The sequence below is a fragment of the Pygocentrus nattereri genome, chromosome 12, assembly GCF_015220715.1.
Source record: "Pygocentrus nattereri isolate fPygNat1 chromosome 12, fPygNat1.pri, whole genome shotgun sequence".
NCBI classification, from domain to species: domain Eukaryota; kingdom Metazoa; phylum Chordata; class Actinopteri; order Characiformes; family Serrasalmidae; genus Pygocentrus; species Pygocentrus nattereri.
Window position 1 is genome coordinate 14,844,468 of NC_051222.1, and position 72,089 is coordinate 14,916,556.

Genomic DNA, 72,089 nt, shown 5'->3' on the forward strand with positions numbered 1-72,089 from the left:
AATGGGCTGCTTGGGACAACTAATGGAGCACTTAAGGCATGCAAATGGAGTGCTAGTCTCTCAATGGCCTGTTTTGACTAGCTATTAAGAGGGGAAAATTAAGATTTTGGCTAAATACAGGCTTACATTTCTCAGTCAAATGCACTTTTTTCCCTCTTTAGATCTCTTGGAGAGATTAATTCAGGATTAATTGGTCACTTTGGGGATATGGAGAGACCTAATTGTTGGAAATGAGGGAAACACTCTTCACTTTGAGTGAGTCATTTGAAGAGAGAGAGAGGATTTTTATGTGTTCTTTCATGTTTGCCTGTCACTGTCTTCTGAAAAATGTTTGTTTTGTACTAGTCAAACACTCAATCGGGCCTTCAAAATGGAAAGAATACTTAAAAATGCATTATATAAGCGTACTCAATGAGATGATTAATTATCAGAATATTTTTTTACTTTTTTAGTGTTGTTAGAGGCTGAAACCTATTCATGAGGTCTCGCTCTGAATGCAAAGGAGCTTGCACTACGCTCACTGTGAAGTGGCAGCTGCCATTTTGCATTTCAATATTGAAATTTTTAAGGATTTACAGTGTTCTAAATATTTTTGAAGGAATGTGAAGTCTTGTCCGGGGGAGCATTTTCACTCTGGGAGATAATGAACTTTCCACAATTAAATATTTTCAACATTCTGTATCCAGCATGATTGGTATAGATCAATAGAACAGATTTTTAACATTTGTCTCATTTGTCTTTCCTTAATATAATCCAAAATCTCTGTTCAAGACTTCAAGGTGAATGAAAAATGTAGCTGTGTCTGCTGTTTAATCTACACTACATGACCAAAGGTTTTTGGAAATGTGGTGCTGTGTAACAAGGCAGAATGACTCATGGTTAAAAAGAGAGAGAGAGGCTTTAATGTTAGAGTCGTAATCCAAAAACATGGTCAAAGAACAGGCAATGGTTGAATCCAACAAAGACAAAAGACACAAAAGGACAAACATGGCCTGACAAACAAAGGGCAAAGGCGAAAAGGGGCAAAAGTCAAAACAACCAAACAGAGCCCAGACTGGAAAAATCACAATAGTCAGAAGAATAATGCTCAGTGGCTCTTCTAACAACTACCAATGCCTCACACTGCACTAGTCTAAAAGCCCGGGCTTTATACTAACCTAATCATATGAGAACAGGTCTCACAAGTTAGTATTCAGGGAAATGGAGTCCCTAGAGGCCTCTGAGCCTGAGGGATGTGTGACATGCTGGTAGGCTGGAACTTGATATCACGCACTGAAGCTGATTAATGATTTTCACTCATGATTCAGAAACAGTGTAATTAAGTCTATGGTCTTCCTTTACACAACTTTGATGAGCATGGACCATTGCCTATTGTTAAAAAGTACTATGCAAACAGTAATTTTAAATTGTAAAAAGTAATTTATTTAAAATGAGTCAACCTGAAATCAAGCTTTTTTATGTTCTTAGTTCATGTCCCTGATCATATTGAGCACAATTCATCATATCTTCTGAATGTTCAACAAACTCTGGCTGTGTCTTGATTTACTCGCTAGTTCCATTTGGAGTAATTCACTACAAGGTACATAGGAATTCAGACACTGGATAGTATGAAGGTGGGAACATTGGGACACGGAGGACTCAATTACATATTATGTATGGATGCAAAAGGTGTGCAATGAGCTAGTTGCCATACTGTCATTTTTAGGAAGGAATATTCTAATCATTTCATTTCATCTCATTAGACTGAGACAGATACAGATACAGCAGTTTATCGGCTGTACATACATCATGGCAATGTTCAATGCAATTAACCCTTTCTTCATGCACTTAACACCACTAGCATAAATGCCAGCTTCTGTTAGCATGACTAGTCCCAAGCTAATTGTGGCTCACCTAAGTAATTCACAGCTGCTGGAGCTAAAACAGTCTAAAGGCTAAACAGACATTCAGTTAAGATTTCAGTAACATTTCATCTGATCCTTTCATTAAAAATGTAAACTTAAGGTCTGTAATTGAATATTTCTGAAGGGGCCTAGTTAGCCTGTTAGCAAGTCAGGTTAAAGCAATGGTTTGTTCATAAAATTAATATAGGGCTCATATATTGTGTTTTACTGTATTATTATGCTAAATATAGCATGTAATATTATTTTGTTGCTAGTATACTGTAGCCTGATAGTGGCATTAACAAAGAGGCAAGTGAGATAACTTACAGCTTTTGTGCTCCATCATAAATCTTTGTTGGGCTGGAGACATGAGGCTGTTTCCGGTCAGGGAGCATAGTGAATGGTCAATGCTCACTGGTTTTTACAGTGCATTGTGGGAACAATTGGTCCAGTGCACTGAACAATTTTAAGAAGGACACACCCTAGAAAATGACTGATTCAGTGGGCAGTACCCTTACTAGGGAGCTTTTTGAGACCGAGTCTATGAGACCCCCTAATGTATTGTTTCACTTGTAATCACATCATGATGCAGAAGGAAATGTGTTATGAATTCATTCATTTTGACTTAAAACTGAAGCGATCTCTGATCTCTCTCTCTCTCTCTCTCTCTCTCTCTCTCTCTCTCTCTCTCTCTCTTTCATTAGCCCTATTGTATGATTCACTTTATTTGTGGTGTCTGCACACAGTTAATCAGTTAATAAACTCATTTGTGTTCACAAACCCATGCAAAGCTCAACTTTATAAATAAGCTCTGCCTAACATAAAGTTCCATGGCTGACTTCTAACTGAACTGACTAATAAAACACTTCTTGTAATATTATTATATTATCAAAGCAAAAAATGATAGAAACCCTTTTTCCAAATCCTGACATGCTTGGTAGTTAATTTGAGTGCCATGTGATAAAATTCAATATTGTCATATTTTCAAGTAATTTACAGTGTCTGATAAAAGTCAAGTTTGCATTAATAAAGTTAATGAACTGTTTGTTGATGTCACAGGATCTCACCTCTGGGGAGACTACATGGACTCTCCCATCTGGTATTGGGCCACTTCAGCTCCAGCTCCACCCACTCATGAGCAACACACCTGTGGCTTAAGAGTGATTGATAGTCCAGTTTGTTCTCCATGTGTGTTTGTACCTAGTTTAGAGCCTTAATATTCAATGTTGAGCCCAGTTCCAAATGGTGCTTTCACAGTCCTGCGGGTTATAATCACCATGCATGCAAGGTAGGGCTGGACAGTTAAATGTTTTTATATTGGAACAGCAAAAGTCTTCATAGTGGAGGTAAAAGGAATTTTAGTTTGATGCTTTTAAAACAGGCATGTCAAACTGGGCACCTTCTGGACCAAAGTGCTGCAGAGATTAGCATTGGACCTCATCTAACGCTCTGAATTCAGTACGTCTTTCTAATTAGCTGATGAGCTGAATCGTGTTTAAGCAGTGTGTTGAAGTCCGCAGTGTTTTGGCCTGCAAGGCCTGCAGGCTGACACATGTGCCTTAAAAGTTACTTTACAGAACATTATTACATGAAATGGTTATAAATAAGTTGCCTAATGCTGAAGACAATGTTTAACGATAGTTTTGATATAAGGTTTTGACCTAATACATGTTTTGTTCATGGCACAGGGGTACATGTAGGATGCTGTGAGGGAAAACGTCATTAAAGATTTTTATTCTGATTTATCAGCACTTTACCATTATCAATATTACATACAAAACTCGGGAGTTTGCTGGTTCACCACTTGTGATGGATAGTAAATAAAATGCCTATATTTGATTTGATGAGACATTGTGACCACTGGTTTCTATCACCGCCACTTTAAAGATCAGAGGTTTTTGACAATGAAACACTTCATATTAAATCGCTTTATTTACAAAAAAAATAAATAAATAAATAAAATTAAATATGGTTCAAACTCCAAAGTTGATAGAGATTGAGTGTAATTTTCTGCTTTACTTTCTGAATGGTGATCGAGCTTTTAACGCTATTAGTTGCACATCACTTATACTACTTTATTACTTTATGTAGTCATGCCTGTAAGATGCAAATATAGAGAAGGTTAATGTGTTTCTACTCTCCTCTACCCCTTGTTTTCAAGTGTAACTTTCCCCCTTGAAACTGACTTACAAGGGGTAATGGTTGAAATCTTCCCCCTATGAAATGGGACAACACTTCAAGAACCGGATACGTCATCAGTTGTTATCAGCGACTTTTACGTAAACAGACGAGACGAGGTTTTCCAGCCATTTCCAATATGCCGCCTCCAGTTGTGGTGATCTCACTTAAAATAGCCTAAAAAATAATCAGGACATGTTTTCCTGCTGTGTCTCCATACTACAGCAATAATGGTATCACACTGACATTTATCCAAAGGACACTGGAAAGCACGGGTGCTTGTGATTCATTCACAACTTCATTTTTATGCATCAATCAAACGAGTCACCGAATAAAAAATAGCACAAACAAAAAACTGCATCACTTCATTAACAGCTACTAGTGCTGCTCTGTAGGTGACCCTGCCTGTCTGCAGTGACAGCAGAGGAGGGGAAAGTTCAGCTCCTCACTGCTTAACAACATTTAGGGCATCATATACCTTCAAAGAGGGGGACAATTATTTATTATCAATCACCAAGGATTCTTCGGTGATATGAAGCTGAACTTAGCTTTCTAATCGCCAGCTTCATGATCGATTCGGGAAAATTCGCCATGTAGCTAACGAGACATCAGCGTATTACTAGCAATTTTAATTTGTGTTATGATGGAAATGACCATAAAATGCTATTACAATGGTTCTCTTACAATACAGCGGCTTTTCAACAGAGAAATACATTTATGTGCCTCTTTGGTCGCTTGTGCAGCCATATTGCTGATTCGCAGGGCATTCTGGGAATTTTCTCATAACTCTCCGTTTGTAGTGCGCCTCTGAAAAATCTCCATTTGAAGGGCCATGTAACCCTAATACTTCACCTTACCCCTCCATCTCAACAACAATTGGGACAGCCCTACCCCTAGACGTGACAGCGCAAAACGGAGGGGTAGGGCTAAGTGTTAGGGGCAAGGGGTGAAATGGGATTGGGCCTAAATGAGGTTTTGAAGGTGAACAGTACTGACATGGTCAGATGGTGGTAAAGCCTGCCAAAACTGAACCCACTCACCAGCAGTTCCTAAATGAGGCTTCATATCATCATCGGTTACGTTATCTCAGGGGAACAAAACAAGCACTGATACAAGCTTTTTTCAAATAAAAGACTTTATGACTTTAGATGTTTATATCTAAACATCTATCTATATATATCTAAACAAAAATGTTTATATCTAAACATATATATATATATAAACATTTTTGTTTATGTGTATATATATATATATATATATATATATCTCTAAACATTGCTAAAACATTTTAAAAACACATCATTTACTCCCCAGTGCATACAATCCATATATGGAGCCTAAGCTACAAAAACAGCCCGTTTAGAATTTTTTCATGACGTCATGAAAAGCCAACTTATTTACATACATGCACCTATTAGGCTTACAGCTGATTGGCTCCACCCACTCAGCTCAGACTGCTTTTTGAATGAGATCAGAACAGAGAGCTTGCTATTTGTGGTGGCAGAATTTTCAGTTGAAAACGGTGAGATTTCTGATTTTCAGTTGTCCATCTACTGCAAGCATGAACACAGCATTACTGTGAGGCTAGAGGGGGGAGGCAACAGCTCTTTCTCTTCTTTGGATCCATGACAGTTTGAACTAGTCATTTTCATTGCTATGTTAATGCCGAACTGTTGACAGCAAAGATTTGAAGGGAGGCAAAAGTTCAGTCATACAGCGCTCAAAGATTACTTGCTGAGGTAGCTGGCTTTGCTAATGAGCGAGCTAACTTCAAGCTTGTGCAAAGGACAGACGCTTTCTGAAAATTGTAAAAGCATTAAAGGCATAACTCTGTTCTGTTCCTCTCATTGTAAGTCTCTGTGCAGCAGCAAATAGTGTATCAGATCGTTTACTGCTCCACATATGTTCATTTCCATAGCAACATAGCAGCCGCAGAGCGATCCGGCACAGCGGAATGCAGCGAGAAACACTGCATGTGGATGCGTACAGTAAGCTTCACGTATTCTGACCCGTACTGAAGGCTTAGCTCCAACAGGGAAGGCTCGCTGCTGGAATTAATGACTGGGTAAAGTAGAAGTAGTGAAAAGTAAATTACTAAACAGTGTATTTCTTCACAAGTAAAGCATCACTTGATAAGACTAGTGTAAAGCCCTCAATATAGTACATGCTGTGAAGGACTCTCCTCGCATCTCTACAGGGCCACCATGATCATGCAGCTCAGTTAAGGACAGGGGAGCAGCTGGGTTGACATTAACTATGGCTTTTCAATTACAGCAGGGAAGAAAAGAGCACTAAAGAAAGAGTAATAAAAAGCTGTTTTTATTGGCTTATAATACATGAGGTGAAATGTCTAGGGATAAGGGCACTTGTTCTGGGACTAACAGTCCAGACAGGCTTTTCCACCTGCTTATCTGGCATCAGTTTGGATGTTTCATTAGAGCAGAGAACATTAGTGATAAAGGTTGAGGACAATGACCCCCAAATGTAGTGCATTTCGAAAAGAAAATAAAAGGCAACTGGTTCCCATTCTTATTTTGTACGTACGGAAATTCTACTGGGTATTGCAGCCATCATTAGAAAGAGCAATGTTGAGGTACCTGATTACATGTCTGCTCTAGCTGTATAAGCAGAGACAGAAGGAAGGCTCAGTGCAGCCATAAAGGCAGCTGTTCTGAGACCCACCGTCCAGGCAATGTTTTATGCCCTGACAGAAGAGGAGGGCATAGAGCCATCATTAAACGGCATGAAGCAAGAGACCTTATGACCTGTCAAGTAATAGCAGCTTTTTGTCCTCATCAGTACAAATAAACCAGCCATATCTGGAGGTGGTGGGAAGATACAAGCCGACTCAAAGGCTACAATTCAGAAAGACTCATTAATACTAGCATAAAAATGTGTCTAAAATGAGGACGGCGTGTTTTGTGCTATTTTTTGCTCTCTTTTTTTTTTTTTTTCTTTTTTTTTCCTGTCGAGATGTCCTCAAGAATTGGTTGCTAATCACTTTATGTGGGGTTGAGAAGGAACTGTATACCCAGAATGTGTTTGGTGCCTTTGAAGTTGTGAAATTCAAAATCATATTACTGTGATCAATAGAGAGACAAAATGCCCCAATTGCAGAGGATGCTACTTTGAGAGCGGCGCGGCGTGCCATGCTAGCTCGCACACTGGCACCAACTGTTAATAAGAGGGTTCAGCTTAATTGATTTCGCCTTCATCTTTCTCCCAGATTATGCCAACGTAATAGTGCGTGTTCCCTCGGAGCCCAATTCAATCTCATGTTTCTATTTCAACAGAATGCTTTGAGTCTGCAAACAAATTTGACAGTCTTGAAAAATAGACCCGGCACTAAATCCACAGCATCGTTTCCTCCCCCTCAGGCACAGATGGGAAAAGCAAAGTTTCATCAAAAGTAAGTAAATAGAACGTTTGATTGTGCTGCTCTCACTGGTGAATGTTGAGACTTTGGCACTGCAGACACTCGGCTAAACGCTTCTGCAAACGACGTTAATGAATGGACATTTAGCAAAGTGCTAAATGCTAGCTGGAAACAAGGAGAGGCGGAAGGCCAGCATTCTCCCTAGTCAGGAGAACAATGTATTCACCGCTTAACAAAACAACCTGAGCTGCCAGCGAAGCAAATAGATCTGTCTGTTTGATTTAGATGAAAACAGACTCCGGTGTAGGTTCAGAATACCTTTTTATTTTTTTGTGCAAATCCTTTACCTTACAGCACTTAAATGCAGCAGACCTATCTTTTTAGAAGGCTAAATATGTCTGTAGATATGGAATGCTTCAACAATCATTGGAGCTGTACCTCTGGATTGAGAGCTTCAGAGGTACACGGTTGTATGAAAAGTTTGTGTATCCCTGGCCAAATGACATTTTCTTCATTTTAAACGTCTACAGCAGTTATTTGATTAACTTAATCTTTTTTTGTAATGTGCTAAAGTTTGGGCATGCTACAAAGTGAATACATAGTAACACCCCCTTTAGCAGATTTCACAGCTTGCAAAGGCTTTTTGTAATCAGCTAGGAGTCTTTCTGTTCTTGTTTTGGAATTTACAACCTTTTCAATGCTTCCACTTCTGCAGTATTCTTGGGCCATCTTGCTTCATGCAAGATCTTCCCACAGACTTACAATAACTTGCAAAGGACATTCCAAAAGCTCCACCTTGCGTTTCTAGAAATAGTCCACGGTGGGTTTTCAGGCATATATTGGATCCTTCATCTTGTAAAACCAGCTGTTTTTTTAGCTTTGGTTTCTTGACTGTGTCACATTTGCTTCCAGAATTTCCTGATATTTATTGAATCCATTCTTCCATCTACCTGTTCAATGTTTACCTGCCTTAATGCTGAACAGTTTGAAAAGAGTTCTTTTCATCAAATGCTGTTCCATTTTTACTTCATCAGTCCACTTGTTTCCAAAAAGCCAAAATCTAGATGTTATTTTGCATACATTGAGTTAAGTGCCGAGTTTTTTGGTACCAATTTTCTTACCCCACTCTCTATCATTAGTTCCTTTATATACATGTATAAAATGGAAAAATATGGTGAAATATCTAAGACCTAAGTATCAAATATGATTTGCTTCCTATACCTGTTGTCTGAAACATGTCTTGAGTGGAAATTTTGTTGTATTTTTGGAATTTCAGTCATTTTTCAGTAAATTCCAAGCTCTCTACGGTTACAACAGAGATCCATTCTCCAGTGTATTGCCCTAAGACATTTTGACAAAAGCTTGCCATGTCATGGCCAGAGCTTTGCCTTAACCCTCAAAATGAGATTATCTTAGGCCCATTAAGCCTCTTTCCTCAGAAGCTCACTATTTTATCTACCGTTTTTTCTTTATACAGTGTGAAAGCTGAAGTTAGCCTGTCTTAATCTTTAACCATGAAGAATCAGCAGATTATCTGTCCCACTATATTAACAGAAATCTGGTCATGTACTGCTAATGGTTACAAACAAATGTCGCTTTAGATGATTATGCTGCACATTGGACTCTTGTTGTAGACACAACCACACCATCTGGTACTGCCAGCTGATACTAACTGTTTTATAAGTTTTCATTAAATATATAAAAAAAATCTTCAGTGCTTCATCAAGTTGAAGAGACATGTTTTATTCATATTCTGTATTGCACAGCTTGTGAGGGGGGAACAGGAAAAGGAAAATGACTTTTAAAAAAAATAATATTAGTGGGGAAACCCAAACAATGAATCTAAAATATTTGTTTTTTTAGATTCTATTCATTTTTATTTTCTTTACATTGTGTGAAAATTGATCATTAGAGCACTAGAAATGTACCAAAATGACTTGGAATAAAAAAAATCTTTACCTTCACTTGCAATAAAATTCAGTGACATTTTGCCTTCTTATGAAAAGTTAAAAGTTTTAGAGAGATGTGTGTTTTTTTTGTTTGTTTGTTTGTTTGTTTTTTCTCTTTTAGGACAGTGATATGCCATGGATGAATTACTGATTTACATTTATAGTTCAGCCTACTTCACATATAGTACTGTCTAAAAGGCATCTGGAGAAAAAAAAATAAATCTACAGATCTGTGCAGTAAGCATTTGTTAAGAAAACAATAACATTTGAGTAAATACCAACAAGCAAAACATAGTATTTGTGTTTCAGTGTGTTAGCTTGACCAGCTCTCCTCAATGAAGCTCAGTATTTACAGTTACCATCCAGTACTTGCTTCAGCTCATTAATCATTCATTAAATTAAATCAGTTGTGCTGCTAATGAAAATTAACAAATCCCTGCAGGAACCAAAACATGAACATGTTTTTACCAATAAAATATTCTTTTACTGTAGTTATGTTGGTTTGTATTTATCCAAATGTTTTAAATGAATATACTCTTACTGCCAATAAAGTTGTAAACAGATTTTTTGGTACATTTTTTTATAAGTAACATTTTGGTCATTTTTGGCAGAAATAAATGAATATGGTCAAGATTCACTATTTGACCAAATGTATGTGGACAGCTCTAATCATTGAGTTCGTGTTTAGCCACCCCCATTGTTAAGAGGGACTAGAAAATCAGGCACATAACCATGCTGTCTCAGGGAGCTCAGTGACTTTAAACCTAGCACTGTCATAGGATGCCACAACTTTACACAAGTTTGTGAAATTTCTGCCTTGCTAGATCTGCGCTGGTCAACTGTAAGTGCTGTTATTGTTAAATGGAAACATCTAAGTAGGAGCAACAACAGCTCAACCATGAACTGCTTCTGGGAGCAACATCAGCACAACCATTACCCCACTGGACCTAATGGGCCTAAACCCTGAAAAACACCTCCAGACCATTATCCCTCCTTCACCAAACTTCATTGTTGGTACTATGCATTTTATAGCACTTTCTTGGCAAAACCTAGATTTGTCCATCAGACTGCCAGATAATGAAGTATGATACATCACTCCAGAAACACATTTCTGCTGCTCCAGACTCTAGTGGTAGTATGCTGTGCACCACACCAGCTGACACTTGGAGTTGTTCATAGTGATCTTAGGCTTGTGTGTAGCTGTGCAACCACAGAAATCTATTTCATGAAGCTCCTGACACAAAATCTTAATGCTACACTGAATATAAACACTGAGTGAATGGGCATGATTTCCCAGAGACACACTCCAAAATAATGTGGAAAGCAATGGCTGTTATAGTCACAAAGAGTTGGCCAACTCCATTTTAATGCCCATGCTTTTGAAATGTGATGTCCAACAAGTTCATATAGATGTGATGATCAAGTGTCCACATGCTTTTGGTCATAGAGAATTTGTCTGAATCCAAGGAATTATATATCAAGAGGAATTTAGGGTCTACATGTTTTGGTTCAGGAGAAATGTGAATTCGTTCATCACTTTCAGAAGATTTGAGGATATCAGTCTGCAGGCTCTAGCTTTTTTCACTACTTTTCAACATTTCATAGATCACATTCTCATTACACCAACTTTAATGTTTTCACCCTCAAGTATAGATCGGTTGCCCAATATGCTTACCCAGAAGGTAATGGTGTTGTTTTTTTGTTTTTTTTTCCCCAGAAAATCCTGAAGAGTTGCCACTTTTTTTGACCAACATCTTAATAAAGTCTAAAGATTAACTCTGATACTCTGTGAGCATTTTATCTCCCCATCTGTATAGAGTGGTTTGTCTTAGTCTGTCAAACAATGAAGCACTGTTTTTAGAAACCAAGATCCACTTAAGTGTCTAAGTGCTTAAGCAGCATCAAAACAGTTCATTCAGCTATTTAAAATGCAAAACAATGCAGGGAGGTGGAAAAGTTCAACTGCTTCACTTTGTTTTTGCCAGCAAGGCTCCCTAATTACTACAACAGAGCACGTTAGAGTGAAATTCCCTCTTGGGCAGGTAGATGAATAGAAAATGTTAGTTCGAGACATTTCCTTCACGTTAGATTGCTCGGGGGAAATTGTTATTCTTGCTGACCCCAAATGACAGGCTGGTAGGTGGCCTTATGCAAAAGGAGCACCCCTTTGCATGGACTGGATGCTGGACCTCAACAAAATGTCTCTCAACAAGAAAAACAGAGAATGATGTTCAAAAAATAAACCCCCCTAGGAGGCAAAATTGTCTGTCGACAACGTGATAAGTAGGGAGGGGCAAAATGTGCAAAGTTAAGATAATCTCAATGAAATATATTAGCATTAATTCCTATATGCAGTATATTTCCACTTATTACGATGCCTTTCTACAGTGCATAACCTTTGCAAAGTATGGAAATAAGGCTGTTGCAGTCTGTTTGAAGTAGAAATGGTTATCTTCTATTGCCATGAAACAGATAAAGTCCAATGGCAAGACATTTAAAAAGGGAAAAATGGCTTACTCAAAACATTTTTTAGTTTAAGTGAAGAATTAAACCTACCTCTATTTGTATGCAACATCTATAGTTTTCTGTAGTCACTTGCTACTTCAGTTTTAGGACATATATTGCAGCATTGCTTCAGAGATTTTGGTTTAAGTTATTAGACCACATATTGAGACACTGATTTAGATTTTTAGACTTCACATTGGGGTGTTGTTTCAGTTTTAGGTCTCATATTGGGGTACTGCTTTAGATTCTTTGGGCCTCATATTACAACGCCAATTCCAATGAAGTTATGACATTGTGTAAAACATGAATAAAAACAGAATAGGATGATTTGCAAATCCTTTTCAACTTATATTCAATTGAATACACTACAAAGACAAGATATTTAATGTTCAAACGAATGAACTTTATTGTTTTTTGCAAATATTCACTCATTTTGAAGTTGATGCCTGCAACAAATTCCAAAGAAGTTGGGACAGGAGCAACAAAAGACTGGGAAAGTTGAGGAATGCTCAAAAAAACACCTGTTTGGAACATTCCACAGGTGAACAGGTTAATTGGAAACAGGTGAGTGTCGTGATTGGGTATAAAGGGAGCATCCCTGAAAGGCTCAGTCATACACAAGCAAGGATGGGCCGAGGTTCACCACTTTGTGAACAACTGCGTGAGCAAATAGTCCAACAGTTTGAGAACGTTTCTCAACATGCAATTGCAAGGAATTTAGTGATTTCATCTACAGTCCATAATATCATCAAAAGATTCAGAGAATCTGGAGAAATCTCTGCAAGTAAGCGGCAAGGCAGAAAACCAACATTGAATGCCCGTGACCTTCGATCCCTCAGGCGGCACTGCATTAAAAACCAACATCATTCTATAACGGATATTACCACATGGGCTCAGGAACACTTCAGAAAACCACTGTCAGTGAACACAGTTCGTCGCTCCGGTTACAAGTGCAAGTTAAAACTCAAAGCGAAAGCCAGATATCAACAACACCCAGAAACACCGCCGGCTTCTCTGGGCCCGAGCTCATCTGAGATGGACTGACGCAAAGTGGAAAAGCGTCCTGTGGTCTGACGAGTCCACATTTCAAATTGTTTTTGGAAATCATGGATGTCGAGTCCTCCGGGCCAAAGAGGAACAGGACTGTACGGAATGTTATCAGTTCAAAAGCCAGCATCTCTGATGGTATGGGGGGGTGTTAACTTGCACATCTGTGAAGGCACCATTAATGCTGAAAGGTACATACAGGTTTTGGAGCATCATATCCTGCCATCCAAGCTATGTCTTTTTCAGGGACGTCCTGCTTATTTCAGCAAGACAATGCCAAGTCACATTCTGCACATGTTACAACATTGTGGCTTCATAGTAAAAGAGTGCGGTACCTGACTGGCCTGCCTGCAGTCCAGACCCGTCTCCCATTGAAAATGTGTGGCGCGTTATGAAGCGCAAAATACAACAACAGAGACCCCGGACTGTTGAACAACTGAAGTTGTACATCAAGCAAGAATGGGAAAGAATTCCACCTACAAAGCTTCAACAATTAGTGTCCTCAGTTCCCAAACACTTACTGAGTGTTGTTAAAAGGAAAGGTGATGTAACACAGTGGTAAACATGCCCCTGTCCCAACTTCTTTGGAACGTGTTACAGGCATCAAATTCAAAATGAGTGAATATTTGCAGAAAATAAAGTTTATCAATTTGAACATTAAATATCTTGTCTTTGTAGTGTATTCAACTGAATATAGGTTGAAAAGGATTTATCAAATCATCGTATTCTGTTTTTATTTGTTTTACACAACATTCCAGCTTCATTGGAATTGGGGATGTAGAGTACTGCTTCAGAGGTTTTTAGGTGTTGTGTTGGAGTACTGCTTCAGAGTTTTAGGCCACACATATTAGGATGTTGTTTTTAGTCTGTATAGTCTGAGTTTTAGGTCATATATTAAAAGATTTAAAGTTTGTAGGCCACATTGGCATATAGCATTGTTTTTTAGAACATGTAACGTATTGCCTCAGATTTTAGATCATGTATTGGGATACTGCACCAATGTTTAGGCCACATATTGGGGTACTGCTTCAACCTAATACTGGAATCCATGTTGGGCTATTTCTTCAGGTTGAACATTCTCTAATTCTGCACCGTTTGTCTCAAAAAGGCCCTGACACATTATTACATGTACTACAAACACGAGTTCTTTGAAAAGTAGTTTCTGTGTCATATGTGTAGTGTAATATATGAAAGTATTGTTGGCCTCAGTGTTGGATATTGAATGTTTTTTGGCTACATATTGGAGTTTTTCTTTATGCTGAATGTAATTCTGAACATTTCTAAGCTGTTCATTGAAGGAAAGTACCTGAGACACTGTAGCGTACACTGCAAATTTGTGTATGATACAAATTGTACATAGCACTGAATCGTTAGATGGATCCATGCTGATCCCTTTCTATATATCACTTATGCAATTTCTTAAGGCGTTTCTAAGGCAAATGTGTGCACAATGGGAGAACCACCAATTAATGTCAGCCTTCAAAGGTAAACCGGAGCTCTCGTGCTGTTTATCCTCCATGCCGAGTTCCTCCTCTGCACTGCGGGGGATGCTGCTAATCATCCACACACACACCCACACCCACAAACATGCTTACTCGCACACAGAAACACACAAACTCCATCAAAGCCCTCACTTCATTCAAACATGAGCATATGATGTGGCTCCCTTCTTCAAAGTCCTGCAGCTCATAACCAAGCAACCAAGCTCCGGCTTCTATACCAACGTGTGGAGCAAGCATACACTAGATACTCATTACTTGGCTTTCTGCTCTTGGGGCTGCTGGAGTAATTGCTTTCTTCTGTTGGAGATTATAATGAATAGGTTTGTGGGCAAATAAAGGATTTTTTATTTCTTGGGGATCTTTAAAGGCATCAGGCATAGTTTTTCTGGCATGTTTGCTGTTTTGACACATGTTATGGGCTCAGTGGCTGTGAATGAATGTTGGGCAATGAAACACCACAAGCTCCTGATTGTCTGTGCTTGTGGGTGGATGTATGCTGTTCTCTGAAGGCAAAGAACCTGATATAATGCCTCTAATAAATGCATCTTTATGCATTCACAGCATTTTTAGATAGAGAAATAGAGAGTGTTGTGCGAGTCTCCTGGTGGAATGGATCAACTTGCCCACTGCTTCAAAGTATTCGTGAAAAGAGATGAGAAATTGTTTCTGTAGCTTATGGTTCATGGACCAATGCAAAACTTCCATTGCTTTTTCACCTGTTGCTCTGACACACATACACAAACTCTTACCATGCAGCCATCACCTTTAGCTGAGAAGCCGTCTGGTTTCCATAGCGACTCGGCAAGGGGCGATCGGCAGATGAAAAGACTTCAACCTTGAATTTCAGAGGGCAAGGACGAGCACTTTGCTTTGAACAACTTTAACTTCTTTACCTGTAGACTCTCAGATACATTTTTCACTCAGCGGGACGTATATTTATCTTTATAGCACCTGAATATATCTGAACGCTGAGAGTCAATCAATAAATCTTTTGAGAAGAAATTGCATCTGTGGAGCTGGCTCTGCCTGAGGAAAATGGCAACACTAAGGCTAGTGTGTCTCCGGTTGCACGGTGTCTGGACTGTTTTGATCACACTCAGAGATTTGCATTGGAGTATGAGAAGAGAAAGTATGAACATATTTATTGTGACATGTTATGTACATTTATAATATTAGCTTTCTTTCTTTCTTTCTTTCTTTCTTTCTTAAAGGGCCCATATTATAGAAAACTGAATGTAGAATGGAAACATTGAATTTACATGCATTCATAATCAGGATCGGATTTCAGCAGTTATCAGTTTGTTCATATGGTCATGTAAACACTCCGATCTAGAAATCCGATAGAGCTAGATTTTAGCTTAGTAATCAGATTTCTCAGTGCATGTGACCTCTTATTCTGATTTCTTTCAGCTTTCTCAGTCTGCGCATGAGTGGAACAAACAGCTGTACCAGAAATAAGCAAGTGGTGTTGCCAAAAGATGGCAGCAAAATACTTTTGGAGTGATGCTGAAAACAACTACGTTCTCTATGAAATGAAGGATTTGAATATTCTTCTTCTAGTCCAGAGGTTACTAATAGGTGGACTGAGTTTGGACAAAGGTCCTATGTGGACCTAGACCTATAACCAATAAACTACAGAGAATTATTATTTAGACGGTGTGGCCCTATTTTAATCAGCCCGGGAAACTTGCACACCAATTGCACGTGTTGTAAATGTCACATAACGTGACTCAGCTAATCAGATCTGTGCATTACGATGAGCACTGAGACTCGAGTTGGTGAGGTATACAGAGAGGGACAAGGCGAGACACTGCAGTCAGAGAAGAAATTGAGTGAGAGGGAAGAAAACTGACAATGTTGTTGAAATATCACTGAATTGTGCTTTATTTGATTTGACATTGTTGTGGACTATATAATATATTTATATAACTACTACTTCAATAAACACTATGTTACTGAATCATGATGCAAATTACATGACAATGTGATGTTCCGGATCTTTGCTTCAGGAAATTTTCTCTAACCGGATCTTTTTGAATTTTAATTTAAGACCCATGTACTAGATGATGTATGTTCACATTTTCAGGTAAATTAGTGCAATGTTTTGGTTTTTTTAAGCCGCAGCATTAAGTTTGAGTTTTACATTATATTTACATCACGTCTTATTCTGTAAATTTATTGGACGGTTGCAAAGCATAAATCCGATTACTGTCTGACTCACGTAAAACCAGAGTTTTCCATTATCTGATTACTAAAGTGCATGTTACTGTGTTGATTGGATTACTGAGAAAATCTGATTTTACGCAGTTATGGGATTAAGTGCATGTAAACACACCCATTGTTAAATTGTCAATTCCCCAGTCCATTGCATTCATGGAAACTAAGATGCCAAAATAGCCTGTTTAAGCTGACGCTATAGTGTTTCAAGGCAGACGGCTTTTTGTGTGAGGCACGATACAGAACAGCCTGTCAGAAAAGAGGTAATTTATATATTTGTCAGATAGATAGATGGATAGATAGATGGATGGATAGATAGATAGATAGATAGGGATTGAGGGAGGGAAGGAAGTCTGTGTTGGCTGAGCAGTGCAACTTGTCATCTAGTTGCAGACCTGTGGGTCATTACCCTCTCCACTTCAACCACCTCAATAGAGACCGGTTGAGATTAATAGAGATTAAAGGCGCAGTAACAAAAATGTTTCTAAGAGCTAAAAAAAAAAAGGGCTTGCAAATTGTCATATAAAAATGAATTATGAATGGTTTTGGTACATAAAACGATGCAAACATCAGTGAAGCTCAGTGAAAAGAACGAAAGGATGTACTTCTGTCAACCAAGAGTAATGAAACTGTCCACTGAAGTAAAATGGTGGTTAGATAATTTAATTAAATATATATATATATATATATAAAATAATATTGAATTATACAGAAATCATGAAAAATCAAATCCTCACTGAGTGGTTTATTCTATTAGCTGTTTTTTTTTTTTTTTAAGGTCTGATATGACCTTTGCTGCAGTCAACTTGAGAGAATTTGAGGAAGTGCCACCAAGAAAAGCAGGCCATGTATGAACTTCAACAGCTGTATACTGTGCTGGGCACATCAGGTAGACTATGCGATACGCCATGGCCTACAAGATGGAACTTATCAGCTTCTTCATCAGATTAGATTTGGCATGTTACGAGGAAATCTAATACCTCGACACAGCGAGTCGGTGTTCTCCCTCGACTGCACGCTAGTCTTTGAGAGGTTTTATTAAACAGCTCAGTGGCCTGGTTAATGAAACGGAGTGCCAGTACACATTAGCAAACATGGCAATGTGGAGGCAGGATTGTCCATTGACATGGCTTTTTTCCCCTTTATAGAATATAAACACAGTATGTAGTACAGGAGTCCAAGGAAACCTGAAATTGTAATAATAGTTGTAATTCTTTAATCAGACTAATGGCTTTAATTTTTTTCTTTGGCTTGAACAATGAGTATGAGCTTTATCTGTATCACATCCATTCTTGAAGGTTGGAACCATCTGTTCTCTTTATGTACTCATGGTATAAAGCGACAAATCGTGATAGAAACGTGGCCTTGGATCTATAGAGGGGTAAATTAGAAGAGCTGTTGTCACAGTAAGGATGATAATGTGATCAAAGACTTTGCCTCAGGGCTTGAGACCTACTTCAACCTGCTTGCATCAACAGACTGTGACATTAGAAATAAAAAAAAAAAAAAGTAAAAAAAAACCACTATTATTAACCATGCAGTTGTGCCTTGCAGCATCAGTGATTAAGCAAAACAAGCCAAGATTATCACTGGGTTAGCACACAAAGACTCCATTCTTTATAGCCATCAGTCTTTGTGTAAAATGATGCTACACTAATTTCCTGCTGCTAGATTACTCATTAGGCTCTTGGCATCTTGATTCTGAGAAGGACTGAAAGGGAGCTTTGGTTGGCATTCACCATGTTTGTCCTTGAGGCATTTCCTGGGCTGTGCTCCACATGGCAAGTCTTTAACAAAAAGATGCATTTCTGTGCTGATCTGAGACCAGCAGTCTAATGCATCGCAAACAGGGTGACGCAATGAGTAAGATCGTATGAAACCCATTCTAGATCAACGTGAAACTGTCAGCTTTTGCCTGTGTGAGTGTCACAAGCCCATGCTCAAAGCTTACAACAATGTACAGTCAATATGTTTTCAGATTTTGAATCTTGGCTTGAAATTGGAGATGCACACCATCATGAATTTGGAATCTGACTCACACGTGCTACTTTCAGATCTGATAAGGCCCGACTGGTACTTCTAGATTTGAAACCTGAACCTGCTTGCATGCACTAACAGAGATGCTTGAGCTGTCATGGTAGGGTAATGTGGTATTTTACACATCTGCAATACACTGAGTCCTTATTTTACGTGTATTTTTGGGGAATTGCCAGTCGCTTCAGGCAAAGAGAAGCATTTCCTCTTATCTTAGCCACACTGCACTGAAATTCCTCACACTACTTAATACTTAAAGTAACTTAAGTTTAGCAAAAAATCTAATATACCCAATTTTCCACTTACCTCAGTTGTAGTTGATCAGCCAAGACATGTTTGGAGTCCAAATTTTGCTCATTTAGTTTTGAACTGGAACCATGAGGCTAACATTGCTATTCAGCACAAACACTCAGTAGTCACGCAAATAAGCCACTTTGTTTCTGTAAACACAACTGATGTGGTTTGTGATTACTGACCATGTTGCTTAAAGGTGCTACTGGCAGTTTTGTATATATTTTAGTCACAGCAAGTCATACTGTGCTTTAAACCACGTCCACAACTCTGTATGATCTTAGAGTTTAAAAAAAAACAAAAAAAACTTTTGGTCATTTTTACAGCAAGAATTTGGGCTATTTGGATGACTTGAATTCTGTTATTTGTTAGCAACATTAGCCTCATAGCTCCAGTTCTAAATTAAAGTAGCAAAATGTGGTCTTCGAACTGGTACATTTGATGCTGCAAAACATTTGCACCAATCCAGTCCAACCTGCACATCACACTTGGTCACTGTAACTAATCTCTAGTTTCATTCAAGAACGAGGGAGACGAAATGAGTTTGCAAAATACACTTAGAAACAAAACAGAAGAAAGTCACTCATTAGAAAACTCAAAACCAGCCCATTTGGCTCGTTCGACCCAAACTTAGCCCAAAATCAAATTTTTTGTTGTGCCTTATTGGCACACCTTGTTATAGGGCGGTATCATCTTCATTTTCAAGAGTAAACAATCCTGAAACCTGGGAATTCTGCAGCCCCCACAGCATCCCCACTTCAGGTTTGCCTGTGGGGTAGTTATAACTCAATGTAATTTGTAAACGCTGACTTTTACAAATTCAAGCATATTTGAGGTAAATGTTACCCGCAGGTAGTCATGAAGATGCCAACATCTGTTTATATTCCCTTAAAGCAGAGGCCTCAAATTCATATTACGGGTAGAAAAATCTGTGCTTACTTCTGCTCAGTAGTCTCATGAGGCAAGATGTGATCTCGTACCAAGAACGTCTGGTGACAATCATGAAAAACGTTAAATGTGACAACGGATCTTAAAGTAGGGGGTGATGGTGCACTTTTGTCTATTTTGCCCAAAGAATAACAAGCCTGTTGTTAGCCTCTAGATGTAAATGAGTATGTAGATGTTGCATGTGTAGGGAACATTTTACATGTAGTAAAAACAATCGTTATGTCCTATGAGAGAAAAACAGTTCTGCTAGCTGACAGTAGTGTTTTTTGTCTTATATTATTGATTGTACAGTCCAGCATCATTAGTTTAACAGGTTGTCCCCAGATGTATTTTACTGTTACAAGATCAAATTTGGCTTTGCAAGACTACTGGATTAGTTGGTAATTCCATTCATTTCTTAATTCTGACATGCTGTATTAGCAGCTATGTCATGACTGAACTGGGCACACGGCACACAAGTAACATTTGGTTACTTCAGGATGATAGTTAAGTTAGCTAAGTTACAGCCATGGCTGCTCAGTGTTCAAGCTGCATCAAGGGTTTCATTTGAAAGTTTTACCAATATAAATGCCAGCCTCTGTTAATTTTGGTAGTACTTTATTTTAAGGAACTGGGGGTTTTGTTAAGGTCTTGTTAGTTGCTCAAAGTAGTCACTTATAAATACTTTATTGATTATACATAAAAAATCGCTAAAATAGTTTTCACTAAATCAATACCTATTCATGATATTTTGATCTTACATCTGTTGAAAAAAGCTGGTCTGTACTGGTTTATGTTGGTTTGTCTGGTCAGCCAGCTAGCAGGTACAAAAAATAACCCCATTTAAAATTTTCCATACAAGAGTTTCACTGTATCTGCACTGAGTTGTTAAAATGGGCTAAAACTGGCTTAAAATATCCCCAGCTTGTTTTGGTGACCAAAAAGCTATAAAATGATCTTTACTTAAGTCAACTTGCATCCCATATTCTAAACAACTTTAGTGATTTTAGCCTCTTATTAGTGAAGACTGCAACTCCACTTTAGATCATGGAGCACATTTTTAAGTATTATTAAATTCTTATTAGCACTAATGCAGTAAACCCTAGGAGTCATTTTAAGCTGCTTAAAACCAATAGGAATAAAATGTTTCCAGTTATATGATAATACGATGTGAATGTAGGTGATAATTCTTGCTCAATATTTTGCAAAACAAAGCCTTAATGAGGTATTTATTGTGCATTGTTACAATGACAAATGCTTGCATTAATGATTTTCACATAACAGACCTCTGACTATGTCCTAATACAAATCATAATGAATAAAGATTAACGTTTGAGTGAATTGACCATTCACGTGTGAGTCGGATTTAAGAATGCATTGTCAATATGTGATGCTGGATGTGGTACTTTGAAACCCCTGTCCTAAAGCAAGCCTGTCATCATTATTTTACTTACCCAAGTCAATGTCTTTGGGGCTCTGAGTTAAAGACAGTGAGTCTCTCAAGTTTTTCTCAGAAACGTTTGTCCTTTGGTTAAGCAAGTCTTCAGGAAAAGAAAAGAGAGAAGGCAAAAGAAGAAAGCTTATTTATGTTTACACAAACATATCTATTTCCATTTTTCGCCTGGTTCAGAACGTATGCTGACAGCTGATTCCTCTGCAGAATTCTCTCGGCCGAACATCTGCTCTTTGATGTTGTTGGGTGAGCGCTGCTCCGCGGAGGCAAGAAGCAATCCCAGACTGTGCGGCTGGAATGGGACTCTCCACTTTGATCTCCTCCATGCGTGAATGTTTGCAATTTTCCACTGCAGTCGTTGCATTGCTCTCAAACCCCGGCATTTATTTCTCACTGTGAGACCGTTTACAGCGCTAAGTGTTGCTGCAGCCCAGCAGAGCGGGGGAAAGCTGAAAGTGCCAGGAAAGAAAAAAACAGGCAAGATGTAGGTTTTAACCTCTGATATCTAGTTATAGAAGACAAGAAGTGAGTGGACCGAGGCAGACACTCTCGCAGATGCGTCGGGGGATGTGATATCAAAGAGAAGAAGCCATCACAGTCACCAGGCATTTACCACTAGTACCAGTACATTTCCATAAGTGGTTTGGCTGAGATGAAATCTTTGAAACAGATGAGTCAAGTGAGCATTTGACTGGATCTCACTCATCAGAACAGAAGCAGAAACTGACATGGATGTCTTGGAATGCATATAATTTGCAAAAGTAATGGCACCCCCTAGTATGTCAAATTCAGCAAATAAATTGAAATTGTGCACTAAAACATCTTTCCTGTAAAGGACATATGATACTTGCTTAAGAAAAAATATATAAACATCAGACAGATGTTTAGATTGATGCTTTAAGGTGATAGCTGATGTATTTATTGTGCTCTAGAAGAACAGAATTCCAAGCAATGCTGAGCTAATGTATCTACATTTCACTCATTTTACTGCCTTTTTAAAAGGCATTTGGTTCTTTATAGAACCATGAACACTCAAGCAACCATTTGAATACTTAAAGGGTTCTTTTCATGGTCAAATGGTTCTTCTCTGTACACCTGTTTCTTGTCATTTGCATTGCTCACACACAAAAAAGATATATCTGAAAAATTGGTCACACAGACTTTACAGTTTAAACACATTACAACTTAAATCTAGATCATAGGACAGCTTGGGATCTGTATTATTTTCTCAACCTTCCAATCACTACTTAGCAATTGTTACTGTCTGTCATTGCCCCAAGCCTTCAGTTTTGTCAGCATGCAAATTTGAAGCTCTAGCTGTGGTCAAAGACGTACCTGTAAAAGTAAGATTAAAAGTATTCAACAGAGTATGTTGGTTTCTACCAATTTCCAAAGTAAAAATCAGGTTTGTTAACATGTTAACGCAACCATCTACATCAATGCATCAAGTCTTCAAAGGTAACACATGAAGGGTCCACAAACATGTTTTAATTTTTTAAGTTTCCTGAGTTTTCCTTGGAGACTTTGAAGACTTTGGCATTGCTCATGAAATTACATTTTGAACACATTTTATATTTTATAGTTTTTTTATATAAACATTTACTGTTTATTTACTGAGTTTCACATATTAAAATGAAACGTAGAATGTGGCTTCTGCAAAAGTAATGACATTTTCTTGCTTTCACATGTACCAATTTTTCACTGGCCTACTCAAAAATTTCTGCCTAAAGCAATGAATTAGAATAGTTTCATGGGGAGCCAACGATGGTTGAGAGTATCCCTAATAATGTAAAGATCAGCCATAGCACTATATGCCTCTGTCTTCTCATCATGGCTCAGTGACTACGCTACTGAACCATGGTAAAGGTTAACTTGCTTCTATTCATCTTGCTGCCGTTCTCTTTTGGAGTTTTTAAAAAGGCAGCATGTCAGTCTCTCTTAATGTCTTTCTCTCCTAGACAACAAGCATCTTATGTACAAGCAGAGCCTCTTCTCCCACTGGGATCTTTGAGACCACATGATTTCATTCGTTTGTCCGTGCTCAGCTGTCGTGTTCGTTATAAACGGATGGTCAGGTCAGGTCCCAAAGAAACTCTCACCTCAGACAGCTTGGCCATTAAACAAACCTGTCCGTCACAGAGAGAGACTCAGAACTTGTATGATGACTGAAGCAAACAATGCTAGCTGTTATCATGGGATACAGGGTGGTACAGGACCCACTCTTACACAATATGAAAGTGTGATATTTTGCAGATGGATTCTGCATATGAGAGATTAAATGAAAGTGCATATTGTATTCCAGCATATGTTTTTCTATACTATGTTCATGTCACCATCTGTCTTGATATTTCTATTCGAAACTAACTGAGATATGAATATGATTATATGTGATATTTTACACGCTAATTAGGTCTGCATGCTCAGGTAATTTTCATCTCTTTACATGTCATTTAAATAGCTGTAATGTTTATATTAAACTTTTATGAGTTGATCTTCTTTTAAAGAGAAATTTCACCTTTTTTTCTACTTGCATATTTACATCGTCTTTCAGAGTTGAATTGCCATTCACAGTGTTTACAGCAGAGGTGGAAACCAGAGGAGCCAGACACCAAAACACTTTAATACTTTTAAAAGCTAACTCTCAAAGTTATTAAGTGAAATACTCATGAATACAATGTTTGATGTATGAAATGTTGTTTCAAGATAGTTTTGAGATGTAATTTTGGCCCAGAATGTTTTTTAAACCCTTTAAATGTATAATGGAGAGGTACATGGTATAATGTGTTGTAAAGGAAAAGGTCTAAGGTTTTAAGCTTTGTGTAATTTAGAATAGCAAATTAAATTGTGGTGCAGGCATTGTGACCCCTTGTTCCTTTCACCACCACTGTAACACATCCATAAGTTTCTCTACAATGCACCCTTTAAGTTCAAACTGCTAAGGGTGCCTTTATTTTGCTTAGAAGGAAAAGTAGCCTTATTATCAAAACCCTGCCACATATAGAGTCTGACAGCAGTCAGGCAAAAGCCCAAACTCTAAACACACCAACACTTAACACACAATTAATCAGACACCTAACACAATTGCCATGTACAATAGGGGGTTCACAGTGAACCTGATTCTCAATGATCACAGTAGTTATTTTTTTCTGCCTGGCCCAAAACCTCAGAGCAACCAATTTCCAAAACAAAGTTATGTCACCAAGCACTTAGCTTGTTTACACAAGTACCTTTTCATTGGATGAGGTGGTTATATCTCAAGTTAGGAAATCCTAAACTACTCAGTTAAGGTTGATAATCAATTATTATCTTTTATTCATCAAGTGACCTAATGCAGACAATTAAGATGAAAACCCATCAATATCTATTTATCTTTAACTGCATATGGTGGGGCGGGTTGAGTTAAGATACCACTGGGATCATCCTAAAGTTAGTTACTAAGTTAAAATGCATCCAATATTCTTTTCCGATCTGGAGAGAATAGAAGATAGTGAACTCAAGAACTGTTGACATCTTGGCAACCACCTGGGACACCACAGCATCCTCTTAGCAACACCTGCACGATCATCTGGGATTCAATAGCAACTGGTTATTAATGCCTTAGTACCCATCTAAAATACTGTAGCAGTTATTTGGCAGCACCCTAGTAACCAACTAGGAACTGCATTGCTGTCCAATTACTCTGCATTTCCCTTAATAAATGCGCTTTTCTCACTTTTCTAGTGCTACAAAAGCTACTATCCAAAATTTGGTCCTAACTTAAGTCATCATGGTGACTCAACAGTTAGATAAGTTAGAATAAGTATTTCTCTCTAATAAAGCCCTTGAATTCCTTGTTGTTTCAAAACTAATTACCAGTAATAGGACTGTGTAACTGTACAATACTAAGGTCTTTTAATGGGTTGTCACTAAGAGGATCCTTTAAGAACCCCATATCCCATCCTTCCTGCTTGGCTCTAGTCTTTTACTTCAGTTGGAGCAGGAGCATCTATTCCACCCAGCAGGTTAATAGTCTTTTGTCAGGTCGCTGACAGCCTGTTGCACTTTGGTAATTTCCTCCATGCCGATCCTTCCAGAAACTGGATGGGTTCGGGTCAAGGACAAAGTACGGGAGGGAGACAGAGCAAACCATTTTTCACTTCAGGGGGTGCATGAGGCATAAAGGTTCAAAATGGACCGCCACTTATCTTCAAGGGGAGGTGGAGAGGGGCTCCTGCTAAGAGGCTAGTTCAATAGCTTCGAGTCTCAGCTATCACAAAAACTAACATGAAAGCAAATCAGTTTCACTACATTGTGTTTGAGAGAAAAGCAAAGCCAAGTGAAGTGAATAACAGAAGCCCATGTCAAGTTTAGGTCAATTAATGGAAAAAAGGGAACATCTATCCTTTTAAGCCCTAAATGTCAATTACAATGTTTTTTTTGCCCATTAGTTATTCACCACTTTTTTTTTTTCTTTTCTATCGCCTGCAGGGCCTGGATTCATGCCCTCAATATCAATGTCTACTTACATTACCATTAAACTACTTGAACAGTCAAGAGCTGTTATTCCTCTGCCCATAACGTTGCTGGAAAAGCATCTCAAAAAGCAAAAATAGTGATCGGCGTAGAATAAATTGCACGCCGGAGTGCAGAACACTTGCGAAGCTTTTAGTGATGTCTTGTAGATGGATGGGTTCTTTTTAATCCGGCACTTTCCCACTTATAAAAGACCTCCTCTTAAGAGTGCGGGGAATGGCTTGGCCCTGATGAGTGGAAGTCTAAGATAGATGGCTGCACTAGAAATGTACCAGCTATCACTGATAGTGTAAAAACCAGAGTCGAGTTTACTAGAATGATTTATGCACTGAACAACTTTTAACACCTCCATAACTGTGGCATAAATGCATATCTGGGGCAAATATGCATCTGAGGATATTAAATGGCATCCAAGAATTCATTCCATGGTGAGCATGCAGAGGCTCCAGCAGCTGGTATATTTTTTATATGGAACATTTTCTTTCAGGAAATTTTCACGTCATCTCTACATTAGTTTGCTTATCTTCTCTCTGTCCATTAATAGTCAATTGTATTTATTTACAGTATTGTGCAAAAGTCAGACAGCCTTCATTTATTTCATTTCCAGTCAAAACAGCCATTAAGTACGAGCCATTTAAAAAAAGCAGAAAACATGTTTAAATGACTGTTTCTGCTCTTTGCCTTTTACAACTGTGTGGCTTAAGGCAAAGAAAAAGAAAGGGACATGTTTCCACAGCTCCAGTGTTCAGTCTTAAGGCTCATTTATGCTCAACATTAAATACAGATATGTATACAGCCGGAGCCTTCTGTCCGTACTCTGCATTCATTTTGTGTGGTTTTGTGCATGTTCTCTGAAAGCTTATGGATACAGATGAAACGGAGCAGTACCACCAGAAGCTGTGGGGGCAGTGTAGCCAATAGTGAACGCAAGACACAATAATAAAATCTCTTATTTGCACTATAAATGAAAATAATTTTCCAGCCACATGTAACAAAGTATTTAAAGGCCTCCTGCATCACCACAGTCTACACTGGTGCCTCTTTTGTAGCTGGTACTTTATGACCTCCTCCGCCATCGTCATGTTTGTTGGAAACTTGACTCCGGACTGCCTACAAGTAGACATACTGCTTAACATCCATTCCAACATAAAGGACTTATGTCAACAAGTTTTCAGCAAATTAATTTATATTAAAAAACTGATCAATTCATGGTATTTTGGTTGCCGAAAAGGTTGAACTCAACCCCTATAGTGCTAGCACGCATTTTAGAATATAAATTTTGAAATAACTTATTCAACTCTTATTAGCTCTTCACTAATGCACCACAATAAACCTGATACTTCTTTAAACTTGAGAAACAAGTATTGCCTGTCATATACTAATAAAATTTAGTTACACATTGTACATAACTTCATGATATCTTGTATAACAGTGTATTAACAAAGTATTGTGTATTACTGAACTGACAGGACCTTCATAAAGTTCTAAAAAGTGTTCCTTAAAGTTACACTATGTAAGATTTGTGGATTTGGAGACCTCTCTGCGGGAAATGTGTAACTGCACAAACACTTTCATAAACTGAGTGCCCTTTGATTAGATCACCCTTTTACCTTTGAAGATACTTTGTATGGGCACGGTGGCTTTAATCAGAGTGGAGCTCTACAGAAAATAGCTTTCCATTACCATTAAAAAAGAGGACTAGGCAATTGATTAGATGCCATGTGATGTAAACGGAAAAACGATTTGTCACATACAAGGAAAAAAAACAATGAAGACAAATGACTGTAAAATACGAAGGACGAATCAGGATTGTTACGCATGTCGACTTCCCATAAAATAATAGAAGTCTAAAGCTTGTAATCAGTCAAAAACTGCCAAAACATGTTCACGGTTCCTGACTAATGACAATTTTCAAAACTGGTTTTGATCTGACATTTAATGAGTCTTTTAGGTGGTCTGTTATTTGTGTTTTTACTGTTGATGTTTATCTGCCGTAGAGGCTGTCGTTCTGCACATACATATGACCTTTTTCTTCAAAGTGAATGAAAGGAATGTGTCCTTCCTCTTGATCAAAGCTTGAAGACCTTTTTGAACTAGTGCTACTTGTTTGAACTGAAATGGATACAGACATACCTTCAAAACTTCCTTTCTTCTTGAGCTGTGGAAATAGACAAAATCAATCTAAATGTAAGAATTAGTCACTTGCAGTATGTATAGCTCATCCTGTACAGTCAGGGGCGAAAAGTTTTCTTGGGAATCCCTAGGGGCTTTTTTTTTTTTTTCCTTTTTGAGAAAATGCATCGTAAAATGTTCCAGGTGCATTCTGACCTTTTAAAAACACCTCAAAAAGGCCTTTCAGTTCAGGTTTTTATGATCAACCAAGTAGCACTTCTATTTATATATCTAGTGCACTTCCTGCAACAACAGGACATTCCAAGAGCTGAAAGCTTGAATGTTTTACCTCTGAAGAACTCTTTAAAATGGGTTCATTTTACATAGGGAGATGAGCTAATGCCCATTTTCACAGGGCCACAAGTTTATGGTCGATTCACACAGGATAATTTTCAGTATTCTTAAACAAAGATGGGAGTGTCTACTCGATTTACGCACTGGCTTTACCTTAACATTTAATTTAGCCAATATTCTGTTTACACTAACCATCCTAATTGCTAAATTTCCTTTGGGATCAATAAAGCGTCCGTCCGTCCGTCCGTCCGTCCGTCCCATCCATCCATCGTCTCTGCTGTCTTAAAGCTATACCACGTAACTTTTGGGAATTTGGAGACCTTTCTGGTGGAAATGTGTTGCAGGCAATGTGCTGAAGAACATTTTATAGCATCAATTGTGCTTTGGACCTTTTCCCCCAGTGGATGAATCTGATGATTGTGAGCACATTCAAATCTGTTTCAGATTCAAATGTACTCAAAGAGAACTTTACACTTGTCTAAACTTTATTCCAACAGGAGCGATAGGCTTCATGAGCTAAGCAGTAAAGACGAATATAAATCTAACACAACCATAGAAAAAACTCCTCTTTCACTGACACTCCCGTTAACTAGCTACATACCATGTCTGGAATCTCACAAGTTATGTATAGTTTCATTAAGTAGCATGCTAAACTATAGTGGACATTTTAAACAGAGCCGACTGAAATGTTCAGCACACAAATTGGAGTATATAATATGTCCAAATGAATGCTGCTAAGGTTTGAAGGAACTTTGAATATGAAACACCACTTTTATTACTAACAGACCTCGGCAATGTCACATCTGACAGATAGCAGTGCTTTGGATTTTCTGCCTGCACCGTTTAACAGACTCCTCCGACCAGAGGCGGCACGCTGGCGTGGTGGGTAGCGCTGTCGCCTCACAGCGAGGAGGGCCTGGGTTCGATCCCCCAGCCGGGTGATCAGGGTCCTCTCTGTGTGGAGTTTGCATGTTCTCCCTGTGTCTGTGTGGGTTTCCTCCGGGTTCTCCGGTTTCCTCCCACAGTCCAAAGACATGCAGTCAGGCCAATTGGACATGCTAAATTGTCCCTGGGTGTGAGTGTGTGAGTGACTGTCTGTGTCTGTCTGTCTGCCCTGCGATGGACTGGCGACCTGTCCAGGGTGTATCCTGCCTTCCGCCCGAAGACTGCTGGGATAGGCTCCAGCATCCCCCCCGCGACCCTGATGGAGAAGCGGCTTAGAAAATGGATGGATGGATGGACCGTTTAACAGAGCTACAATTGCCAGTTTTCAGCTTCCCTCAAATATCTTTCTTAGGCCTCAGCACAGCCAGTAGGAGAGCAGCTAGCATGTCTGGTAGTTCCCTTCAACATGGACAAAAGGCTAGTTTGACTTGGCTGAAGTGCATCTCAGAAAGTTGAAAGCATTTGAACTTTGTATAACCTTGTGTGTCTGCCACAGCAGACCCTGTTTACCGCTGTGTGGAGCTCAGTGGCGAGTTCAGTACAGGAGAACACCTCAGCAGATGTCTGTGCTGCACATCCTGTTGAGTTTAAAAGCGCATCTGTGAATTTTATGCATTCTGTGTCAAAGCAGCTGCGTTCAAACCTTCCACAAAAAAAGGAGCAGGGAGGATCTTCATGTTTACTCCACTTTACACATTCCTAAAAGGACAGACTAAAGAAACCAGCCCTCATTGCCCTTTCTGGAGGAGAAAAAGCCCACCAGGTTCAATTATTCCATCTTAGTAAAGTTTTAGCTACATTAGTAAGTGCCCTGAACCAAAAAACTTGTAGAAATGAGACTTACCACTCTGTTATGTCTTACGGCTAGAGGGAGCTCCCGAGGGAGCCCTAAATGAATGGGTTGAGATGGATCATTTGAGCAAAATCATAATTTAAAAATGCTAAAACATTTTAACATAAAATACATTTACAGAACACAGAACAGCATAGCACATTTTAACTCTGTTAAACTTTTAAGAGCTTTGGAACTCATATATAATAAAAGTTAAAATCGTGGTTCATGTACGTTCATAACAGGGAAAATAGGAAGAGGTCATGCTCCTTATAAAGTTGTTCTGCCTGAACAGCATAACTAGCAGGAAAACTTGTTTATTCCTAAAGGTTTACAAACAAACCTCAGTGATAACAATTTCCAGTAGGGTGCACTCACCAGTGAGTGAATATTTATCTTTGATAGGTATTGACAGGTGTTACCATGGAGACTTGGTGAACGGAGACTGCTGCAGCACCATGATGTTCCATTGGCTGTATGAGCTGGAGGCCAGGGGATGGGGGAGTAGTAAAGCAGCGTGCTAGTTTGGTAGCTAGTAGCTGTAGCTGCTACAGTTTTATGAAATGTAGCTAGTAGCTGTAGCACCTACAATTTTTTGTGTAGCTACAGTGAAAATTTTCGCCACAGGCTTTCAGTCAATCTGAGCAAAACCTGAACCACAGAAGTCCAATCATCTCCAAATTATTGTTTCATTTCATTCTCTGTGTTGCTGTGTGATCAACAGTCTGTGTGTCAGTCTTCGGCGTTAAAGGTTGGTGAATTAGCAGTTATAAGTTGACTCCAAAAACCTAGTTCTGCTGTGGAGCTGCAGCAGTAGATGGAGAGGCTCTGTCTGGGGTGAGAATCAGACCTGAATAAAGTGATGCTGAAGTTTGTACATACACAGATCAGACATAATATTATGAGCATCTCCTTGTTTCTATGCTCATTTTTAAACACTGCGACCACTCATTATCCACTCTACTACATGCGCCTGCGTTGTCAGTTTACCCTGTAGATGTAAAGAGAGAGATGACATCTCTTGCTGTACAGTATGAGCTAATCGTCCTCTAGTCCTTCATCAGTGGTCACAACACACTGTCAGCTGGATATTTTTGGTTGGTGGACTATTCTCAGTTCAGCAGTGACACTGAGGTGTTTACAAACTCCAGCAGCACTACTGTGTCTAATCCACTCAGACCAGCACAACACACAAACACACCATCACCACATCAGTGTTACTGCAGTGCTGAGAATGATCCACCACCCAAATAAAACCTGATCTCAAGATCCATGGGGTCCTGACCACTGAAGAACAGGGTAAAAAAGAACTTGTGGAAGAGGTTTTGACATTAAAACACTGCAGAAGATTAATTAACAAGCCAAATGTAAGAGGAAAAACACACAACTGCTTCTTCTCACACAAAGACCTGCATGACTAAGTTCTTTGTGAGTCAAGCTAAGTTTAGACTTGACACATTGTAAGTGGCAAAAGGGTGACAGCAGAAATGACGCAATTGTGGCTTCTCTGACCACAGATTTGTAACTTCATGCTCACCGTGCTCAGGGCCCTTCACTCAATCAATTAATTTAAAGGAAAGCTTGCTGAGTAGGTTCACCTCTACAAGTGTTTGTTTGATACCTCGATCATATCATGTCATAGAGAAAACTGCAGCTGTGGAAGCACCAATATAAACTCTTCATGCTTCAGGTTGGCATGCTATCTGTGGAGTATTGTGCAATACTCTTCTGCGAAAGTATACTTAGGCCCAATCCCATTACTTCTTTTTTATGTATTTGTACGTCCCTGAAAGCCTGTACATAAGTCATGTCTAACACCCCAGAACAACAAAGAACTGTAGCATGAACACAAACAATAACCAGGGGAAAAAAAAAGTAACACCAATAATAAGTGAATTCCAATTTTAAGGCCTCTCTTGTGACCTTTATAACTCTGATGGAATGTGAGTATAGAGGGAAAATCCCTTCCAACAGACAGCGAAAGGGTGCCCTCTTCAGCTTTTAAGCTGAAACTTGGGTTCATAGTGTCACTTGGGAAATGCCCGACCTCATAATTATCCTTCACATGCCCTTTATGTGGTTCTCCTCATGAATTTAGTGTCTTGGTAGGAGTTATTGGTATTGGAGTTATTGGAGTGTCTTGGTATAATAGGAGTTATTCATGCAATGAAACTTAAAAATCTTGTTAAATTTCTAAATAAAAAATAACCATAGAATGATCATTTCACGTCATGTAGCTACTTATCATACACATTATTGCCGGAATGCCTGGAGCCACTCCCTGAAGCTTCGGACTGGACCTGCATTTCTCCGGTCCTCCTATTTTCCGCTGAATCGCCAGGTCAGTTGGTGGATCTGGTCCAAGATGGAGTTTGGACTTTTCAGAACCGTCACCGGTATCCCTCTTTCTGTCATGTCCGCCATTGCCTCATCGACTGAGCTGTAGATCACCGTGCCATCTTTGTAGAACACCCTCAGTCTGGCCGGGAACAGAGTCTGATGGCTCTTTCTTTGAGCACGGTTTTTGCCTCAGCATGTGCCCTCCGCTTTTTTAACAGGTCCGGTGTGTAGTCGTGGTCCAGGTTCACTCTTCTTCCTTGAAACTCAAAGCCTTTTTTCTGCCAGGCTTTTTTAAGTACCTCTTCCTTCAATCTGTAGCTTGAGAACTTTTGACTTGGCGGGGCTTCGTTCGGAGGTTTCGGTGCGAGTGCCCAGTGAGCTCTCTCAAGATTCAGCGTAGTAGATGCGATGAGCTCTAAACCTTTCATTAACAACTCTTCCACGAAGGCTAACACGGATGCAGAGCTTTCTTCTGCTTCTTCATTAACTCCGTGTATTCTCACATTCTCTCTCCGCGAAGGGCCCTCCAAGTCAGTCAGTTTAGCGTTCATTTGAACCTGGAGCTTCACCAGCTCTGACAGGACATCCTCCGAAGATTGGATTCGGGTCTCGGCGGTATTAATTTGTTCCTCCGCTTCATCCACTCTCTTGTAGATTTTATTAATATCGTTTCTTATGCCTTTTAATTTCTGACCAGAATCTTTTCTAAATTCTTGAAGCTCTTTCAAAATTAGGCTGACGTTGGCCTCACGTTAGCTCTGAGCCAGCGTCTGGCTGTACTTCGTCCTGCATGTTGCGTTAGCTTGTGAGGACTGGAGTTCCTCTTCTTAGTCGTGTTACTTGCCTTGTGGAAGACTGTTCTTCCCTGTTTTAGGCATTTTTGTTCGCCCGCTGTATTTACATTTACTATAAACAGTTCACAATTGAAAATAAAGTTGTTTCGGGCTATATTGCTTTTATTATTGTCGGGAGCCAAGCGCTCTATGGTGCCATCACCTCGCCAGTTAGACTGGAAGCTTCATTAACAGGCTACTAGCAGTGCTCTGTAGGCAAACCGGCCCATCTTCAGTGATAGCAGAGAAGGGAAACGTTCAGCGAACTCGCTGTTGGGCTTTAGTTTCATTTAGGGTATAATATGCTTTCAAAGAGGGGGTATAAGCCAATTATTTATTATCACCCACCCCTAATTCATTGGTGATACAAAGCTGAAGTCAGCGATTCACCAGCTTCTTGTTCTAATTTTCCCAGCAGCAGTTATATTCTGGCACTTCAGGCGTCAGAACTGCTGGAACAGGACAGTTAACTAGCTAGCTACTGAAACATTATTGAATATTTTATGCTGGTTATGCAAAAAGCGACCATAATACATTGAAACGACATTAAACTAAGATAATACAATAGCTTTTAATGGAGAAAATACTTAAATTAATAAAGCCATGTTGCCGGTTTTTCTTTTTTTCCTGATAACACTCCATTTGACGTGTGCCTCTGACACTTCGCCCTACTCCTCTATCTCAGCAAAAATCGGGACACCCTAACCCATCACATGCTGCAGCTACATTAAGAAATGCCAAGCTAACTGCTGAGGTACTCTGTTTGACAACATTAAAGTTGTGAACTGACTGTCATGTCTTGCACCCAAATACTGTAAAAAGTCTTAAGTCACTAACTTTGCAGATTTGGACGGGACTAAAATCACTGAGAAACTTCAGTAGCCTACTACATTAGCTCCCCACACCATGTAAAACCATTGCCTCCCAAACTTGAGTTAGATAACAGAATAACTAAACTAAATAAGCATGTCTTTATTGTTAACTCACTTGATTGCTAATCATATGGAGCAAAACGTAATGAAATGGAGAATAATGTCCACCTAATCATGATGTGTGATCTGTGTTATGTTTATGACCAGATGCTAAGCCACTTTTTACAAACAAAACTGATGTTTGCACATGAGAATATGCAGGGATGGGGGAGTTGCTAAGCAGCGTGCTCCTATTTGTAGTTTACATTTACAGCATTTTTACACAGGTAGGCCAAGGTGGTGTTAGGAGTCTTGCCCAAGGACTCTTATTGGTATAGTATAGGGTGCTTGCCCTGGTGGGGGATTGAACCCCAGTCTACAGTGTAGAAGGCAGAGGTGTTACCCACTACACTAACCAACCACCCACTATTTGTAGGTGTATTTGTATTTGTAGTTAACTACAAATTTTTGTAGCTAATAGCTGTAGCACCTACAATTTTATGTGTAGCTATAGCGATAATTTTCGCTACAGGCCTCAGGCAATCAAGGGAAATCTGAACCAAGGAACATGGCCGTTGACTGAGCTCGTGGCGATTGATCAATCCTGACTGAGCCACGGACAGTTTGAGCAAATGGGCACGCACTGACCCCACATGCTGATCACTCCTTACTAGTAAGATTAGCTCATGGGAATTGTCCCGTTCCACCTTAAATGGTGCCTGAGGCGCCAGAATGTACTGCTGCGCCATTTAAGGTGGAACGGTACAATTCAAACTGGAGAAGCTGGAGAATAAGAAGCGACTTCAGCTTCGTGAGCTGTTGCAGATTCAACGTATATGGAAACCATAAATAAATGCAAATAAGTGTTACATGAAGTGTAGGAGCAGATATCCTTACATGGGTCAGTCCATTTAAACTGATTTTGACTTACTAGCTAATAATATTTTTAATAATATTTTTTTTTCCAAACATCATATTGTGCTATCAGGTGATATTAACGTTTGATGTTAATAATTTATACAGCTTATACAGCTTATCTAATATATAACAAAAAATCACTGTTTGGCATGGACATTTTGTTTTATGTCATGGAAAACTCATGGAATTCCACTGTTTTAAAAAGTGTACAAACCCTGTCAGAAAAGCCTAAATCAGCCAAATATGTTATTTCCCTTTTATAAAGAGGACCTTTTGAATTCTCTTTATATAATGATCAAATCATCAATTGATACATATATACAGTTTTAAGTTTTTGTGAGAGGGTCTACTATGTAAATGATTTTGTATTAAGTTCATTTAAATGCTGTTAAATATTTGAGACTTTAATATGTAAACTATTAAGGAGCGTTTGTTCCCATTTTTTTCATTAAAAGCTGAAATGTATTGTTTTGTGATAATAAATTACATATTGAAATTTGAACACTTACTCTCCAACTGTTATCATGGTCATTTAAATTCTATTGCCAGCCAACTTAACATAATTAAGTACTGATTAGCTGAACCAAGCACTGGATTATAACTGCAGTTAATACTGGGTTGCCACAAGGAGCCTTTTGGAGATGGTTAAACATACACAATCATGTACATACAAATCAATGAATTTTCTAAAATAAGTCACTAATCTAATTTTTGCAGGCACCTAAATTTGCCTGCAGTACTGGACCACTCTATTTATTTAGTTCAAACAGTAAAAAAGTATTAGAACTAAAGAAGTGCTCAGGCTTTAGATATTTACAACGATCATGTTATCTGTTTTAACCTTTTTTAAACCTAATTGAGAAGCTAAATATATGAAAAATCATGATCTATAGCCTTATTTTAGTCCCAGCCTTGCATTTTAGAACAGGAAGTGAGACTGCACCCCTGTCCCTCCTGGCTACACGGTGTGCCCTTGGGTCTAATTGTTTTGAAGTAAATGTGTCCCAAAGTCTGAAAATCTGTGCGTAACCTTAAGAATTGTAAATGTTTTTTTTTGTAAAAAAAATTAATTTGTGTGTTAAAAATTTACTGGCTAGCGTTTTTGAAATGTGCTCAAAATAAATGAAAATTGTCATTACCAAAACATTTGCTGAAGTCTCAGTAGTGTTATTATTGACAAAAACTGGAAGGTTCAATCATTTATTTTAATAAAATGCATGAAGGCATATGGACACCCAGTGATTTTAATGTAAATGCAAAATCAGTTTAATATTTTTAACTCTGACTGTCAACCAATTTGGTCCAAAAATCTCCCCCTCTATCCCAAAAATGTCTCTTAACTTAAAGTTTCTTTTGATTTGACCTAGTTGTTGATTTTAAAAGAAAATGAGTTGTTCTTTGTTACCTCACTTTCTATCATTGAAAGAATTTCTGCTGGTGAAATGTTCATTATTCATTGAAACAATGCTTAGAAAAGGAGAAAACTAAAAGCTGTTCACTGTGACTTGCAGCCCTGGGGCAGAAAACAGCAGGACATTTGGACTAAAAAGCTTTAACAATACACTGAACCATTCCTACTGTTGTGTTTTGGTGCAGTCTAGAATTTCTAGGTTGTGAACCTTAAGGGATCTGTTGTGAAATGGAGGTTAAACAGATGTGAGTGATGTCCATTCTGAAAATCAGTGGCCAATATCTGTTCTGTTTACAATTAAGTCTTCATCCTTTGTAGGACAAACTAAAAAACCTTTGCCAGTACAATATAACAAGGCTTCTACAGAGTTCTGTAATCACAGGCTGGCAATGGTTTGAGCTGCAGGCTACTCCCCATGGTGGGACACATCCATTATGTGTGTTCCAACTAGAATGGATAGTTACTGCATAGAATTGCTAGAGCATCTCAAGCTGTCAGTATGCCCTCAATAAGCTTGGTAGAAATTGACTTCTGGATTTAGTTGACCGCAACAATGCAGACCTTGCTAAGCTTTTCATTCAAAGAATTCCGTTAACTACTGTAAGTTACTAAGGAAACACATTTTTCCACTGCACAAAGCACAGAAACTTTTGGCACCAGAAAACCTGAACTGTGCTTTATGCTTGCTCTACTGAGCCATTACCAGAGGTTCAGGTTGATGGTTTGTGGTACCTGCTTAAGATTAGTACCAACAGGACTAAATGGTATTTGCGTGTGAGCTGGCTAAGTATGCCACAAACGTTTTTCACAGAATGCCATTGTTAAACAGATATGTGGAAAAATGAAGACACAGGCATGGTTGTGTGTTAGCCTTTGCAATTATTTTCCACAGTCATTTAATCAAACATTCACACCAGATGGAGCATGGATTGCTCTTTCATCAGTTAAAGATGAAGTGTTAGAAAGGGTTCTTTGCTCTTTGGCATAGAAGAAACACTGGTTCCTCAAAGAGATGGTTCTTTTAGAGATGTGAGTGTGAAGAACCCTTTAAAAGCAATAGTTTGGTTATAATTATAACTCTATAATTTAGAACTACAGCGGTGAGGCTAGCTAATAAGTCACCCAAATAACCCAAATTGTTTCTGTAAAAATACATCCTAAAACTTCTCTCAACCCAGTCAAACTGTATTAAGGTCACACAAACATGTCGATGTGGTTTAGGGCACAATATGACATTGTGTACTATAAAAAATAAACAAATCTTTACAGGTGGTGTTATGGGGTATTTTAAACAGTGCCGGTATTCATAAAGCAGGATAGATCATTCATTAGATTCCTCTGCATTTATGACCATCATTGTCTCAAACGCTGATTTTTGATCAGCACTTCTACTTCTTAGATGATTCTATTTCCAACTCTGTTGTCTAAAATGGAATCTCTGCATTTGCTAACACATGCAACTGAATTAGGTACCAAAATATAAACTAGAAGGATATATTGTTAAGACTATTGCTGTTTATGGAATATGTTTGTAAAGACTTCACCTTATAAAAGTGATGTCAGATAGTCTGGTAGTTAATACTGGCATTTAGCTGTCTCTGTTTCTACCATTGCCGAATTGACACTACAACAATGACAGTTGTCTTTCAAGCATGTGGAAAATGACCAAGAACTTGAGGTTCTATTGGATCTGGTTTTAATCTCCTGCTAGAAAAAAACAGCGTAGACCAGCCTAGGTGGTCACCAGCAAATCTGCATATGTTGTGTTTTGCATGCTGGTATGCTGGTCAACCAGCATGGCCATACTGGGTGAGCAGCTAAATGGAATCCATGGAAAATATATTATGATTTCCAGACCTACATTTGGAGTTAGGAGTGCTACTTTAAGATCAGATTCATGTCTTATTTATGATAATCGTACTGATAGGAACAGGTCCTAAATCAGCACTGTTAGTCTGAGAAGCTTTGTGAATACGGGCTATCAGTTCCTACTGCCTCACAGTCGAGAGCTCTTGTTTTTGAAAGTGCAGTGGAAAACAGCTCATTATAGAGAAGACCAACCTTGTTTCTTAACAAATGAGTTATGTTTATGCTGTTTCGTCCCAGTCACAGGCATAATATCAAGGTTTGTTCATATTAGCTAGCTACTAGCTAGCAAGCTAAGTGCCAAGTTAGCCATTTCTGTTCCATGTAGTTAATGGAATTGAAAGAATAACAATAATATTGAACGGCTTTCTTGCAGATATATGTTTAGCTGTGTTCTTAAATTAGAATTATAACTTTTATAGCCTTTATGGTACGGCTTTAGCGGTCCGGGAAACTCGCAGACCAATTGCATTCATTGTAAATATCGCACATGATGCTACTCAGCCAATCAGATCTGTGCATTATGATGAGTACTGAGACTTGAGTCAGTGATGCACACCCAGGGGAGGGACGAGGTGAAAAACAGAAGTCGAGAAAACTGACATTCTTGAAATATTCTTGAAATATTACTGAATTGTACTGTATTTGATTTGACATTCAGTTGTTGACTACATAAGATGTTGATATAAATCAATTGGGCCTTGAACATGTCATTTAATACCTTTTAATGTTCCTTCCACCAAATCATAGTTCCTTAACATGCAGTCTTGTCTGACGTAGCAACGAGGTCCGCTCATTCACTGCACAGCCGGTAGTTCGTTCTCCAGCTTTTTACAAAGACCAAGTGACAGTTTGGGAATTTAGTGCAGTCTCATCTTTAGAGTCTGACCAAATCGGCTGTTGGTCAAATGTGATCATCAGAGAATCCATTTCTGTTTGTGCGCAAAGTAAGAAATAAATAACGTTCAAATAGCTTGAGAGTCTCCTATCAAAGTCACTGCTCAGCAACAGCGTCTCAGCAGATACAATGTCTGTGATGTTATGGCAAAATATCAGCACAGTTAGAACACTTCTCAACCAATCAGCTTGTGCGGCCAGAACTAACTGTTATATAATTCAGTATATAGTATATGGCAGCGAATCATGATGCAAGTTAGACATTATGATGTTCTGGACCTTTGCATGAGGATATTTTCTCTAACTGGACCTTACTGAATTTTAATTAAAGACCCCTGGTTTAGAGGTTTCCCTGCTCAAATACATCTACTTTACCTGGAAATGAACAGATAAATGTAATCAGGTGTGTTGGAGCAGGTAAATCACCAAACTGTGCTGGACACCGGCCATTCAGGACCGAAGCACCCCTGCTCTAAATGGAAATGCAACTTCTGCATGCTTGTCCTGATGGGTTAGTAACAGGGTAGTTAGTAACCACCACAAATTGAAAACTAGCCAGATTTCACAACAGCATGTCACACATCACTTTTGCAGTGGAGTACAGCCCTCCAGCAGTGGACTGTGGCAGTAGGAGCAAGTGACTGGAAATTAAATAAACTGTGAATACACAATTTACACAAAGGATTCACAAGCTTATCGGACAGGAAGAGCTGATCTAGGATCTGTTCATATCAGTAAGAAAATTGTAAATAAGACAGGAATCTGGTCTTAAATCCATAATGTATGCAGTGAAATGACAGTGTATTAGGTATGCCTACATCCAACCCTGTGCTTGATAGACTTGTACCAGCACAACACACAATAGCATGCTTGTTAGTGCTCTGAAAAAAAAAATCATGGTTTTCTTTCATTAAATTTTTGGTCCAAGCATTATTTTGTCTTTTTTTTTTTTAGAAGATGGCAAATTCTATAAAGCTTTCGTTATTGAAAGATATGAGAAAATCAAGCTCCACTTTTGCTTCAGATCATAAAATCTCCACAAGTTTTGGTCCATCCTTCTATGATAAGAAGACAATTTGTTGCTATGGGTCTTAAAGGATGCAGCCGGCAAGAAGCTGCAACTGTGAAAAGGAAATTGACATTTGAGATGTGGAGTAAGGTTTTATAGGCTGAGTCTTAATTTGTAATTTATATTTCTCAGACTGTCAAAAACTAAAAATGCAACCAACTTTTAAGACTAAACTTCAGAGGCATGGAAAAATATCCCTGTAGACTTCTCTGAAAAACTGAAACTAAGTTTAGAAGCCAAAATAAAGGCAAAATGTGGACACTCTAAATACTGAAATGTTTGTATTATATTTAGTTGCTGAAACATTTTCTGTTAAATACACTGTTTTTTTTGCTGACATGAAAAATGAATAACTGATACTTGATGGCAGTTTTGATTAGAATTTTAAAAAATGAATGGTGGTCTGTGACTTTTGGACAATACTGCACATGGTGGTCCCTTTCTGTTGATGTAGTGACCTACTTAAGTAAGTGTATGAGGACAGGGCTCTCCAGGATGCTGATCATCCATGTTTACTTCTTAAACACTGAAATTACACTGTGCTCAAAATAACTCAATAGACCTCAAATCTTACTCTGTCTGACTGCAGAAGAGTACATTGATTTCAAGATTGAAAGCAGGCAGATAACATCACATTTCTAATGTAGAGAATGTGAAAAGATTCTTTAGTTTGTATAGGAGCTCTTATTAGTTTTGGATAACTGTGTCCTTCTTGCAAGCTGGGAACTGACACAATAATAGTGCAGTCTACAGAAACATGTACCAAATAAGTCTGTGAATGTTTTCTAATTTGGATTTCAGATGAACAGAATTTTCTATCTCATCCTTACATAATCCTATCAGCTCCATTATTACAAACAATGGCTGCCATTTGGGATGCACTGATGAAATATTTTTAAATGCTGTACAGCTCTTCATACACAAGGACTCTCTTCCTGTATGAAGTGCTCTTGGTGAACCCACTCAAATACATTTTGACGAGCTGTCATGGTAGCTGCTCCTCCCTTTAAAAGGACTGGGCCTTGTCTAGGCCTGATATATTTTGTTTTGAATAAACTAGCATAGACTCATTGTTCGCTTTATAAGAAACACTCACATTGTACTTTGTCACTGGCCACTTTATCAGAAACACCCACCTTGTACTTGCACTCAGTGGTCACTTTATCAGAAACACCCACCTTGTACTTCCACTCAGTGGCCACTTTATCAGAAACTGCCACCTTGTACTTCCAGTCACTAGCCACTTTGTCAAAAACACCCACCTTGTAATTCCAGTCATTGATCACTTTATCAAAAACACCCACCTTGTAATTCCAGTCATTGATCACTTTATCAAAAACACCCACCTTGTACTTCCACTCATTGGCCACTTTACCAGAAACACCCAACTTGTACTTGCAGTCACTGGCCACTTTATTGGAAATACCCACCTCGTACTTCCACTCACTGGCCACTTTTAACAGAAACTGCCACTTTGTACTTCCACTCACTGGCCACTTTATCAAAAACACTCACCTTGTACTTCCTGTCACTAGACCACTTTAGCAGAAACACCCACGTTGTACTTCCACTCAGTGGCCACTTTATCAGAAACAACCACTTTGCACTTTCACACTTTGGCCACTATATCAAAAACATTCACCTTGTACTTCCAGTCACGGGCCACTTTATCAGAAACACCCACCTCACACTTCCACATTTTGGCCACTTTATCAGAAACACCCATGTCGCACTTCCACATTTTGGCCACTTTATCAGAAACACCCATGTCGCACTTCCACATTTTGGCCACTTTATCAGAAACACCCATGTCGCACTTCCACATTTTGGCCACTATATCAGAAACACTCACCTTGTACTTTCACTCAGTGGCCACAGAAACAGCTTTATAGGTCTAACATAGGCAAATGGATCCGTGACCCATTCTCTACTTCAGTAATCACTGATCAGTTTCTCATCACAGAATCGCTGTTGACCAGGTATTATTTGGATCAATGTGTTTTGTCTGTTATTCTTTATGTGCAGTTAATAAGAGATTAAGCCTTAAAAATAAAAAGTGCCAGGAAGTGTTCCTTGGAATGATGCCAGAGAAGAAGTACTTTGCTTCCTTAAAAACATTTCAAAGCATGTTCTTTAAACTCTCTGAATGAGTGTGAAGAATATTTTAAAAGCTTAAAGAACCCTCAAATTATGTTGTTTTTTAAGGTTTTTCCTAGAACTATATATCCAGGCCAAGAACCATTTAGGGGGCTGTATTTTTAGGGGTGTGAAGCTGGTCCTCTTCTTTTTCACGCTGTGTTTTTCAGTAACTAAATGACATGCATGGATGTAGGGTGAGTAATAAAGAGAGTAATGGAGACTGAAGAGAGAAGACGAGCATGAGAGAAAATATCTCTGGCCTCTTTATTCCTACTCTCGCAAGTAAATGACCCTGAATGACCTCTTTATACCCATAATCCGTCAGTTCCCTCGGTGCTGGACGGCAGCAGCATCCCACTGCTGTCTCTCATCTTACCACTACTCTCTCTCTCTCTCTCTCTCTCTCTCTCTCCCTCTCCCTCTCCCACTCTCTCTCTCTCTCTCTCTCCCTCTCTCTCTCTCTCTCTCACTCTCTCTCTCTCTCCCTCTCCCTCTCCCTCTCCCTCTCTCTCTCTCTCTCTCTCTCTTCTCCCTCCCCTCCATCTCTTTCTCTCTGGCTGTTTGCCTGGTATTGTCATAACACAGTGTATCTGAAAGTTCTGAAGCACCGTGACTCCTCTTTTAACACCATTACCTCTGAAACATACACACATACAGGGGTAGAGAGAGGGAGAGAGAGAGCTCAAGGTGAGTGGGTTCTGGGATTTGTGTCACACTTGATCACACTCTAGTGTGATGCAGGGTGGCAGAATTTTGGCTGAGCTTGTGCCTCATCTGTTGGCCACCGCTACATCTGTTTATGATGCAGTAAAGACTCTGTGTGTATGTGATACTTTCAGCTCTTATTTCCATTGTCTGAGTATTTTGAAAGTAATGGACCAATAAAAATGCATATAAGATACAAGAAACATAAGAAGGCACTGGGTTTGATTCCCCAGCCGGGTAACCAGGGTTCTTTCTGTAAGGAGTTTGCATGTACTCCTGTCTGAGTGGGTTTCCTCTTACAGTCCAAAAATATGCAATCAAGCCAACTGGAGATGATAAATTGCTAAAATCCGATATGTGAATGTGTGTAAACATTATGTAAAAATTATCTTCATATATATGTGAGTTTTATTCTGTTTACATGTAGGTATATACATACAGTACTATACTACAAGTGCTATATAAAAATAAAGAATTATAATTATTATTATTATTACAGTTTTAGGCACCAGAAAAGATTAGAATGAAAAAAGTTGTTTATCTGAGGATTAAAACATAGAATAAGTACAAATAACATTAAGACAAGAAATAATGTTATGTATGTCAGTATATTTAACCATTTCCAAACCTGTCCTTGAGGAAGCCCAGTGTTATTTGTAGTTACCATCAATACATTATTTGGCTAATCAGTGCTTCATTAAATCAATTCAGGTGTGCTGATGAAGGAATTGAACAAATCCATGCAATGTCTGGGGCATGGAGGAGAAAACTGGAACCAAACTTTGTTTCTCCAACTACATTTACATTTACGGCATTTGGCTGACGCTCTTATCCAGAGCGACTTACAATTTGATTGTTTTACACAGGTAGGCGAAGGTGGTGTTAGGAGTCTTGCCCAAGGACTCTTATTAGTATAATGTAGGGTGTTTACCCAGGTGGGGATTGAACCCCAGTCTACAGCATAGAAGGCAGAGGTGTTATCCACTACACTATCCCAACCACCAACTATCATGTTAAATTATATAAGTCTATGCAAAAGGCCTGCAGTGGTGAAAACAGTCATTGAGACTTGAGCCATGTTGCAGAACACACTGACCTTGTCCGCTGAAAGCTGTCCACACCTCAAGCTCCAAGCGAAGGTCACTGTGGCTGCGATCCTTCATTTTAAGAACAGACAGAAAGACGTCTTGCTCATCAGCAAAGCATAAAAGCATCTCCTAATGATTAATGCACAAATGATCTCAATCTGATCGAAACGCTGTAAGAAGAAAAAATGAATCTTGGTGTAAACGCAATGAGGCACGGAAAACAAATTCCTTGATTTCATTTGCAACGACTTTCTTTCGCTTACTTGACGGATGATGCCGTCGTGCTTTCTTGAACCGTCCCCTTCTGGCACGTTTGTTTTTGTCAAAATCCCACCGAACATCCATAATTACATTCCCCATTTTGTCGGGCCCTCAATACAGTCATATATCACCATTATGACAATTTTATTCATTTCCCTTTTTCTTTAAAGTGTCACATAAGCACGTTCAGAAAGAAAGAACACTCTTGAATAGTTGGACAAGACTAATCACTCAAATTCGTTTTGTTTGGAGACGTTCCGGGTGAGGAAAGAATGCATGTTTGGGTTTGTGTTTGATGTTGTGTCTGCAGGGAGCGTCTCCTTGCCTTTGTTCGCATGTATGCCCTTGGTATTTAAAGAGGCCTCCCGCAGTGAGATAGTGAACTATTAAAGCAGTAATCATGGGGTGTGTAATTATTGCAGGCCTCAGCAGATCAAGGGACTGAAAAGAAGAGGGAAATGATAAAAACAACAAAGCCATTCGTGGCCAAATCAGTGAGGGACACTGGTGGGCCAGAGAGAAAAATATTCTAGACAAACCATACCCTATATGGACAAAAGTATTGGGACACCTACACATTACACCTATAGGAGCTTTTATGACATCCTATTCTAAATCCATAGGCATCAATATGCAGTCATTTGCAGTTATATTGGCTTCCGCTCCTCTGCGGATCTTTCTAAAAGAGTGTGGGGTTGAAGTCAGCACTTGGCACCCTGCTCACTTTATGTGGTCTGTGTTACAGTGATTCCTAAAAGCTTCCACCTCAATAATACCACACTCACAGTTATTCATGGAATATCTAAGGAAAGAAGTTTTGCAAAATGACTTGTGTTGCAACACTGGCACCCACACACAAGTACAGTGAGTACCACACTTAAATTCAGTGAGCTCTTTAAAATGACCCATTCTTTCACAAATGTTTGTAAAAGCAGACTGCGTGGCTAGGTGCTTACATTTTATACCCCTGTTTCAATGGGACTGAATAAAACACCTGAATTCAATGATTAAGAGGTGTCCCAATATTTTTGTCTATATAGTGTATACTGAACATGCTTTATTATTACAATTGGATTTCAGCACACTACTGCAGTGATGCTGCAGGGAAATTCTATCAAACTTTCTAGATTTCTGCACAGTTAAGTCTTTCAGAGGTAAACAGTCATTCATAGCAGTGCACTGTTCTCAGAACTCGGAGAATTGTTCACAGTGGAGGTGATAGGCACCAGGCATGTGAAGAGTTTTTGCCTCTATTGCCTCTAAAAGAGCAGTCAGAAAAAGCTTAAATAAAATAAAATAGTTTAACAATACATTTCCTTACATTTGAAACATTGCTTTGACAGTTTTGGGATCAGATTTCGGCTGAAATGTATTTTTGAAACATTTATGGTGGAAAGACATTGCAGTGCAAATTAGTCCTCAATGAACTACCTACTAATTACATCTTTAAATCCATGACCCCCACTTAAATATGTTTACCTGTTGCTTCTTTACTGTGTCAGTGCAAATGATGGAGAAAGCAGCAGCAGCAGCAAGCCGCTCGCTGTTTGTTTGTGTCTTACAGTAACAGAAGAATGTGTGTGCTTGTGCAAGTTCACAGAGTTCAGTTCAGAAACAACGTGTGACCCAATTAGTTCAATATATAATCCACAATATTTCAGTCACTTTATAATCTGCTAGGACTTCAAAAGTTGCATAGTCAGAGCTGGTTTAAGGGGAGCTTGCCCACTTCCTAATTCTATCGTTACATCAAAACCCTGATTGCAAAATGCCAAAAGGAGCGCACCTGCAAGCAAGTCATGAAAGTAGACAAAAGGCTAAAAACAAGAAGTTAAATAGTTTCTTAGCAATTATCCAAGACCTTCCTTTAATTTTGGAAAGTAAAAGGATGCATATCACAAAAAAGCAAAGCACATTTTTAATTTAATTTTATTTTCTTACAGCATACGTGTTCACACATAGGGCAAGATGGAGGCAGATGATCCGCTGTGGCGACCCCTAAAGGGAGCAGCCGAAAGAAGAAGACAGCATACATGTTTTGGGCAGTAGGACACTAGCACTATTACTAGCATAGCTACTGAATGCTGATTGGCTATGGTTACTGCTGCAGTGCTGATGAGATGATTGGCACATGAATATGTTTAAGCATTTACAAACTATAATTTTGCTCAGTCATTTATTTTGGACTCACTCGGGAGCACCCTCTAGCACTTGGCACACCTGGAAGACATTATAGATGACAGTTTTTCTTTCTGCAAGTTTTCTGGTAGTGTAATCAAAGCTTAATATAATGCAAAAAGTGGAACCACAAGCTTGTCCAATAATATCAGACATCTTAAGTTGGAAGTCAATTATATCAGACCTGGGGGAGTATGGTTTTACCTGCTCTGTAAGTAACGTCAGTCAGCAACCACTGAAGTTAAAGACAGGGGTTTGGCTGAAGGCTCACTGAAATAAACATTAGAATGTACACGGAATCTATAATATATACAGAGTGAAAGAAAGTAGTTACAAAAGTTAGGATACCCACCTACAATATGGATTTGTGGCAAATTATGGTCAGTATAGTTGGCTATCGAGTTTTTACTCGATTGTTAGTTAGCTGTCTACCTTTGGGTTTACATGAGGCAAAGGAAAGGGGTTAGTCTAGCACTGACATTACTTAACCTTACCTAATTTGCCATATATTGTCAGTTACAATAAGTTAATGTCAGTGAAAAGGTCATATAGTGTTGATCACAATGCAATTTTATGTCCCTCAAGTCCTCAACTTGTAGATGGAAATTAAGAGAGTACATCCTTTTTAAAGGCCAGTCACTTGATTTCCATCACTTTAGAAAAAAATGAACTGATTTATCTCTCATTATTTAGTTTTTGTAAATCTGAGTTAAATTGAATGCATTACTAAACACAGGAAGAGAAGGGGAGAACAAAGCTGAAGGAGACTGACAGGACTGAAGAAGCAGATCAAATGAAGATCAGTGATCAAGAAGACAGAGAGTAGTTTAAGCCTTCAATTAAAATTAATACTGCGTTTAATTGAACTCTATCTCCTTAAAATATCAAGCTTATTACATTCTAAGGCATATTATTCAGTAACTACATGGACTTCAGTACAAACTGGTTGAGTTATTTGCAGGTCATAGAATTGTGTAATAGAACTTTCCTGTGGGTCCAGGCCTTTTAAGGGGTTAACTGAGAAAATCTAATCTGTCACTATGAACATGAAATTCTGTCATCTAGCTTATTATATATGCCTACAGAGCAAAATTACACTCTGTCTGGTTGCCACAACTGAAATCTGAACTATTTTATAATCTGTGTACTTGGATAAAACATTACTATTATTATTATTATTATTATTATTATTATTAATATTAGGACCTTGCAGCATATCCAAGGGAGAGGAGATAGCGTTGTATTACGTCAGTACATTTGCTTGATCTGTGCCTGTTGTAAGTGAATGAATATAGCATTTAAGTCATACTACATCTGTGCTTTATACAAAATAGACAGATCTACTCTGTGCCAGTTCGACCAAATATCCATTTTTGATACATTGTCCAGCTTTTGTTTCTCTAAAACGTCATGAACAACAAGCTTTTTAGGGCCACTAACAACAAAAGCAAAAGAAAATCTCCAGGGGGACCATGCCCCCACAGCTCCTTAGTACAGGCTTGGCTCCCCCATCTATGAACCTTTAGTGACATCCCTGGGTGTATGTGCATGACTGCGAGTCATCCCTTAAAGCCTGAAATAAAATTTTAAAAGTCAAATGTGTCAAGTCAGATTTTGTGGGAGTTTCTCAGACCACATTATTTGTCTTTACTCATTAACATCACATGCGCAGGCTGAAAAACCTCTGGCTCGATGTTTAGGTCTCAAATGCAAAATCAACATTATATTGATGATGATGTCCGTAATAGGTTATTCATTCACATCCTCTGAAGACATGTCCTTCACAAAGTTTTGACTGACAGAAAAAGAAAAAAAGAAATGACTGCAACATGTCCAGGCCAGGCCGCCCCAGCAAGTTTAACCTGAGACTAACCAGACTGTTAGATGCTAAAAGAACTCTCTAAGAAACCCAAAATTTCATCACATGATCTATAGGTAGCACTTGCCATTGTTGATGTAAAGGTACATCTGCCATTAGGAAAACACTGCGCAAATTTGACCTACATAGAAGGAGCACCAGAAAGAAGCCTTTCTGTCTAAAAGAACATCAGAGCAAGACTAACATGTGCTAATCAATGTCTAAACAAAGACCAGGACTGCTGGAACAATGTGCTATGGACAGGCTTGTTAAAGATAGTTGTTTGGCTATACTACCAGAATCCATATTTGGTGAAAACCAAAGACTGTATTTGATGAGAAGAACCTCATACACTCTCTGAAGAAATGTTATTGTTTGGGAGTACTTTGCTGCCTCAGGGTCTGGACAACCTGCAATCGTAGAATCAACTCTCTTATAGCAGTGTGTGCTTGAGGAGAACATAAGACCATCTATAAAAAAAAGTTGAAGCTGAAGAAGTGGCTCACATACAAGTAAATCCAACAAGGAAGAAATAGAGAGGTGGAACGGCCTAGTCAAAGCCCATATCCAAATCACATTTAACTGCTGTGGGGCATTTGAAACCTGTTGTATATACAAGAAACCCCTCTAACATGGCATAGTTAAAAGAATTATGCATAGAAGAATGGGCAAACATTTCTCCAAGATAATGTTAGGAGCTGGTAGACAGTTTTAGGATATGCCTGTATAAAGTTGTTTCTCCCAAAGAGGGCGGTACCAGTTACTGAAGCAAGGGGTGTACTTACCTTTTCAACAAAAATGACACTCAGTTGAGTCAATTTTTTTTGTTCTGTTATGTAATTATGTAATGTTCTATTATGTAATATTTATCTATATTTACTGTTTAACTGAAGATCATATACTGATATGTCCACATACGTTAAGGAAACATTTCACAGGGTGTACTTAATTCTTCACATGACTCCACATTCTTGTTTTCTAAAGTACAAAAAACTTCAAATTGCTAAAAAGTGTATATGTATTTGTGTATACACTCACTGGTCACTTTATTAGGTACACCTTGCTAGTAAAAGGTTGGACCCCCTTTTGCCATCAGAACTGCCTTAATTCTTTGTGGCATACTTTCAACAAGGTGTTGGAAACATTCCTCAGAGATTTTGGTCCATATTGACATGATAGCATCACGCAGTTGCTGCAGATTTGTCAGCTGCACATCTATGATGCAAATCTCCCGTTTCACCACATCCCAAAAGTGCTCTATTGGACTGAGATCTGGTGACTGTGAAGGCCATTGAAGTACACTGCTCAAAAAATAAAGGGAACACTCATATAACACATCCTAGATCTTAATGAATGAAATATTCTCATTGAATACTTTGTTCTGTACAAAGTTGAATGTGCTGACAACAAAATCACACAAAAATCATCAATGGAAATCAAATTTATTAACCAATGGAGGCCTGGATTTGGAGTCACACACAAAATTAAAGTGGAAAAACACACTACAGGCTGATCCAACTTTGATGTAATGTCCTTAAAACAAGTCAAAATGAGGCTCAGTATTGTGTGTGGCCTCCACGTGCCTGTATGACCTCCCTACAACGCCTGGGCATGCTCCTGATGAGGTGGCGGATGGTCTCCTGAGGGATCTCCTCCCAGACCTGGACTAAAGCATCCGCCAACACCTGGACAGTCTGTGGTGCAACATGGCATTGGTGGATGGAGCGAGAAATTATCTCCCAGATGTGCTCAATCGGATTCAGGTCTGGGGAACGGGCGAGCCAGTCCATAGCTTCAACGCCTTCATCTTGCAGGAACTGCTGACACACTCCAGCCACATAAGGTCTAGCATTGTCCTGCATTAGGAGGAACCCAGGGCCAACCGCACCAGCATGTGGTCTCACAAGGGGTCTGAGGATCTCATCTCATCTCAGCTCAATGTGAACCTGCTTTCATCTGTGAAGAGCACAGGGCGCACATTAGTCCACATCCGGTTCTTATTAAAATAGCCTCAGCTTATTTTGAAACTAAGAGGGAGAAAGCGAGGGGCCCATTTCTCTCTTGGGACCTGGAACTTTAAACCTGGGCCCCTTTACTTAAGCAAAACATTGGATTCCATATGAAGTGAAAAATCAGAGTTTTTATATCAAGACTTAGACACTTCATGAGCTTTGTGACATGGTGCATTATCCTGCTGGAAGTAGCCATCAGAAGATGGGTACACTGTGGCCATAAAGGGTGTACCAAAGTGTACCAAGAAAATATCCCCCACACCATTACACCACCACCACCACCACCAGCCTGATACAACGCAGGATGGATCATGTTGTTTACACCAAATTCTGACCCTATTATCTGAATGTCGCAATTTAAATCGAGACTCTTCAAACCAGGCAACATTTTTCCCGTCTTCTATTGTCCAATTTCGATGAGCCCGTGCGAATTGTAGTCTGTTTCCTGTTCTTAGTTGACAGGAGTTGCACCCGGTGTGGTCTTCTGCTGCTGTAGCCCATCTTCTTCAAGGTTGGACGTGTTGTGCATTCAGAGATGGTATTCTGAATTCCTTGGTTGTAACAAGTGGTTATTTGAGTTACTGTTGCCTTTCTATGATCTTGAACCAATTGTCTGCCCATTCTCCTCTGACCTCTCGCATCAACAAGGCATTTTCATCCACACAACTGCCGCTCACTGGATATTTTCTCTTTTTCAGACCATTCTCTGTGAACCCTAGAGATGGTTGTGCGTAAAAATCCTAGTAGATCAACAGTTTCTGAAATACTCAGACCAGCCCGTCTGACACCAACAACCACGCCACGTTCAAAGTCACTTAAATCCCCTTTCTTCCCCCGTTCTGATGCTCGTTCTGCACTTCAGCAAGTTGACTTGACCACCTCTACATGCCTAAATGCATTGAGTTGCAGCCGTGTGATTGGCTGATTAGCTATTTGTGTTAAGAAGCAATTATTACCTAATAAAGTGGCCGGTGAGTGTATGTATTTGTTGCTAAGCCTTTACTTTACAGTTCTGATATCATTGTGTATCAACAGTAAACACAGTCTTACCAGCACCATATTGGTTTCCACCTCTGTATGTAAAAGTAGTCTTAGCACAGTCTGTTTGAAATACTTCTCTAGGTCTCTTCCATATAAACAGTCCATCAGATAAAGAACTTTATCAAAGTTTACCAAAGGCTAAATGATTCAAGTATCCAAATACTTTTTTGCAGCAACTGTAGATGTAATTCACTGTGTAACTAATTATAGTATGTAATTACAGTAATTAAATGTTAAACTGAAACAGGGCCATGTGTGAATGTATGGCATCAAGCTAAAGTCAAGCGTCATCTTTTCATTCGGTTACAGTTTAAGCTGCCTCTTAACACACAAGCCACGCAAATAAGCCACCTAGGTTATCTGACTGTGAACGAGTCCTTGACCTTCCTTTCAGGCAACGCCGAAGAGCCTCTTTAACATGTGCTTATCAGTTCAGCTCGCAAACACTTCATGCTGATATCTACTTATACTTATGTGAATATTCGACAAAGAGCACTTCACAGATTTTGGTAAGCTGATTTTTGACAGCATATGAACTATGTTTCCCACCTGGAGCATTCCTATTAAGTTTTTGTTTGTAGAAGTCCCAGGGCATAACGACAAAAATAAAAAATGTATAAGTGGTTTGACAGTGGTTTGAGTCTAGACCGAGACCTGTTACACATCGAGTCAATGCTGAGACTTTATGGCGAGACAAAATCCAGGACCAGATTACATTTTTCTTTCAGAATATGCTAATAACATTGTATCATGCATTTACCCATTAATTCATCAGAAATAATATATTAATAAATAATATACCTTTATACATTTCTGCTGTGATCAAATTCCCTTGTTCAGAATTTCTATTCACTACCAGCTTCACTACGAATTAAAGCCAATGTTATATTATATAATCCTATCCCACTTTCTTAGCGCAATACTCTTGAAATATTATAATTTTGGACAGAATCTTTTTCAAACTGACACTCTGCAATGGTGCTTCATGCAGTCCTGTAGCAATGTTGACCACCCCCAAAACAGCAGTGCCATTGATGTACCCCTTTCTGTACCCAATGCGGCATCTAGTTATGTATACATCTATGGTCGAAACGACGAGCTGTGCGTGTTACTGTTTCTCATCACTATTAAAGACCACAATTTGACTCCATATGGAAACGGTGCTCTGACACAAACAGGAAATCTGCCGTAAAGCATGCCGTCAGGGCTGGTGCATGAGGAGACTGGCCACTTCCTATTTCCCCTACTACATCAAAAGCATGACCGCAAAAGACCAGATGGGAGTAAATGGAGCTCAACAGCCAAAAACTAAAAGTTTCAATCTTTTGCCCAGAACTTTTGTTTAATTTTAGAAAGTTAAAAGTAGTGTGTGTTCACTAGTGTGCATGTATGTGGGTGTTTCACTGCACGGATGGGTTAAATGCAGAGGTCTAATTTCACAGTGACAAATGGTTGTAAATTCTAACTCTTAGTTTCGTGCAGCATAGTGACGTCAGATTGATGCGCAGTAGCTTTAGCTCGCATGTATCAATATTACCACTATAGATCTTTAACAAACTCGTTCAGAGAATTCAGAGGTATCAGGGAGAAAAATGTTCACAGGACAAAACGTATCAGATCCTGAATGTTTTTATTTAGCACAGGGTGTGATAGAGGCGATTTTTCAAAAACGTTGTTCGTTCTGGCCATAGAGGAATGGAGCTTAGACCCGGAGTTAATAACATAGGCATAACGACGACTACAGAATGACACGACTACAGTGGTCTATATCTCAAATTTAAAAGTTCTTAAAATATAACAGTGGTGTTAAAATGGTTTATGCTATTCTGTGTTCATGAAATTGTGTTTTACATTAAAAATGTTTAAGCATTTCTAAAATGTTTGTGTTCAATTGCTCCATCTTAACCCACTCACTTTGGACTCGCTCGTTAGCGCCCTCTAGCGTTTGAGAAACATTAAAGAGTGGCACTTTTCCTCTGAGACTCTTTCCGAGGTCTACAAAGGCGTAGATGCTGCTCCTGAACTGGGACGCGCCTGCTGACTGCACTGATAAGAGCTCCTCTCATCACCGTTACTGCAGATATAGCCCTGCAGGTGGATGAAAACCCAGCAAAATGGAGCAGAATGACCACAAAATATATTAAAAGACATGTAAACGCTTTAGATGCGTCTCCAGAAAACACTACGAGATGGACTAAATCCGTATAACCTTCATTTCTCCAGAGTTCAGATCATTCCAGGATGTGGTATTTTATAAAAACTACTAAAAGTGGCTCCCGAAGCTGCCAAAGCTCCGAAATAATAAACTCCTGCATATCAAGCTCAACTTAGTTTCTTCCTCGCCATCTTCTCATTGGAACTTTCCGTTCCACCTTAAATGGTGCTGCGGTCACACCGAGGCGCCTTTAGACGTAGAACGAATTTGGAAAGTTCCGGTAACCTCAATAAATGCCTTAATTTAACTCAATGAATGTGTCAGTTTACCTCAGTAAATAATCCTTGATCAACAAATTACTCAGACCTTTGCTTGGAGATGTTTACTGAGCAGTTAATGTGCAGCACCGCGATACGATAATCCGCCATTGGAGCTGCTGATCGTGTCTCACTGGCCGAGCTAACGCTGCGTCCCAAACCACACACTTCTGCACTTCACCTGCTACACTAATGAGTGTACTTCTAATAGTGTACGCGCCAGTTTTGTACGCTATTTAGTGCCCTACTATGCGGTTTGGGACACGAAAATAATATCGCAACGAGAAATGACAGCCGTTTGGATTACAGCTTTGTTTTGTTATTAGTACAGCCACAAATCGAATGAAACCATGAGTCAGTCCACTCAAATACATGGTTACTGCGCTTTATACGTTTAAAACGTGCTTCAAAATGTGTTTTACAAACCGCCACAACACCGCCAAATGAACTTGAAGCTGGCAGCCAAATTGGTGGCCGCACTGTGGTGGCGTCATTGAAATACCATCGATCGGAGACTGCAGGTGTAACCCACTCAAAATATTAATAACCAAATAAGTTGTAATCCACTCAAAAAAAAAAAAAAAAAATTATTAACCTCCCCAGAAAATTATAGTAAACTACATTAATTAAAAGAAAAAGAAATAGATGAATAATAATTATAAATAAATAAATAAAAGGAAATGAATATGGGGGTAGTTTATGCTGTTGCACCGCGCTGCAGCACATGCTCAGTGAGTACGGGGTGAACCCAGCAGATTGGAGGGAGAGTAGAGAGCTCGTCAGCCAAAACACAGTTTTCATCCATATAAACTCACTAATACCTTGATTTTATGCTAGGTAAGCATGTTAAAGTATATTTGGTACAGTATTTTGGAAGTTCTATAACTTTTAAACGGTACTGTTATGCTGTTTTATCAAGGTTGCTAGCGGCAGTGCGGGCTGCTGCTTCGTTGGCTGTAGGCTAAGCTGCTAACAGACATGTTGGTAATTTGTGCAGAAGTTATGTGTTAATGTTAATAATACACAGTGTTAGTCGTAAAATAATGAATATTTCTTGGTTATTGCTCATGCATATATCTGAGATGTGTATTTTTTGGAGAATTTGGTAAATAAGCACACTACAATGTAAGCTAGCGATGTTTTTTTTTTGTATTTGTTCATATCGCTTTATGCTGTTAACAGTTAAGAGTCTGTACTGTACGATTTATTGTACTAATGTGTTTGGTGATTTAGCTGTACGTTTATTAAGTAGTGTAAAGCAGTTCGGTCGTAAAGTTTTACGCTGTTGCACCGCGCTGCAGCACATGCTCAGTGAGTACGGGGTGAACCCAGCAGATTGGAGGGAGAGTAGAGAGCTCGTCAGCCAAAACACAGTTTTCATCCATATAAACTCACTAATACCCTGATTCTATGCTAGATGGGAGAGATCTTGCTCTGTGGGACTACTGTGCTGTGCCTTATGATGATGATCGACTGCTGATGCCATGCAAACGGACCCGTGAGGATTTGTTGCTGTTTTTTTTTTTTTTTCAAGATTTTTTTTTTTACCTGCAGGTGAAAATTTTTTTTTTGAACAAAAAGGCCTAAAGACTATTTTTTTTGTATTTCGGTATAAAGGGACTGTATTAAGGTGAACCCCACCCACATTGACGTTCAATTCATTGCATTTGTACATTGAAAGTAAAAACAAAAGTTCCTACCACGGTATGCTTGGGCCTGATATTTCTTTATTCAGACTCTACGGTAGTACATTGCTATCGGACCCACATAAAACAAGTTCTCGTTAATCCCTTATTGTATATACAAGGTGGTTTAGACCTTGTGTACTAGGTTACACAGGCATTACAATGTAGGGCAAAGTTATATATATAGAGTGACGTCATAATGGCCAATTGTGACGTCATCAGAACAGTGTCTATATAAGGGCCTGCAGAAGATCAATTCTTCATTCCTGAACTTTGCATAGCAGTGAAAGGGCAGCGTCTCGTACAGTTGCAGTAGATACTGCATGTTTCAGTTTTGGAATTTCTTCCAGGTAACTCTGTGATCTGTTCATTGCATCATCCCTTTTCCATTAAGGCGGGCAATTAACAATGGAAGGCCAGTTCATGGAGAACATGAGAACCGTTCTAGAATATTTGGACGGCAAGTTCTCTCTTATTGATGAGCTCAGAATCCGGGTGGCTTTGAACAGGATTGAGGTTCATGTAAAGCACCTGAGCGAGCAGCTACTGACTGAGAGGATGGACAGACAGAGAGAAAAAGAACAGGCAGAAAGAATTAGAAAGCTGGAAAGAGAACAGTGGACGGCCAAGGTGGCCAGCCTGGTGTCACAGGTGCAGAAGCTCAGTACTGACCTGGCGCTAAAGGACTGGCAGTTGGACCGAGTCAGAAAGATGGAGGAAACGGCCAGAAATAGAGCTGAGAAGTTGAAGGACCGAGAGATTCTGGAGAAACGCATAATGGTGGAGGGGCCCCAACAAAACAGCAAAAATACATGGTCAGAAAAGATGACAAAATCTGCTAAGGAGCTAGACACAACAGATCTAGAAGCTCAGATGACGTGCATCCAGAAGATCTTAAAGGTGAACGATCAGCTACAGAATGAGGTCCTGATAAAAGCTGAAGAGATTGAGAGGATGAGGAGGAAGTTTAAAGCAGGACAGAACAAGCTGACGAAGATCCAGAATTTGTCAGATGAGCTCCGCTCCAAAAATCTGGAGGTGAGCACCAAGTACAAAGCAATGATGAAGGAGCGCGAACAGGAGATAATAAGAGATTCCAAAGCTGCGATTAAGGAAAGCGAGGACAGGATCCTTTCAACGGTCACTCTGGTGGTCACTAAGAAACACAGAGTGATGCAGGGGCTGCAGAAACGTGTGAGTCCAAGCCAGAGTGACAACATGAGCAAGGAAGAAAGGCAAAAGAAGGAAAAAGAGTTTGAAATACAAAACAAGAAAGCGAAGAGCAAACAGAGGAAGAGCTTCTGGAAAACACTGTGGTGTTGCAAGTAGAGAAAAAGAACATCTATAACTCAGATGAAGAAGCCCATCCAGAAGCTCTTAGTGGCGAATGAGCAGCTACAGGATAAGCTCCAGATGAAAGATGAAGAGATTGAGAAGATGAGAGAGAAAGAAGTGGAGAAGTTGAGCTCGAATGAGCTCCACTCCAAAACTCGAGGTGAACGCCATGTACAAGGCCATGATGAAGGAGAGAGGGAGGAGCTGGAGCACGAACAGGAGATAAGGGATCCTGTAGCTGCGATTACGCAGAGCGAGGATAGGATCCTATCAGCGCTCACTCTGGTGGTCATTAAGAAACACATAGTGATGCAGGAGCTGCAGAAATGTGTGAGTCCAAGCCAGAGTGACATGAGCAAGGAAGAAAGACAAAAGAAGGCAAGAAAGCTTAAAATGCAAAGGAAGGTGGAGGAGAAACTGAGAAAGGATGCCTCAAAGGATGAGAAGCAATGAGAGGAAGAGCTTCTGGATAAGCTCCTGATGAAAGATGAAGAGATTGAGAAGATGAGAAAGAAGTGGAGACGTTGAGCTCAAGTGAGCTCCACTCCAAAGAGAGGATGAGCTTCTGGAAAACACTTTTTTCCCCATTTAAAACATCAATAAACAACATTAATAAACACTTTCATTTGTCTCCTTATGTTTGTCAAAGTGATTATAGGCCAACAATGCTACACTATAAAAGAACACATTGCTATGAACAGAAGAAACTGAATTCTAAATAAACATGTAATCTGGTTCATTTTTCTCTTTATTTTCTTTCAATACTTATTTTTATGCAGAAGTTTTGTTTGAAAGGAAAACAACAAAACTTCACTTGGCCGGGGCGCCCAAACTTTTGCATATGAGTGTATGTGTTCTGCTGTGTTTTAGGTTTGAGCGATTACAGGAGTTGTTCATATAATCTATATTATATATTATCTTGAATATTTGAATATTCTGTAGCATAAAGGAAAGATCAGGATGGGAATATGGAGTCAACTAATCTTGCACTATTGCAAACATTGCATGTCTTTTAATTTGCTTTTATTTTTACTTAAATAATCCACTGGTCAAACGAGCGGTGCATTAAATCAGAGGAAACGGCGCTACCATCATCATAAAAATGAGCTGGTCAAATCTTTCAGTTAAAGAGAATTTTTATATTTTGATCATAAGACCACTAAAAATCTAAATTTATATGTTAACAATGGAAAATAACAGTAACAGTGACTAGAAAGTGAACTTGAAGAAACTTGGCTTGCCGCCCACTGTAACATCATGAAAACTATGTTAACGGACAATCAGGCCCCCGTGTCCACCTGAACTGAGGCGGACAGAGTGCGCCTGTGCTGAGGTGACTGGGTGAGTGATCAACGTTCAGCTGAGCAGGAGCAGCGGTTGGATCCGCTTCTGGAAACTTCGGAACGCTTCAGAACACGTTTGGTGAGTAATGCTTGCTTTATTTGACATACCAACAGTTTTAAATGGGACGTTTACCCAAACATAATACTACAATTAATTAACGTTGAACTTTGTGTTGCTAGCCAGCTATCTACTTAAGTTAGCTGGAAATGAAGTAAATTCCGTGGTTGCGTCCTTCGGAGGCTGCATTTGAAGGCTGACTGCATCACAGCGGTGTGACCAGACTGTCCCATTTCCGAGGTTCACTGCTTGTCTGCAAGAATTCAAAAATATGCTGGCGTCAGCAGAGGATCGAACAGCGGCTGAGGAGACACTTTTATATGGATGTACTGGGTTTAAACCCAGTCGAATTTTTAAAGAAACAAATATTAAAAAGTTTTATGTAAAATATTTGCTTGATGTGTCATGATTGGCCCCTCCCAGTTTGGTCCATGTGTGTTTTTGGTTTGGCCCATGTGTTTTTGTTTTAGTGCAGCCCCCTCGTTTCATGACTCCACCCCTGACTGTCTCCACCTGTTTCCCGCCTGTCCCTCATTTACCCTGTTATTTAAGCCCTGTGCTTTGGCCTTTGTTTGGCTGGTCTTTCTTTATGTACTGTTTGGTGTTTGTTTCTTTCAGCCTCTGTTGTTTGTTGATCCTGTTTTCATTTTGTCATGTCTGTCCCTCCTTCTCTCCGTGTTAGCTGTTTGACCCTGGACTGTTTTGACCATGACCCTGGATTTGCTCTTAATAAATCTCACTTATCTCAGCGTATTCGTCCGCCTCCTCGCTCTCCACATTACGGAAAGACCAGCCGACAGAGGACGCGGCAGGTAAGCGACACACTGGCATGTGGCTGTTCCGCTGGGACGAAACTCGGGCTGTTTCCACCACCGCCAAGCCAGTAAAAGTGAATTCCCATAGCGCTGAGGGTACAAGGGCGTCTCGTCGGTCCCGTAGGAAGGCGAAGGACCATCCCGTCTTCGGTTTGGACGACGAGTGCTCAGGTAAGTGCCTTGGGTCTGCCCCTCTAGAGCAACGCTGCAGGGAGAAGCAACCTGCAGCGCAAGACGTGGTTAGACGGACGGAAACAGCAGATAACCCGTACTGTGGTATTCGGCTTGTTCTCAAGCGTTTGGCTGGTCTTTGTTTCTTATGTACTGTTTGATATTGTTTGCTGTTTGTTTATTCCAGCCTCCGTTGTTTGTTGACAAATGTGTTTGCTGTTTGACCCTGGACCGTTTTGACCATGACCCTGGATTTCCCCCTAATGAATCTTGCTTATCTCAGCGTATGTGTCCGCCTACTCGCTCCACATTACATGATGTTTATGATGGCCATGAAGCTTTTTTTTTCGTGTGTGTTGCTACAAAGCATTAAACCATCAGTGTAAATAAATAACTACATCAAGTTAAGATCCCCTGAATAGACTATTAAATAAGACTAATATCAAACCAGAGGAAAACAATCACAGCAACACGTTCTCTGTGCATCACCAACCACACGGCCATATCTACACACAAACGTCACATAGACAATACGCACCACACAAACACAAGTGTGAATCTCTGCGATCCCTCCGTTATATAATCATATCCCACTTTCTTAGCACAATACTCTTGAAATACATTGCTCAAAAAAATAAAGGGAACATTTAAACAACACAATATAACTCCAAGTAAATCAAACTGTCCACTCAGGAAGCAACACTGATTTACAATCAATTTCACTGCTGTTGTGCAAATGGAATAGACAACAGGTGGAAATTATTGGCAATTAGCAAGACACACTCAATAAAGGAGTGGTTCTGCATGTGGGGACCACAGACCACTTCTCAGTACCTTTCTGCTTTCTGGCTGATGTTTTGGTCACTTTTGAATGTTGGTGGTGCTTTCACACTCGTGGTAGCATGAGACGGACTCTACGACCCACACATGTGGCTCAGGTAGTGCAGCTCATCCAGGATGGCACATCAATGCGAGCTGTGGCAAGAAGGTTTGCTGTGTCTGTCAGCGTAGTGTCCAGAGGCTGGAGGCACTACCAGGAGACAGGCCAGTACACCAGGAGATGTGGAGGAGGCCGTAGGAGGGCAACAACCCAGCAGCAGGACCGCTACCTCCGCCTTTGTGCAAGGAGGAACAGGAGGAGCACTGCCAGAGCCCTGCAAAATGACCTCCAGCAGGCCACAATTGTGCATGTGTCTGCACAAACGGTTAGAAACCGACTCCATGAGGATGGTATGAGGGCCCGACGTCCACAGATGGGTGTTGTGCTCACAGCCCAACACCGTGCAGGACGCTTGGCATTTGCCAGACAACACCAGGATTGGCAAATTCGCCACTGGCGCCCTGTGCTCTTCACAGATGAAAGCAGGTTCACACTGAGCACATGTGACACACGTGACAGAGTCTGGAGACGCCGTGGAGAGCGTTCTGCTACCTGCAACATCCTTCAGCATGACCGGTTTGGCAGTGGGTCAGTAATGGTGTGGGGTGGCATTTCTTTGGAGAGCTGCACAGCCCTCCATGTGCTCGCCAGAGGTAGCCTGATTGCCATTAGGTACCGAGATGAGATCCTCAGACCCCTTGTGAGACCATATGCTGGTGCGTTTGGCCCTGGGTTCCTCCTAATGCAGGACAATGCTAGACCTCATGTGGATGGAGTGTGTCAGCAGTTCTTGCAAGATGAAGGCATTGAAGCTATGGACTGGCCCGCCCGTTCCCCAGACCTGAATCCGATTGAGCACATCTGGGACATCATGTCTCGCTCCATCCACCAATGCCACGTTGCACCACAGACTCTCCAGGAGTTGGCGGATGCTTTAGTCCAGGTCTGGGAGGAGATCCCTCAGGAGACCATCCGCCACCTCATCAGGAGCATGCCCAGGCGTGGTAGGGAGGTCATACAGGCACATCGAGGCCACACACAATACTGAGCCTCATTTTGACTTGTTTTAAGGACATTACATCAAAGTTGGATCAGCCTGTAGTGTGTTTTTCCACTTTAATTTTGTGTGTGACTCCAAATCCAGGCCTTCATTGGTTAATAAATTTGATTTCCATTGATGATTTTTGTGTGATTTTGTTGTCGGCACATTCAACTTCGTACAGAATAAAGTATTCAATGAGAATATTTCATTCATTCAGATCTAGGATGTGTTATTTGAGTGTTCCCTTTATTTTTTTGAGCAGTGTATTATAATTTTGGAGCTCAACAGCCAAAAACAAAAAGTTTCAATCTTTTGCCCAGAATTGTCCTTTAATTTTAGAAAGTAAAAGGATGCATTTCACTAAAAAAAAGCAAAGACAACTTACCCATATATTCCTTTTTCACTACCACAAATGGGTTTGGGGCAGCAGATGGCAGGGCAGTCATGGACTGGAGGTTAGGGAACCAGCCCTGTGACCGAAAGGTTGCTGGTTCGATCCACTTGGCTGATAGTCCATGACTGAAGTGCCCTTCAGCAAGACACCTAACCCCCAATTGCTTCCTGGCACCATGGATAGGGCTGCCCACTGCTCCGGGCAAGTGTGCTCACTGCCCCCTAGTGTGTGTGTGTTCACTAGTGTGCATGTATGTGGGTGTTTCACTGCACGGATGGGTTAAATGCAGAGGTCAAATTTCACAGTGACAAATGGTTGTAAATTCTAACTCTTAGTTTCGTGCAGCATAGTGACGTCAGATTGATGCGCAGTAGCTTTAGCTCGCATGTATCAATATTACCACTATAGATCTTTAACAAACTCTTTCAGAGAATTCAGAGGTATCAGGGAGAAAAATGTTCACAGGACAAAACGTGTCAGATTCTGAATGTTTTTATTTAGCACAGGGTGTGATAGAGGCGATTTTTCAAAAACGTTGTTCGTTCTGGCCATAGAGGAATGGAGCTTAGACCCGGAGTTAATTACATAGGCATAACGACGACTACAGAATGACACGACTACAGTGGTCTATATCTCAAATTTAAAAGTTCTTAAAATATAACAGTGGTGTTAAAATGGTTTATGCTATTCTGTGTTCATGAAATTGTGTTTTACACAGGGGTGCAACTACATACTTTCTGAGGTGGATGCAAACATATTATTTTACTTAACTTAAAGTGAGTGAAAAAAATTCAAATTAAAATCAAATATTTAAGCAGGCAAGCTAAAATAAGGAACTTTATAAACAGAATACAAATTAAATGGTAAGAGCAAAAAACAAGCAATGAGGATTTAATTAAGAAGAAATAAAATAATTCAGAATAAACTGATAAGTGGACAGGCTAAAATGTAACGCAATAAAATAGAGATGAATAATTAGAATAATAAAATATAAGCACAAAGAAAGAGGGTTAAAACACCAAGTTTATATAAAAAAGTAAATTATGGAAATAAAATAAACAGTAAAACAGAAGACAGAATAAATAAAAGGATGAAATAAACGAAATAAAAAGGTAAATGGCGAAAAGTATGGAATAAAATAAATAAAAAGGTAAAACAGAAAATTAAATAAATTAAAAGGACAAAATAAATAAAAATGTAAAGGAAAACTCAACTAAAACAGTTACAGGCTGAATGTGTCTGAATGTGGCTAGAAACTAAGAGTTTAAGATGATTTAGTGCCACCAGCGAGCTGAGCTTTAGACCAGGCTGCCACGGTTAGGATATTAACTAGAATGTTGACTAGCTAGGTTAGCTAGCTAAACAGGCTACTATAAAGAGCTATGGCTTGACTAATGTCACTCGTTTTGAAGTTAAACCGAGAAAATAACCAGTTCAGGGTTAATCAGGTCGTAGCTGGAGAACCAAGTTTAGCTTTAGCGTTAGCTTGCTGCCTCACTGCTATCATTCATCTGGCTGGCTGGGTAATGTTAATATGGCTAGCCTTAGCTAGCACAGTAACATACATCTTAAACTGAACAGGCGATCTCTTCTGATGGTGTGAATCTATTCACGGTGAAGTGCGGGACCTTTGGGGAAACTATGGAAGGTTTGACCTCTATTAGATTCCTTTATTTTTGAATAAGTGCATTTGGGAGCTCCTCTCATCACCGTTACTGCAGATATAGCCCTGCAGGTGGATAAAAACCCAGCAAAATGGAGCAGAATGACCACAAAATATATTAAAAGACATGTAAACGCTTTAGATGCGTCTCCAGAAAACACTACGAGATGGACTAAATCCGTATAACCTTCATTTCTCCAGAGTTCAGATCATTCCAGGATGTGGTATTTTATAAAAACTACTAAAAGTGGCTCCCGAAGCTGCCAAAGCTCCAAAATAATAAACTCCTGCATATCAAGCTCAACTTAGTTTCTTCCTCGCCATCTTCTCGTTGGAACTTTCCGTTCCACCTTAAATGGTGCTGCGGTCACACCGAGGCGCCTTTAGACGTAGAACGAATTTGGAAAGTTCCGGTAACCTCAATAAATGTGTCGGTTTACCTCAGTAAATAATCCTTGATCAACAAATTACTCAGACCTTTGCTTGGAGATGTTTACTGAGCAGTTAATGTGCAGCACCGCGATACGATAATCCGCCATTGGAGCTGCTGATCGTGTCTCACTGGCTGAGCTAACGCTGCGTCCCAAACCACACACTTCTGCACTTCACCTGCTACACTAATGAGTGTACTTCTAATAGTGTACGCGCCAGTTTTTGTACGCTATTTAGTGCCCTACTATGCGGTTTGGGACACGAAAATAATATCGCAACGAGAAATGACAGCCGTTTGGATTACAGCTTTGTTTTGTTATTAGTACAGCCACAAATCGAATGAAACCATGAGTCAGTCCACTCAAATACATGGTTACTGCGCTTTATACGTTTAAAACGTGCTTCAAAATGTGTTTTACAAACCGCCACAACACCGCCAAATGAACTTGAAGTTGGCAGCCAAATTGGTGGCCGCACTGTGGTGGCGTCATTGAAAAACCATCGATCGGAGACTGCAGGCATTACAATGTAGGGCAAAGTTATAGAGTTATAGAGTGACGTCATCATGGCCAATTGTGACGTCATCAGAACAGTGTCTATATAAGGGCCCGCAGACGATCAATTCTTCATTCCTGAACTTTGCATAGCAGTGAAAGGGCAGCGTCTCGTACAGTTGCAGTAGATACTGCATGTTTCAGTTTTGGAATTTCTTCCAGGTAACTCTGTGATCTGTTCATCGCATCATCCCTTTTCCATTAAGGCGGTCAATTAACAATGGAAGGCCAGTTCATGGAGAACATGAGAACCGTTCTAGAATACTTGGACGGCAAGTTCTCTCTTATTGATGAGCTCAGAATCCAGGTGGCTTTGAACAGGATTGAGGATCATGTAAAGCACCTGAGCGAGCAGCTACTGACTGAGAGGATGGACAGACAGAGAGAAAAAGAACAGGCAGAAAGAATTAGAAAGCTGGAAAGAGAACAGTGGACGGCCAAGGTGGCCAGCCTGGTGTCACAGGTGCAGAAGCTCAGTACTGACCTGGCGCTAAAGGACTGGCAGTTGGACCGAGTCAGAAAGATGGAGGAAACGGCCAGAAATAGAGCTGAGAAGTTGAAGGACCGAGAGATTCTGGAGAAACGCATAATGGTGGAGGGGTCCCAAAAAAACAGCAAAAATACATGGTCAGAAAAGATGACAAAATCTGCTAAGGAGCTAGACACAACAGATCTAGAAGCTCAGATGACGTGCATCCAGAAGATCTTAAAGGTGAACGATCAGCTACAGAATGAGGTCCTGATAAAAGCTGAAGAGATTGAGAGGATGAGGAGGAAGTTTAAAGCAGGACAGAACAAGCTGACGAAGATCCAGAATTTGTCAGATGAGCTCCGCTCCAAAAATCTGGAGGTGAGCACCAAGTACAAAGCAATGATGAAGGAGAAGATGAAGGAGCGCGAACAAGAGATAATAAGAGATTCCAAAGCTGCGATTAAGGAAAGCGAGGACAGGATCCTTTCAACGGTCACTCTGGTGGTCACTAAGAAACACAGAGTGATGCAGGAGCTGCAGAAACGTGTGAGTCCAAGCCAGAGTGACAACATGAGCAAGGAAGAAAGGCAAAAGAAGGAAAAAGAGTTTGAAATACAAAACAAGAAAGCGAAGAGCAAACAGAGGAAGAGCTTCTGGAAAACACTTTGGTGTTGCAAGTAGAGATAAAGAACATCTATAACTCAGATGAAGAAGCCCATCCAGAAGCTCTTAGTGGCGAATGAGCAGCTACAGGATAAGCTCCTGATGAAAGATGAAGAGATTGAGAAGATGAGAAAGAAATGGAGAAGTTGAGCTCGAATGAGCTCCACTCCAAAACTCAAGGTGAACGCCAAGAACAAGGCCATGATGAAGGAGAGAGGGAGGAGCTGGAGCACGAACAGGAGATAAGGGATCCTGTAGCTGCGATTATGCAGAGCGAGGATAGGATCCTATCAGCGCTCACTCTGGTGGTCATTAAGAAACACATAGTGATGCAGGAGCTGCAGAAACGTGTGAGTCCAAGCCAGAGTGACATGAGCAAGGAAGAAAGACCAAAGAAGGCAAGAAAGCTTAAAATGCAAAAGAAGGTGGAGGAGAAACTGAGAAAGGATGCCTCAAAGGATGAGAAGCAATGAGAGGAAGAGCTTCTGGATAAGCTCCTGATGAAAGATGAAGAGATTGAGAAGATGAGAAAGAAGTGGAGAAGTTGAGCTCAAGTGAGCTCCACTCCAAAGAGAGGATGAGCTTCTGGAAAACACTTTTTTTTCCCATTTAAAGCATCAATAAACAACATTAATAAACACTTTCATTTGTCTCCTTATGTTTGTCAAAGTGATTATAGGCCAACAATGCTACACTATAAAAGAACACATTGCTATGAACAGAAGAAACTGAATTCTAAATAAACATGTAATCTGGTTCATTTTTCTCTTTATTTTCTTTCAATACTTATTTTTATGCAGAAGTTTTGTTTGAAAGGAAAGCAACAAAACTTCACTTGGCCGGGGCGCCCAAACTTTTGCATATGAGTGTATGTGTTCTGCTGTGTTTTAGGTTTGAGCGATTACAGGAGTTGTTCATATAATCTATATTATATATTATCTTGAATATTTGAATATTCTGTAGCATAAAGGGAAGATCAGGATGGGTGTTATGAAGGCTGAGGATTTGCCTCTAGTTTCCGCCGACCGAACTCACGCGGATCGCAGCAGAAAGCGAGCGTGCTGAGCAGACGGAGCGGGAGAGCAAGAGGGGGAGAGCAAGCGCCGCACAAGTAGAGAGCTGAAGGACTTTATTTACACTGATATGCGTGCATGACCTCATGTGAGTTAGCAGTTACAGTCGTAAATCTAACACAAGTCATAATGTGTGAGAGTTCATTGTAATACAGTGTGAGGTAATGCTTAGCAGAACCTTAGTTATGGGCCTCGGGCACATCATTTTAAGTGTTCACTGAAGTTCTTTAGCTGGTATGAATTTCAGTGATTTTAGTGCATGTTTCTGTAGAAGCTTGTAATCATATTCTCTTCTGTTTGTTTCGTAGACCATATCGGTTTCATATAATTTCAAGTCATCGTACCATCTCACATCAACCTTATATAAGCCTAACATCGAGTTACATTCGGATGCATGCTTTGCTGTCGGTTCTATGAGTCAACTTAAGAGTATATAAGACTGCATTGAAGAAGCATGAGGGCTATGGATGATCTGCTGTCGTTCAGTTAAGCACAATCAAGTTCACACTGACTGCCGCGTATTTCCTGGGCTCTAATAGGCCTTCCCAGTTTGATGTCCACCTATGAGTAAACGGAAACAGCCCTACGGTGGGATTAGAGAAGTATAACAAACCTTTCCCACAGGGAATATGGAGTCAAATAATCTTGCACTATTGCAAACATTGCATGTCTTTTAATTTGCTTTTATTTTTACTTAAATAATCCACTGGTCAAGCGAGCAGTGCATTAAATCAGAGGAAACGGCGCTACCATCATCATAAAAATGAGCTGGTCAAATCTTTCAGTTAAAGAGAATTTTTATATTTTGATCATGAGATCACTTTAAAAATCTAAATTTATATGTTAACAATGGAAAATAACAGTAACAGTGACTAGAAAGTGAACTTGAAGAAACTTGGCTTGCCGCCCACTGTAACATCATGAAAACTATGTTAACGGACAATCAGGCCCCCGTGTCCACCTGAACTGAGGCGGACAGAGTGCGCCTGTGTTGAGGTGACTGGGTGAGTGTTCAACGTTCAACTGAGCAGGAGCAGCGGTTGGATCCGCTTCTGGAAACGTCGGAACGCTTCAGAACACGTTTGGTGAGTAATGCTTGCTTTATTTGACATACCAACAGTTTTAAATGGGACGTTTACCCAAACCTAATACTACAATTAATTAACGTTGAACTTTGTGTTGCTAGCCAGCTATCTACTTAAGTTAGCTGGAAATGAAGTAAATTCCGTGGTTGCGTCCTTCGGAGGCAGCATTTGAAGGCTGACTGCATCACAGCGGTGTGACCAGACTGTCCCATTTCCGAGGTTCACTGCTTGTCTGCAAGAATTCAGGAATATGCTGGCGTCAGCAGAGGATCGAACAGCGGCTGAGGAGACACTTTTATATGGACGTACTGGGTTTAAACCCAGTCGAATAGTTTGGTTCAATTCAAGTTTATTTGTATAGCGCTTTTTACAACGATGTTGTCACAAAGCAGCTTTACAGAAGTTTGAAAGCATACAGTTATAACACATTCCTATAGTGAGCAAGCCAGAGGCGATGGTGGCAAGGAAAATCTCCTTCAGTCTGGAGGAAGAAAACTTGGGAGGAACTCACAAGGGGAGACCCATCCTCCTCTGGTCAAAGAAGTTAAAAGGTAGTTAAAGAAACAAATATTTTTAAAAAGGCAACATGATCTGAAGCAAAACCTGCTCTAATGTTTTGTTTTAGAGAGCAAACATCAGACAGAGAGAAGCATCTTCAGCTCTAATAAATGAAAAAAAATTCAAGTTGGATCCAGAGCTCTAAAAGAACTTGACGAGAGTGGCGTTTCTCAGCATAAATCACAAAACTGTGGTCACTTCCAAAATAATTACATATTGCAAACAAAAAAGAGAAATTTTTCTCTTGCTACTTTTTTTTTAGGATAAATTTTTTGCAACATTTTTTCTTTGCGTTTTGCGTTTTATGCTCCTGTTTTCTTTCTGCAGTACTTTCCCTGTTTGCGTTTCTCTGTTTTCCAGCAGTTTTGACCTCTTTTTTTATTTGGGGTGTGGGAAGAGGAAAGAGGTGTGGCCAAGATGGAAAGGCATGTCATGGACGTTTCACCTCATCAACTGGATGCCATCTCAGTTCAACTAGTGTCATCATGACAGACGCTAACCAAGCTGGACCTCAGGTATTTATAGTTTATACGTTTAACACAATCAATAACAGATGGCTGTGTAACGTTAACATTTCCTGACCTCATTAGTAGTTCCAGTGTTGCTTGGTTTTGGCTATTGTCAAGTGTATATTCAGCTCCAGGGTTTGGGGAACGTGAATTGAAGGAGATGCAACACCATCACGTGCAGCCGCAGGAACCGCTCAGCTGTACTGTAGGTTCGAACTTGCTAGCGTCTCATCACAGTCCTAACTGGCTGCAAACACGGCCCAATTTAGTACCTGAAAACAAAGCACTAACACTTTACATTAAGGGTACATGATCTGCCAGTAATTAAGGCATTTACTTATCATTAACTAATCAGAAAATAGTCATTAATCAGAAACAAACGAATACGTTACTTATTAACAACCACAAGATTCAATTACTACACTCACAACACTCAGACGTCTAGGAAATACCACATGTAAACATTATATCTGTGATGAACATCGCTTATATAATCCAGCATGCATACCATTCATAACTCACCTGTAAAAGTAAGAAAAATGCTTCAGTGTTGGAGATTTGTTTTAGCATTATTTCCATGATATTCTTTGGCTTCTCTTCAAAAGTGTCACCGAGATATTTACTCAAGACTCTATGGCCACTTGAGATATAGCAGTTATTGCAATTACTGCCACATACTGGCGAAGAAAGACAGCTGTAATTTAAATAGAATAACATGTACAATGGAAACATATTTTTACTTTACTAAAGGTGGTATTTTTCCTAATAACAGTGCTGTATATTAAGCTTATGCATATAAAAACAGTTTGTTTATGTTGTAACTGTATGACATTGCATTGTCACATAAGTTGCATGAACAGGATAAAACTAACAGAGCTTCTAGCAGAATTTTCCCATTCCACCTTAAATGGGGCAGCAGTCATTTTCTGGTGCCTGAAGCTGCACAGTTTAAGGTGGAACAGGAAAATCTGAACAACATGCTGGCTGATGCACCATTTAAGGTGGAAAAAGAAGCTGAGAAGAAGCTAATTTCAGGTTTCTGTAAGACGGTGCGAACGTTAATGTCTCATGAATATCTACATGGATTAAGGAATGCTATAACTTACTTACACTCAAAAAATATTTAAGCCCAAAAGTTAAAACTTGTGTATTTTAATTACGTCATTTTTCCATTCAGTTTAAAGACATAAATCCAATGTAAAAAATGGTATTATTTGTTTCTCCATCATGTTCAATGAACCTAAGTGAATAAGGTTTTAATTAGAAGTCCTTGTAGGATTTATGCAGTTCTTTCGCATAACATGTATTTATGTATTTCTAAAGAGTTAATGGTACCTTCTGTATTCACAGCACAATTACTTAGACTGTGTAAGTGTATTAAATGACATGTTAAATTCACAAACATCTATTGTAGTCCAAACTGTATTAAACAGGATTAGCTGAGTCACATTACAAGACACAAGTACACTTTAAAGTCTAAGGTGAAACAAATAAACATACAGTAATATCTATTAATATATTTTGTAAAATAACATTAAATAGTAATGTAAGTAAGTAAGCTGAATCAACTAAACAGCATACATACATAAACATAAAGCAGTGAACATAAACAAACAAATAGTACTCAGTTAAGTCATCATGGAAGTAATCAATTAGATTCTCAACCAGCCGCAAACATCTAAACGTGTAGAGCAGGGGTGCCCAGTCCTAGTCCTGGAGATCTACCACACTCCAACCCAAATCTAACCCATGAATGCAGCTTAATGTATTAACACAGAATAGAATAAAATACTGGAATAACTCATCATAATATCTATTAAATTACTGAAAAAATGACGTGGTATTTTTTAGTCAATTTCAGTGCAAAAATTGGGTTTAACATAAAAAAAAACAGAAAACAAATAAAATATGTGTAAAATATACTATGTGCCAAAACCTTTGCCTTTTATCTGATATGTTAAATTAGCAAATAAACAGTAGCTGTGTATTCAAATGTGCAGACATGTGTTCTCTGTAGGGGACGTGTTAACTTACTTTCACTTATGTTCAAATTAACAAAATATGTCATTTTAAACCAGGTGAGCCCAAACTTTGATGTTTGATTGTCTATTTATAATGAAGATAAAGCTCCTCTTTAGCTTGATCTTTTACCTAGGACTGCTAAACCCACCTCAAACACCGTAATGTTTCCTATGAATTTGGCCCTTTTTAAACTGTTCCATATAAGTTGAGTTATACTTATTTAATCCCACAAAGAGGGAAATTCCACCTCCGCATTTAACCCATCCGTGAAGTGAAACACCACAGACACACTAGTGAATACACACACACTAGGGGGCAGTGAGGCACACTTGCCTGGAGCGGTGGGCAGCCCTATCCACAGTGCCCGGGGAGCAGTTGGGGGTTAGGTGTCTTGCTCAAGGACACCTCATTCATGGACTGTCAGCATTGGGGATTGAACCAGCAACCTTCTGGTCACAGGGCCACTTCCCTAACCTCCAGCCCACGACTGCAATATATCAGGCATGTATTACAGTACATGAAAAGTTCCATTTACATTGCTTTCATATTTCTTTATTTAACGTTATATATCATCACTTAAGAGAAAAACAGGTTCCAGCTACTGTGCTTAAACCTGCGGTTAGTGCATTAGCAAACATGAGTCTGCGTTGGTATGTTGATCTGTATGTTTAACTCGGTAAATTGTGCCAGCATAGTGTCACATAGTAGGTGATGTACTTCTCTATCTCTCTCACTATCTTTCTCTCGCTGTCTGCCACCCCACCTGCCTGGCCCCCACCCCCTCTTTCTCACACTCACACCCCTCAGGCTCTCTTGTAGAGGGTGCTCAAGGTCATCATAATAGCACAGTAGTTTGTTCATCTCATTGGTCTCGAGCTGCAACAAAAAAATGCTCTATGGGGGGTGGGGGGTATGAGATTGTTATTTGGACCATGTGCGGGTGTTTCGCAAGGTAAAGGTCGTGGGAAAGAGATTAGAGCCTGACCGGGAAACACTTGAGAAAGCCTCAGCCAAGGGAGAACGTTATTACCCAGAATTCAGCACCGTTGCGGTCTTATTCCTGTCTACTCGATATCAGATGAAAACTAAATTACGGGTTTGGCACAATATCTGCAGCCGTTGAACGCTGCCTGTCAAGCTGTCAGAGATTGTCAGATAGCATGTACTTTTCATCAGCCTTAAAGATATTATTTCTACCCCCATGAAAATATATAGCAGC

General features: G+C 39.6%; 1 long non-coding RNA gene across 2 annotated transcripts; it reads left to right on the forward strand.

Moving 5' to 3' along the window:
• Positions 1-3,025: 3,025 nt before the first annotated feature.
• LOC108429791 lies at positions 3,026-58,542 on the forward strand. Of its 2 annotated transcripts, none has more exons than XR_001858035.1 (3): positions 3,026-3,171; positions 7,355-7,470; positions 58,421-58,542. It is a non-coding gene; the product is annotated as an uncharacterized LOC108429791 (long non-coding RNA). The 2 variants fall into 2 exon arrangements; XR_001858034.1 differs by lacking the exon at positions 58,421-58,542 and adding an exon at positions 11,104-11,168.
• The last annotated feature ends 13,547 nt before the right edge of the window (positions 58,543-72,089 follow it).